The sequence below is a fragment of the Sminthopsis crassicaudata genome, chromosome 1, assembly GCF_048593235.1.
Source record: "Sminthopsis crassicaudata isolate SCR6 chromosome 1, ASM4859323v1, whole genome shotgun sequence".
Lineage (NCBI taxonomy): Eukaryota > Metazoa > Chordata > Mammalia > Dasyuromorphia > Dasyuridae > Sminthopsis > Sminthopsis crassicaudata.
Window position 1 is genome coordinate 397866069 of NC_133617.1, and position 72089 is coordinate 397938157.

The window sequence follows — 72089 nt, forward strand, 5'->3', positions numbered from 1 at the left end:
AATAGCAAACTGATAAACTAGACATTATAGGAGACTATAAGAACTATTGTTATATATTATCAGTTTTATAAGGGTAGAAATCTGAAAAATTGGCAAAATAAGAAAAATACCAAAAAACTAAAAGTAACATTAACATTTAAATAATAACTCAAGAACATAGCAAAATACATATAACCAGGCAGAATATGATACTGCATTGTTAAAAGGAAAAAGAAGGAGAGATCACTTCAGATTAGGAAGAACTAAATCAATAAGTTAACTCAAGAACATAGCAAAATACATATAACCAGGCAGAATATGATACTGCATTGTTAAAAGGAAAAAGAAGGAGAGATCACTTCAGATTAGGAAGAACTAAATCAATAAGTACCAATTAAGCATGTACTATGTGCTATGCTGTGTTAAACACTGGAGAGACAAAGAAAAAGTAAAGACAGTTTCTGCCCCCAAAGTACTGATATTCTCATAGGAGAGTCAGCATGTACATAATTAAATTCTTAGAAGACACATACCAAGGAGGTTGAAAGTAATCAAAGAAAGGGAAAGCACTAGCATGTAAGAAAAGTTGAGGAAAGCTTCCCATAGAAAGAGGACTTTGACTAGGAAAAAAAAAAAATTGAATACAATTTTTCAGGGGGTTTTTGTTTTTGTTTTTGTTTTTGTTTTTTTTACTAAAGCTTTTTATTTTCAAAACATATGCATAGACAATTTTCAACATTCACCTTTCCAAACCCTGTGTTCCAAAATTTTTTCCCTTCCCTTTCCTCCCCTAGACGTCAAATAATCAAATAATCCTCCCCTACTATATGTTAAGCGTGAGCAATTCTTATATACATATTTCCACAATTATCATGCTGCACAAGAAAAATCAGATCAAAAAGGAAAAAAAAAGTGAGAAAGAACACAAAATGCAAGCAAACAACAATCACAAAAGTGAAAATACTATGTTGTAATCCACAGTCCTCTCTCTGAGTGCAGATTTGCCCTTCATTTTCAAAGAAGACCAAAAACATCATAAAGGCAATTAAGTGAAGCAGAGTTAAGGAAAATCATCAGCCTCATTCTCTTTTCCAGTCATAGAAGTCCAAAAGCAAGACAAAAGTCAAGATGATTGGTGATAGCCTGGGATGCAATGGATGGCCTTTTCAATTTTGATATCTGAACATGCTCTAAGATTTCCATACTGCTTGCTTCAGCTATCTTCATGGATGTTAGAACAAATTTTTCTTATCTGCCCATTCTTCACATGCTTCAATAGACAAACTCCATTTTTTTAAAATTTTTTTATTAATTTTATAATTATAACATTTTTTGACAGTACATATGCATAGGTAATTTTTTACAACATTATCCCTTGTACTCCCTTCTGTTCCAAGTTTTCGACAAACTCCTAACTCACCAATAGGTTTGAGGCCTGTTGCTTATGTTCAGCCTGGTTTAGTCTGTCTGTCAACTGTTTTACAGTGATGTGGCCACTGACAAGACTAAGTCTTTTTGGAGCTACAGATGAGAGTTAGATGAACCAAGTGGATATCAAAGGTAGGTGAGCAGCTCTCTGAAAAGGGTTGGGCAAGTTCTCATACCAGAAATATTAGTGCTCTTGAATACCCTAAATACCACGTTATAAAGATAATTTTGAAAAGATAACTTTGAAAGACTCAGGAACACAATGATCAAGCAACATTCTAAAAGATTCATGATAAAACATGCTATGCACTTCCAGATAGACAATTGATACAATTCAGAATATGGACTGAAGCAGATTTTTTCTTTCTTTTTATTGCTTTCTTCTTCTGCTAGATAGTAGTCTGGCAAAAATAATATTTATACCGATATTTCATAACACATGCTAAGATTAGTCCAAAATTAGCCCAAAACCTAGACAAAGGTCACACCATAAGCAAATTAGAGGAATAAAAAATGAATTATCATTCAGATCTATGAATAAGGGAAGAATTCATGACTAAACAAGTGATAGGATCACAAATGATAAATATAATATATATGTATTTGTAATATTCTCTCTAAAATGTAATGTTCTCTGTTGAGATTTTCTTGGGGTCTCTGGGAACAGCCTTCGTTTCAGTTCAGTAATCACCACATGAGTAGCCAAGGGTTAAAGTCCAAATCCTTTATTATCTCTTTCAAAGTCTTGGCTCTTTTCCTGGGGTTTCTTTCGGCTAGCTTTCTTGGAGGTGCTCAGACCTTGAGCTCTTGCCTCCTTCTCTGGCCTCTGAGGAATTGTGCTTAAGCCTCCAGCCACAAGAAAGGTAAGATGGAATGAATTTGTCACAGCCTCTGAGAGCTTCTAGTGTACTTATTTTTTTGGCCCTGAGAGCTTCTTGCTTATATGCTGTACACTGAGTACAAACCAATCATTATATCACTAGGAAACCATTATTTGTTGTAGGATTAAATCAATGCTTAATTAGTTTTAACCATTGTCTCCTCAATTCCACTTAGTACCTTGTTTCAAGTTCTGGCTTATAATAACTCCTTGTAGGATTAAATCAATCATACAGAACCATGCTAAATTAGATAACTATTGTCTCTCTATCAATTCCACTGATTTAGTACCTTCTAAGAATCCTGTTTCAAGTGCAGAATTCTGGCCCATAACATGTATTTGCATATAATCATGTATGCTATAATTATATACTATGTGAGATACAGCCATTACCTAATATAGTAAAAGTATACAAATACATAGTTTTTAAGAACCATATTTTTAAAATTCTCTAAATCACTAATAAATAACTAGAGAATTTAAAATAAAAAGTAATTTTCAAGGTTCATAATCAGACTGGCAAAGATGATAAAAGGAGAAAATGACAATTGTAGGAGCTTTGGAGAAATAATATTACTGTTGATAAAGCTGTAAATTGGTATAATCATTCTGAAAAATAATTTTAAATTATGTTCACATCAAAAAAAGAAAAAAAAATCTATATGTATTGAGGAGGCATATTTAAAAACCTAATTTATAATAAAATTTAATGTGTTAATAATAGTTTTCTAATGCCCTTTCTATATCCAGAGGGAAAGTTCTTGGAGGGAAAAAAAAAAAAAAAAAAGGAGTAATAGATCAGGACAAAATGGAAGGAAGGAGAAGGCCTTTATTAAATTAATAGATTAAGGGAGCAGCTAGGTGGCGCAATGGATAGAGCACAGCCCTGAATTCAGGAGGACTCAAATTCAAAATCTAGTCCTCAAAACACTTAACACTTCCTAGCTGTGTGACCCTGGGCAAGTCACTTAACCCCAGCCTCAGGAAAAAAAAAAAAAAAAGAGGAGCCAATAAACAGAGAGGGATTTAAAATAAGTTGCAGAAAAAAAAAAAAGTGCAGAGCAGAATGACTTAGGGAGCAATCTTTCAAAGAAGATGGGAAGAAATGGATTGCTTTTGCAGGTGAAAGAGTATGCCTTGGTAAGGAACATGGCCACTTCTTCATGTAAGATAGGAGTGAAGGTAATAGTGACAGAAGGCATCTAAAAAAAAGAGATAAGGAAGAGAGAAGAGAGAGCTCATTGGGAATGGCTTCAATTTTTTTCTATAAAACGAGTCAGTCTTTTTTTCACTTTTGATCTAATTTTTCTTGCACAGCATGACTAATATGGAAATGTGTTTAGAAGAATTGCACATATTTAACCTATATTGGACTATTTGCTGTCTATGGAGGGGGGAGTAATGAAAGGGGGAAAAAATTTTGGAATACAAGATTTTGCAAAGGTAAATGTTGCATGTATTTGAAAAAATAAAATATGATTTAAGTTCTCATCTGAGAACATGGGGGTAAGGGAGAATTGGAGGTTTGAAGAGGGATGAAATGGTTTTAAAATTAAGGAAAAAAAATTTAAATAAAATATAAATATAAAAATAAATAAAATTTTAAGAATTAGAATTAAAGCTCTGGTGATCAGAGTATCATTTTTTTAATCATAAAAATTTAAGTAATTTATGTCTCTTTTAAAAATACCAAATAGAAAGCTGAATATCATCAAATATAATAGATTCTAAGGCCCTGCCAGCTGACTCAATCTCCCGGCTATTTTAAGAGCTTTACAACACAAGTACATGTCTTGATGTCAGGCCACAGCTGGGTACAAATCAGAGGGGTAGATGTGGAGCCTGAATGGAAATAGCCCCCGAGGTGGCTGTAGAGCATTAAAGCCCAAGAAGGGTGGAGGTGGATAGGAAGGCTGCAGTTGAGAAATCTCGTCCACTTTACTATTATCTTCGACCTTTTTTAAGGTGTAAGAGGAAGTCAATGGCACAGTGGATGGCGTCTGGACACAGACTCATCTTCCTGAGTTCAAATCTGGCCTCAAATACACATTAGTTGACCCTTAACTCCCATTGCCTCAGTTTCCTCGTCTGTCAAATGAATTGAAGGAATTGACAAAAATAGCAATGAGTCGGATGCAACTGAATCGCCTGGACGAGGAAGAGGGAGGAGGAAAGGAAAAGGAAGTCTGGGGTAGTCTCCTGAAGGTTACTAGGGGTTACAGATAGTTTAGCACAAGAGAGAGAACAGAGAGGGGAGGTGTAGGAGGAACTTTTAGTGACGTTCCGGAGGAGCTCAAGTGACTGCCACGTAATGAATGACGTAAAGGTGAGGGGAAGCTCCGCAGAACAGTGTAAGCTACTTTGGGAGGGAATTAGGAGAGAAGCCCAAGAGGCAGGAATAAAAGGAAGGGATTCTCTAGTTCAAATCTGGATTAGATTAGGTGACTTCTGAGATCTACCAGCATGGAGATTTAGGGAAGGGGATTTCCTCCGGCTCCCGGGGAAAAGACAGGGAACACTTTCTCCCAGATGGCGGAGCGGAAGGAGTCTGACGGGGCGAGGCCAGAGGGGAGGAGGTCACCGGGGAGGGGCGAGAGCAGGAAGAGGCGGGACCGAAAGAATTATTTCTCTAGAGGCGGGGCGAAGTCAGGAGGAGGAGTCTAAAGGGGCGTAGGCAGGAAGGAGCCGTCTCCCGGGGCGGGGCGGGATGCGGGCAGAGGAAAGAGCGTAAAGGGCTGTGGACAGAAGGAAAAATACCTCTGAGATTTGCCATTGTAGAGCAAGACTGTCCCAAGAAACAAAAAGTTGGGGGCGGGGGAGATGATTGTTCAGTTTTTACTCTTTATCTCATGCTCATTTGGGGCTGATTATATTCTCTTTCCCCAAAATAATGTATTACTACTATCCTCTGCCTCTCTTCTCCCCTTAGAGGCTCCGTCTCCCATCTTAGGAACAAAGCAATTCTTCCCCATCTCCCTCACTCCCGTGGCTAGGAATGTAATGTCATGAGTAACTCCTGGAACTACAATTCCCAGAGAACGCCCGGTCTCCAACAAACCAATCAAACGGCACGAAGAAAGCCCGCTGGGATCGGTATTTCCCAGAATGCCCTCCGGAAAAAACAGACCAGCCAATAAGTAGGGTCATGGGATGAAGTCGAAAAAGGGCGTGTCACTTCCGGCATCCCCGGAACCACGCCCTGGAAAAGACTAAGCTCGGGTTTGAAATGTTTCCGACTAATCGACTCCAGACCTGTTAATTATGAACTGTTTCCTGATGGTTTTGAAAGAACCCTCCTTAAAATTTGACCTTTCGATATATTTTCTAGGTACGATGATGGATTTTCGTTAATCTCTTCCCTTTATATCTCTTAAAGAAAATGGTGGCATCTTTTGCAAAAAGGTTTGGCCTTGCCACACAGTAGATCCAGGAAGTAAACGCATGACCTTGGACGTGTAATCAGAGAATGTAATGCAAAAATCTTCGGGTCTGGAATTTCAGGAGATCTGGATTCTAGTTGCAACTCTGCCTTCCTTTTTTTGTTGCAATTAACTTATTTTTTGCTGTAGGATAAGCAATTAAATCTCTGTGGGCTTTAGTTTCCCCATAGATAAAATCAAGATGATCTATATCTCTAAGGGTTTTCTAGCTCCAAGTTAGAATAAATTACTTCTGAATAAGAAATGCTTCTCTGCCGTAACCCTCTTCCCTAGGTTAATTTGAACGAGACAAAAATTCTTAATGGCCTCCCTATGTCCTAATGTTCCTGGAAGGAAAGTGAGAGTTTGGTGTGATGGTTAAGAATTTTAGAAATGTGTTTAATGGGATTACCGGACATCCTGGTGTACAAGTTTGTCAGACAAATGGTAATGTAACTGTTACACGAACAGGAGGTGGTTAGGGATGTGACATCCCTACAGCAAAGAAGTTAGCCATGTTACAAGAGAGAGTTATGATTAAAACCATCTTCCTGAATTAAAATTTCGAATAAAGAAGGAGTTAATATAAAAAAGTGAGAATTTTAGCTATGTGACTTTAGGCAAGTCACTTAATCCCAATTACCTCACAAAAAAACAATTTATTGATAATGCTATGTATCTTTGCCATTTTTTTTTTTTTATTTTTTTTTTTTTTGTTATAATAATCAGGTTTCAGGACACCTCAGGGGGAAAAGGGTTGGGTGTAGCATGGAGCATCTGATTAAGTGGTCATAAGATGGTTACCTGCTTCTACTAAACGAAACAGAATAGTTCCCCAGGGTACAAAAATATATTGGAGACTTTCCATGTAGTTGAATTACCTCTGGTACACTGTTCTTGTTTACCATGACAAGGAAGAACAAGGGTGAAGGGCCTCCAATTCTTATAATTAAACAAGCAAACTTAGAATGTACAGGTCACCCAACTTTGATATGATTCTATCAAATTGATTGATACTATTTGGAACAGAGCAGGGATCCAAATTAATTATTTTTCACAATTTGCATCAAACAATTCATGTTAAGCCTTCCTATGCTTCTTCATATTTATCATGTTATTATTAATTCCAGCATAGTAATATCCATTACATTTATGGACCATAATTTGCTTAAACATTTCCTAATTGATGAGTACTTACTTTGTTTCTAAGAATTCATTATCTTCACACCTGAAACACTAGTAACTTCTCTATTTGTCAACCCTCTTTGAGCTATCCAGATTCAGAACCTAAAAAATAATCATTGGCAAACCTAAAATTTCTATATAAATGTCAGTTATTATTACTGTGATATTTTACTGAAGCACTTTTAGTTACATTTATAAGTCAAGTTAACAAGTATTTATTAAATGTTTGTACCAGGCATTGTACTAACTTCTGGATAAAAGTCATGCTAAAATTGCTTTTTTCCTTTCTGCTTTCCTTTGAGGGATCTCCAGTAAACAAAGAATTCTTCATTCTACTGAATGGAAAGTTATCAACCAGTGAAATAGTTATCTTGCCAATGGTAACATGGAGGTATGTTTAAAGCTTTTATCCACACTTATTAAGGGATTTATCTCCATTAATTATTCTATGGGAAGTACATACAGTTTAGTTGAATAATGCATTTTCCACATTTATGAAACCTTTCCCCTGGGAGGATTCTCTGGTAAAAGATAAGGTGATGGTAAAGACAAACTTTTCCCACATTGTTTACATTTTCTAATTTTTCCATTTTAAAAGGTGACTTTCTGAAACCTTTTTTCCAGGAAAAAAAAAAAGTTTCTGGTTTCCCTCTGTTCTTTTCTTGAAGTCATTCATATACTTGTCTTCATGACTTTTTTTTTATCTTTCTAGATTTCTCTGATATTGAGGATTAGGAAGAAGGGGAAGAAACAATCTTAGATCTTCTGGGTCAAAAACTTTCTTTTAAGATTTTGACAACGATGTTTCAATATAATTGGTTTCCTTTAAATGCTATATATTTTATGTATTTGTGCATTATGCAAGACAATATATGTGTTTCATAAAACTTACCAGACTGCCAGAGTACCATAACACAAAAATAGTTTTTAAAAGGCCTTTTTAAAGAAAATATACTACATGGTTACAGTTCTCCAGAACGTTGGACTCTGTCATTTTCATGGTTTATTTTATGATCTTAAATGGCAAATGTCAGTTATGATTTAACTTTGGTGAAAGAAAACTGAGGAGGAATAAGAAAACTAAACCACTATTGATAAGACAGACATTCAAGAACTCAAACTCTTTTAAAATGTTGAAATCAAGTTCTGGTAGGTTTTGCACTGCACTACAAATATATTTGCCGCAGGACAAAAGCATCTATCCATGTGTGTGACATGTATAACCAAAGATGCTGATGTTTCCTGTGGCACATCCTAGACAATTAAGATCCCAAACCACTAAGATAGTTAACACTACATATTTGGCCTTTCCTCTGAACTTGTCCTTATCTATCCTTCCTATATTGTCTTCTCACTATTATGCCTACAAAAAATTCTTTTTCTCTAAATCATCTGCCTTTTGGCAAAGGGCAAATTTGTTAATATGTATAGAAGAATTGTACAAATTTAACATATATTGGATTACTTGCTGTCTAGGGAAAGGAGTGGGAGAAGAGAGAACAAAAAATTTGGCACACAAGGTTTTGCAAGGGTAAATGTTGAAAACTATCTTGGCATGTATTTTGAAAAATAAAGAGCTATTTAAAAAAAAGAAAAGAAATAAATATTAGGGATTTGGGAGCATTTTAATATAGTAGTTGATAGCTTTGATTTCTTCCTTTAAAAACTACTTGGTTATATTCTTTGACCAATTATCTCTTGATAAATAATTTATAAATTTTAATGAATTCCTTATATATATGTTGGAATTGAGACTTTTCCACAGTTTCTGCCAAGCTTCTTTCCAGATTTCCAAATAATTTTTTTTTTCTTTTTCTTTTTTTTTTTTTTTTTTTTTGCTGAGGCAATTGGAGTTAAGTGATTTGCTCAGGGTCACACAGCTAGAAAGAATTAAGTGTCTGAGCTCAAATTTGAACTCAGGTCCTTCTGACTTCAGGGCTGGTGCTCTATCTACTATGCCACCTACCTGCATTTTGAATACAACTTCTCTCTTTTTCTCTTCCCTCCTGAGTTTTGTTTTATAGTATAAAGGAATGCTAGTAATTTATTTGGATTTATTTTATATTCAGCTACTTTACTGAAATTATTATTTTAATTTTTTAGTTGGCCTTTTAGAATTTTCTATGTGAATCATCATATCAACTGCAATGAGTTCTCATTTTGCTTCCTCATTGTCTATACTTGTTCCCTTAATTATTTGGATATCATCTAATTTAATTATTTAAATTTACAAGCAAAACTCAGGAATATGGTACAACAAATATCAGGAACAAATATCCAAATGGATCAATTAACTGGAAAAAGACGAAAAGAAGAGGTATTGGCAAAGGTGGAAATAAGGTTAGAATCGGAAATCTATAGTAAGATTTTTTCCCCACTCACCAAAAGCTTTAAGAAAAGAGAAAGTTCTGCTTTCAGGCTACTAACAATTGTGATAGGCTAATAGACAAGAAGTCAAGCTAGATACAAAATGAGTTGAATTTGTTATACTCAAGGACTGTGTAGATCTATATGACTTTAAAACTTGGTCATACACAAGTAGGTCCTCACTTCAGAAATACTCAAACCCCCAAAGTGAAGAGGTCCTAATGCTTCCATCCCTTTATTAACCTCCATGAAATATAGGAACAGCAGATTCTGTTCCTTCCCCAATGCCTGGGAGAAAGGAAAAGGTTTCCATAGAGTACTGGATTCATTAGGGGCTGGGGGGGAGGGGAGCCCTTTGATGAAAGGTCTTCATCATCAGTTCTGAATCATGAAATGAGTAAAATAACTCCAGGGCAAGCTCTTCATTTTTGTCTCTTCTACAGAAAGAAATTCTGAGAGCATAAGGGATAGAGGGAACAAGGGAGTTAATTGCAGACATAGGAGACTATGTGCAAAGGCACACAGATGGGAGTTGGAATGTTTAATATAAAAGGAATTTGACTAAAACAAAGAATTTGTGAAGGAGATTAATATGAAATAAGATTTTTTTCCATTTTTTTATACTTTTAAAAAATTAATTTTATAATTATACTTTTTTTTTTGACAGTACATATGCATGGGTAATTTTTTTACAACATTATCCCTTGCACTCACTTCTGTTCTGATTTTTCCCTTCCCTCCCTCCACCCCCTCCCCTAGATTGCAGGTAGTCATTTCATGATTCAGAACTGATGATGAAGACCTTTCATCAAAGGGCTCCCCTCCCCCCCAGCCCCCAATGAATCCAGTACTCTATGGAAACCTTTTCCTTTCTCCCAGGCATTGGGGAAGGAACAGAATCTGCTGTTCCTATATTTCATGGAGGTTAATAAAGGGATGGAAGCATTAGGACCTCTTCACTTTGGGGGTTTGAGTATTTCTGAAGTGAGGACCTACTTGTGTATGACCAAGCTTTAAAGTCATATGGATCTACACAGTCCTTGAGTATAACAAATTCAACTCATTTTGTATCTAGCTTGACTTCTTGTCTATTAGCCTATCATAGTCATTACTTGCTAACTAACTTAACTTTTCAACCCTGCCTCACTCTGTCTCTCTCTTACATTTCCAGTGTTATTTGGTGACACCCTTCCTGCAAAGCTGTTTTGGGGATTCACATACCACCTTTCATTTCTTTGCCTTTGCACAGATTTCCCTCCATTCCTAGAAAGTACATCTTTTGTGCATGCCCCACCTCCACAGCCCTACCCATACCTTGTGTCCTATTAAATTTTAAGATTTTAGCTGATAGGGACTTTCACATAGTGGATGCTTAATTAATGTTTGTCAGATTGAAGTGACTTTTCATATTTAGCTCATTTGCATTCTTCAAATTTATTATGTTAATCAGGATCTGAGAAGCAATTTTACATCTTTCTCACCAGAGTGTTAGTTTTCTTAGCAGTTCTTCTTAAATAAGGATTATTTCCCCCATGCTTTTTATATCAGAGGCAACATGGTGGAATGGATAAAGAACTAGCTGTGAAGTCAGGAGTTCTGACATACACTTGCTGGATGAGCCTGGATAATTCACTCAAGTTCTCAGCCTCTCAAGCATCCCTTTAAGACTTTAAATGACAGAGCAGATGTAGATTTACCTTTATAGTGAGGCTTCCCTCTGTAGGCATTCTCTAATAAATTGCTGCTGCTGTTACTACATATATTTCCTTCCAAATCTCTTTTTTACATTCATCAACTTATTTTATGTTTTAATCTAATAGAATATAGTTTTGATAATATTTTAAAATATTTTGCCAAAATACAAAAGGGACACTTTTTTAAGAGACTAAAATTAAAAACCAAAACACTACAGTTAAGAGAACCAATAGAAAAGTAGGAATAAAGAAAGTATGGCATTACCAAATCTTAAACTATATTATAAATCAATTATCTTTTTAAAAGTTGATTCTTTAATGAACTTGGCAAACACTAACAAACACGAACATTTTTGTATTCAAAAAACATAAAATAATTTTATATGAAAGTGCAAAACTTATGTACAATTTGGTTTTTTTAAAACATATTCTTTTCTTTCTTTTTTTGCTGAAGCAATTGGGGTTAAATGACTTGTCCAGGGTCACACAGCTAGGAAGACTTAAGTGTCTGAGGCCAGATTTGAACTCAGGTTCTCCTGACTTCGAGACTGGTGTTCTATCCACTGTGCCACCTAGCTGCCCCCTAAACATATATATATATATATATATATTTTTTTAAACTTTTTATTTACAAAGTGTAACATGCCCTCCTGGCAGTTACAATTACTAGTCTGCCCTAGCCCCAACAGAGTACCTTTGACCACTAACCTTTGCAGTGTCAACTCTACCCGGCTCACCTCCTCTGAAGCCTTCAAAGGTCTCTGACCACAGTCTCTTGAATCTATAGTTTAATAACCGGTAGCACGCTCAAGAACAGCCACATGTAATCTTAAAAGCCTTTATTACACCTACTCACATAATGCCCTGACTTGTCAGCTCCCTAGTGAACATCTAGTCTAAAGACCCACATGTTCTCTACGAAACTCCTTACTTCTCGGCTATCCATCAGCTTGGCTTGGCTACCCCAGGTTAGGGAGCCAGGTTAAAGAGAGTGATTGCTGTCTGCAGTGGGCTTATAAAGGGCCTGTGAGGTCACACACACATAGCCAACCATCGAGAGAGCCGTCACCCATTACGAAGCTATCTCAATATGGCCAGGGTCCCACCCACAGGACAGTCCTACATCCACAGAGATTACTTCTGGGCCACTCAAATCTCCTGTTGCGCTGTGCCCACCCATTTAAAGGACCGTTACAACAAAGCATATGCATGGGTATTTTTCAACATTGACCCTTGAAAAATCTTTTCTCCTCCTTCCCCTCTCTTCTTCCCTTAGATGACAGGTAGTCTAATACATGTTAAAGTATATGTTAAGAGTGGAAATGCTATGTTGTGTTCCATACCTTTTTCTCATGGTTCTCTCTCTCTGGATGTAGATGGCATCTTCATCATCTCATTGTTGAACAGAGTCATGCCCATCAGAATTGATCCTCATATAGTCTTGTTGTTGCCATGTACAATGATCTCCTGGTACTGCTCACTTCACTTAGCATCAGTTAATGTAAGTCTCTCCAGGCCTCTCTGTATTCATCCTGCTGGTCATTTCTTATAGAACAATAATATTCCATAACATTTATATACCATAATTTATTCAGCCATTCTCCAATTGATGGGCATCCACTCAGTTTCCAGTTTCTGGACACTACAAAGAGGGCTGCCACAAATATTTTTGCACATATGGGTCCCTTTTCTCCTTTATCATTTCTTTGGGATATAAACCCAGTATAAACACTACTGGATCAAAGAGTATACACAGTGTGATAACTTTTTGAACATAGTTCCAAATTGCTCTTCAGAATGGTTGGATCCATTCACAATTCTTCCAACAATGTATTAGTGTCCCAGTTTTGCCACATCCACTCCAACATTTGTCATTATTTTTTCCAGTCATCTTAGCCAATCTGAGAGGTGTGTAATGGTATCTCAGAGTTGTCTTAATTTGTATTTCTCTGATCAATAATGATTTAGAGCACCTTTTCATGAAACATATATTTTTTTTTCTTATATAGCTTTTTATCGACAAAACATGTGCATGGGTAATTTTTCAACACTGACCCTTTCAAAAACTGTTCTAACTTTTTCCCTTCTTCCCTCCACTAGATGGCAGGTAGTCCCATACATGTTAAATATGTTAAAGTATAATAAAATATATATTCTTTTAAAATAAAAATACATACTCATTTCAGGATGCTAATTCCAAAGTAATCTCACTTGACTGTGTTGCCCTTTAAACGTTTTTCAAATTTCTTCTGTTTTTCTGTTCTGTTGGTTTTCAGTCATGTCCAATTCTTTATGATCCCATTTGGGGTCATATTTTCTGGATGCTAGAGTGTTGCTGTTTCTTTCTTCAGCTCATTTTACACACAAGAAACTGAAGCAAATTAGGTTAAGTGACTTGCCCACAGTCATACAGCTAGAAAGTTTCTGAAGTCAAGTTTGAACACAGGAAGATGAGTTTATCTGACTCCATGCCCAGCATTCCATCTATTATGCCTCCCAGCTCCTCCTCTTCTGCTTTTCTTCAAATAATCAATCAAGAAACATTGATTAAGCATATGTCAAATACTAGGCTAAGCTCAGGGGATACAAAAAGAGACAAAAGATCATTCCCTCCCTTTAAGTAGCTAACATTTTGTGAAGAAAAAAACATGCAAACTTTATACAAACAAGTTGTGTAATTATGAATGTGGACATATTTGATAAGATATGATAAATATGGAATAACAGAGGAAAGGCACTGGTCTTCAGAGAGGATTATGGAAGAGTGCCTGTAGAAGCCAGAATTTTAGTTGGTATAAAACTAGAAAGCCAGGAAGATCATTATTCAGAGTGCAGCAGTGAGAGCTTTCCAGGCATAGGGGACTTAAGGGAGTACCCAGAAACAAGTGGTGGATGCCTTGTTCATGGAACAGTGAAGAGGCCAGTGTCATGGGATAGAAAAGTATATGTTAGGGAGTAAGATGTAAGAAAGCTCAAAAGTAGGAGGGAACTGGTTTATGGAGAGCTTTGAATGCCAAAGAGAACATTTTGTATTTGATGTTGGAGACTATAAGAAGTCACTGCATTGATATTCTATGGTGAAATAGATGATATTACTGGTTCTCCCTCATATTTCCTCCTACCTCTCCCAAAAAATCTCCCAAATCCATACTATTGACCATGTCTGAAAATCCATCTTATGTCTATTACTTCTGTATTGACATAGGAAACATGTTTTATCACACCAATGACTTGCTGATGTCTTATCTGCTTCTCTTTCCCCCCTCTTTCCTGCACCCCACTCCCCTCTCTCTCTTCCCTTCTAAACTTTGCTACTTCTTTAGAAGGTACCATCATTCTTTTAGTCTTTCACATTTGTAATTATTTGTCATTATTCTCAACTTCTCATTCTTACCCCCAAACTTTCAAATACTTGGAAAATATTTGCCATTTTTCTTTCCCTAATATCAAATCTAGTCTCATTGTCCCTATTCACAGAGAGCGCCTTAGTTCAGATCCTTATCACTTTGGCCCTAGATTATTGCAAGAACCCCTTCTTAATTGATTTCCCTGCTTGGGTCTTGCTACTTCAGTCCATCTTACATACCACCACACAGATCTGACCATGTCACTCAGCAAAATCCTGTGACTCAAATATAAACTGATTTTTAAAGCCTTTTACAACTTATTGGACATTATTTTTCCAGGTTTTTTGGGCATTATTTTTGTTTCTGAACTCCAAAATCCAGTCAAATTGGCCATTTTTCTATTCATGGCACTTCAAATCATGTCTCTATACCCTTACATTTTCTGTTCCCTAAAGCTAGAAATGACACAATTTCATTAAGGTACAGAGTTTGTGTTTCTTTTTTTTTTTTTTTTTTTAATTAATTAATTAATTAATTAGTTAATTTTTTTTTTAATTCATTTTTCCAAATTATCCCCTCCCTCCCTCCACTCCCTCCCCCCAATGGCAGGTAATCCCATACATTTTACATGTGTTACAATATAACCTAGATACAATATATGTGTGTAAATACCATTTTCTTGTTGCACATTAAGTATCACATTCCAAAGGTATAAGTAACCTGGGTAGATAGACAGTAGTGCTAACAATTTACATTCACTTCCCAGTGTTCCTTCTCTGGGTGTAGTTAGTTCTGTCCATCATTGATCAACTGGAAGTGAGTTGGATCTTCTTTATGTTGAAGATTTCCACTTCCATCAGAATATATCCTCATACAGTATTGTTGTTGAAGTGTATAGTGATCTTCTGGTTCTGCTCATTTCACTCAGCAACAGTTGATTTAAGTCTCTCCAAGCCTCTCTGTATTCCTCCTGCTGGTCATTTCTTACAGAGCAATAATATTCCATAACCTTCATATACCACAATTTACCCAACCATTCTCCAATTGATGGACATCCATTCAACTTCCAGTTTCTAGCTACAACAAAAAGAGCTGCCACAAACATTTTGGCACATACAGGTCCCTTTCCACAGAGTTTGTGTTTCTTGAAGCAGATGGCACCTCCAAAATAAAGCAGGTCAGTGGCAGAACAGTTCCTTAAGAAGTCCTATAACTTCTACTCTAAAACAAAAATTATGTCCTGACTTTGAACAGATTTAAGTTGGGGAGGGAGCAGGGCTGAACTAGAGTACTATTACAAAGTGTGTGCTTTTTTAATTGTTTTTACTCTGAAACTCAGTTCATCACCATATCTGCATCACCTTTCTCCCCTATTAATATTTTTAATACTGGGAAAACTAAATTACTTTAGTTAATACCCTGACTTTTAAATGAACCCTACTATACCAGAGGGTAGGTGTGAATTTACCCTTCCAATATTCATTTATTAAAAAATTATTTATTAAACACGTGCCATATGTAAATTATTAAGTGGTACATAAGAGGCAACAATTCAAATCAGTTGCTGGGTCTAGAGACCTGGCAGCAACAACCATCAAAAAAGTACTTTTGCATCCATCAGTTGAATGTTTAAGTAGATTGTGGTACAATAAATGTAATAATATGTTGTAAGAAACTATGAATATGAATATAGAGAAGCATAACAGATTTTATGAATTAGATGAATTTATACCACTTAGAATATAATGTAAATAGAAGGAAATGATGGAAAGGATGTGGAAAAAGTCTGAATTCATCTGCAGTATTCCATACCCATGTTATTCCACCTTTGCAAAGGTGGCTTCTCATTTCTCTGGGGCCAACTCGGTGCTCATAATTTTGAAGCGTTTGCTTTCCATTATTTCCTTCTATTTACATTATATTCTAATATGAATTCAGGGGAGGAAAGGAGCAAACTTTTTTTAAGAGCCTTCTACAGTTTTTGCATTGCACAAATTGGTGGTGCCTCAAGAGGACAGGGCCCCTCCTGGGAAGGGACAGGTCTGCAGATGTATCCGACTACATTAATCAAGAGCTGACTATTATATATATGTCAAGCCATTAAGAAATAGCTCATTCATTTTGCTGGATCTGTGTTTATGATATCTCTTTGGGAGGGGAGCAAAGTCAGTAGAAGTGTACGTTATGTGCAAACAAAACAAATAAAATTTTATTTCAAACCTGCTTACATAATGCCTAATTTAGTCTTTTATTCACTGGAAATGAATAACGCAAACAGCAGTTTCTCAATGGCAGCGCGGACCGAAATGGTCTTACACCGCCTGCTTCCCCAAACCCTTGCCAGAGTAGAAGAGGGTGACCGGACTAATGACGTCACTTCCCTATAAAACGAGGGCATTACCCCTTCATCTCTAGATGCTTCAGGACTTCTAAACAAGGTGGGCGCCTGGGGAGACGAACGGAGGAGGCTAAACCACCCGCGGGAAATCCCGGGACGCTCACTCCCTACTCGCGGGTTAGCCGAGACCCCGGCTCTGCCCGAGGCCGGAAACATGCGTCACGTGCTGGGGGTGGGGAAAGGGCGGGAAGAGCCGCCATGTGGCCAGTGGGTGGAGTCTCTCTTCTGAGTGGTGGGCAGGACCGTCATTTAGGCAGATAGGAGGTGTCCTGGAAAGAATGCTAGGCTAAGAATCAGATTCAAAATCTGCTTCAAACGCTTGCTTTGTGACCCTGTGCAAGTCACTTAACTGTCTTCGTTTACTAATCCGCAAAAAGGGACTGGATAAGGAAATGGCAAACCACTACAGCATCCTTACTAAGAAAACCTTACACAAGATCGTAAAGGCATAACTGAAAACAAAAACAAAACGGGAAATCCACCCCTTCCCCCCAGCCTCCCACTCAGTTTTAGGGCCTCAGATACTGCCAGGAAGTGAGGAGAGACACTGCGCAGCTGTCGTAGTTTACATGGCGCATGCGCTCTAGGGCCTAGACCCCCGCTAAAGCGGGTGCAAAGGAATTTTGGATCTAGAATCTGGGGGGAGCCCAATCCGGGATTAATATGCTAATCTTGTGAATTGGGCCAGCCCGCAGGCGATCTTCACCTCGGGGCAGTGACAGAACGGGGCCATCCCGCTTCGTTTGATCGTGCTCCTTCACGTTCTTTGTATTAACTCCCACTACGCTGTTCACCCTTATACGCGCGCACACGTGAAATCTGTTTTTGTCGTTCACTTTTGTAGCGGACAGCTAGGTGGCGCAGCGATTAGAGTGCGGGACTCTGGCACTGACACTAGGCAAGTCAACTGACGTCTCTAAAATAATAATAATAACAATAACATTTAGTTTCCAGGATTGTTGTAGGGATATAATGACTAACAGTAATGTCTGATACGCACTAGACTTTATGTAAATACTATTTATTATGATGTTGATCATTTATTACTGTTATATGGAGTAAAGTCACCAAATGTAAAACGCTTTGCAAATCCTCAGAGGACTAAACCTACGAGTTATTTTATCACTTTCTTTTACAAATGTAATTTCTTTCACAGCATGACCATGGAAACTTGTTTCGTGTGACTACACGTCTATAAGCCATATCAAATTGCCTTCTCTGGGGGGAGGGAATTTAGAACTCAAAATTTGAAGAAAACAAAAATGGAAATTGTCTTTATGTGTAATTGGGGTGGGGAGATAAAATATTAAATACAAACTTTAAAATGCAAAAAAAAATGTTTAAAAGTTTTTTAAAAATATTTACAAAATGTAACCCTTGCTCCTTCGCTAGACTAGTGTTCCTATTTTGCATTGCTGATAGAGGACAACTAACTGGTATTCCCTCATGAATGGGACTGACTGGATGAGGTATTGTTACATGATCCCTGTTTCCAGAACTGGGACCTTGGGAAGGTCATTTGATCTCTGGAGGAATGATCTTTGAACCTGAGGGACAGGAAGTTGCAGGAAGTGACATGACCTGTGGGAGGCAGCCAACATTGGTGACCATTGGTCAAGGATGGTTATATCCTTTTAGTCTATCCAATGAGAAAGCTGGAGTCTTTTGCTTTTAAACCCTGGACAAGCTCAAAGCTGGCCAGGTTCCAGGAGCACAATGTGGGAATTGGAATGGCTCCCTGGTGCATCTGTGCCTCTCCCTGCAGGGATTAAATATATGCTTTCTCTTTATACCTGATATCTCTGATTAGTTCATTGGGAAGGGAGAGAAGGACACAGACAATGTCACTCTTCTCTATTCATTGTGTTTCCAATGTTTCTAGGAGGCTTTCAGAAGAGTAGTTTCAGTTCCTCTTGGGTTCAAAGGAATATTGAGGAATGTCAAATGCAGGAGCTGACTGGCTTTCTCACCTCACACTGCCATGCTGGGTGGTGCCAGGGTGCCCGAATTTTTCCCGGGCAGTTGCTGGACAGAACCTACCAAAAGCTGGGGTGACAGGTGCTAGGCTTGGGGAATGCTGACCATTGGGCCTTAACCTCACTCTCCCAAAACTGGGTTGGGGAAGTGTTTTGCTGCTCCCCCTATTTCTATAGGTGAGGCAGAATTTGAGATGGTTCTAAGATAAGGAGAGTTAGCAAATAGAGGAACTTGGGATATATGGATCTTGTTAGCAATCTCTAGGACTGAGATATATGCAATACTACTCCAGGGAGTGGAATGGAGAAGATCCCTTAATAATACCTTCTGGGGTTTTTTCCCAAAGGAACAGAAGGGGATTTCAGACAAGATAGGAGTCAAGGAAGGGCTAGCAAAATGTTGCTATTTACCTAGTTTGTTTTTCTTTTTTCTTTTCTTTTAGAATGGGGTAAATTCCTGGAATTATCCCCAAAGTTTCAGGAATTTTTCTTGCCATCTTAAAATGAAATTTTATCATAGATCTCAAAACTTTTAAGAGTATGCTAAGATACTATTTTAATTTTAATTAGCTAACTTTTTTCTATAGCCCCCAGCTTGACCAGAGCTAAAGTCCACAGAAAAAAAGTTAGGCTTTTTAATAAAATTTCCTAGCATTCTAACTACAACGTTTTTTTCTTGCTGGTTGTGTTTTAAATCTTTCCAGGTAACAAAATCTTGCTCACAGAAAAAACATGATATAAACATTCTGCACAGAGATGCAGACACGCAAAACGACATGAAAGAGGACTGTCCCATCTTTGCCAAAAGCCACTTTGTCTCCTCTGATGTCTAAGAAAAGGTGAAAGGTTACCTAAGGTTAATTAGGAACTTTGCTGAAAATTGCAAGAATTCCCAAGTTTGGGTGATGAGGTTTGGATCTCCTCGATTCCTGGTGGTATTGATGTTAGTGGCAATAAGAGAGTTGTTAAAATCCCCCTTTGGTTGGCCATAGATTTGAAGTGAAAGAATTCATTTGTCCCAAAATATTAATGGTAAAAATAAAAGTTTATTGTTATTTAGAAACCAGTTTGCTAAGAGAGTGACTTCTATAGTGTCAAAGTCTTATTAGGGAAATGGAATCTGGCACTGAAAAGAGAATGCCTTCTCAGTGGGCAGAGGTTCCTTGCAAATTTCTTTTAGGCTTTTGCAAAGAATGAGCTAGCAAATGCCTATTTTATCTTAGCTGGGAGCTGAGGATAGTTTTGAGTTGAAATCAGACCAAAATCTTTGAATTAAAGTTTCAATTGAATGAGATTACTGGCCCCAGGCCTATATTTCCAGTAGAATGGACAGCTTACTGGAAGTTGACTAGTCAATCTTCAGCTCAATAAGGGTCAATAGAAATCTAGACCTCTAGTTAGAGCTAAGTAAAAGTGGTCCTGGACTGAACTAGTCCCACCAAGACAACAGAATGAAAGTACTTTACCTTGAGGCAGGGTTCAAAGAGAATCTCTCCTTCAAGGAGCTTCTCAAGCACTTTATCTCATTGCTGGCCTCCAAAGTCAGAGACATCTTCAGGGTTCCCCACATTATGGACATCCCCAGTCAAGGAAAACTTACTGAGGTGGAGTTTATGACAACCTAGACAAGCCAGATTGACAGAACAATAGTCTCAGGATCATTAATATAGCTTTCATAAAATCTAAGGGAAGAAATATTATATTTCTAGGCCAGAAGACTTTTATAATCATTGACAGAACAATAGCATTCTTAGATCAGAGAGCCTCAGGATCACAGACTCCAAAGACAGAAGGTTTAGAATCACTGATTGTTAGTGACAAGATTTAGATTTAAGGAACCAGGGGCAGTGGTTAGAGCATCAGCCTTGAATTCAGGAGGTCTCAGACATTTAACACTTCCTAGCTGTGTGACCCTGGGCAAGTCACTTAACCCCAGCCTCAGGGGGAAAAAAAAAAAAGATTTAGGGAACCAAAATGAGATTAGGGTTTCTGGTGGTCAGGTAGTTAAATGATAAGTTCTAGTGGCAGATTCAAGGTTCAGGGAACCAAATGGAGAGGTTTGGCTCCCCTGCAACCCTTTGGGATTTGACACAAGGGTAGGGAGTTTTGTGGACTCCCTTCTGGTGGCGCAGAGGTTCTCTGTAAAAGAATTTACAGACCCAAAAACCTAGATTGATAAAAGAGACTTATTATAGGAATTGGGGAGTAAGGTTAGAAATCCTGACAGCATAATGTCTGGTTAGGGAAATAGGTGAGAGTAAAGAGAGGGTGGCACTGGAAAAGAATGTTCCAATGGGCAGATCTATGGAAAATGGAGTTTTGCACTGAGAATGCAGTTCTCAGTGGACAGAAAGTCCTGGCAGCAAAGGAAGCTGCCAAGGTCCATCTGTAAAGACTTTAGTTGATGTAAGCTTATTATATTGGGTGTCTCAGTGGGGGTTGAGAAGCCCAAGCAGATCAGAACCAGTGGGGGCTGGGAGAGCCCAAGTTGGCTCAGATCCAGTAGGGGCTGGAACAAGCCTGGATCTCCTATTGGAATTCAAAAGGATGCTTTTTGACCAGGATTTGTAATTGAATCAAAGGCTGTGGCATCCGGGAAAGACAACTTGTCTGAGGATATGCCTCAACCCGGAGGGGCTGGGAATCTCCAAGGAATTACAAATCAATAGGAAATAGTTTCTTAAAGGGACCACAACCCGCTTCATTAGGACAGAAGCCCCTTAAGGTCACGGGACCTTAAAATTATTTCTGTCTCCCCTAGAAACTACATTACACCAGCTAAAAAGTTGCAGGTGTTGTCCTCTTCTACTTCCTCACCACTTTTTAATTAGCACTTAAGTACTTCTTTTAAAGGTGATGATGGCTCTGAATTCTATGAGTTTATTATTATTGACTTGTATTCTTTTGTTTCTGGCTTAGATTTACAACCATTAGAATGTAAGCCTGGGCTCTTCCAAACAATGAGAGAAAAGGCCAGTCTGGGGGTATGGGAGATTGTAGGGGGGACGTTCTTCCTTTAGTCTATATAATCTTGTGTTTAGAAGTTAAGCTTTGCACTCCCCTCTGCTGACAAACACCTTGTCAGATGGGTGATGCCATTTCTCATGTAATAAATCCCTTTTTGCTTTTTCTTACTCTGAGATTCTTTATTGTTGTGGATACTACCCCAAACAGTTTGAAGATGGCCAGGAAGTTCTGTGAACCACAAGAAAAATCTTGAGAGATACTAACTGCCATGAATAGGATGTGTTCTGTACACTCTTATTAATCATAACTCTGTAGTGTCCTGAATTCACACCCAGAAGTCCATCTACTGATGTGGGATTCTCTTAGGGAGGATGTAGCAATAATAATCCTATGGCTACCAGTCCTTGGGAGTGCCACAAACAATGCTGGCAGTCATATAGCAATCTGTTGATTAGTAGTTGATTGAATCCATGGAATTCAATAGTAGGGTACTACCCTACTTGTTAGTCCTAGAATTCAATACTCACCTCCACCTCTAAAACCACTCCTCAATTCTCCCTCTAAGCTGTGAAATTCAATAATGTGAAATTCAGTAACTCCACCTCTACTATTCAATTCTACCTCTAAGCCATAAAATTAGCATATCAGTGACTTGAAGAATCTGATCTTTTTTTTTTTTCCCAAGAAAATTTATCTTCTTGCTAAGAAGATATCTTCTTGCTAAAATTTATCTTCTTGGTTCTTGGATAAATTTCCTTGGAACTTAGTCAGCAGCATAATAAATCTTTGCCCCTTAACATGGAGACAAACTGAGTTTGCAAATTTTTTAGTCATACCCACACCACCAGTCTGATGACCCTAATATTGTTGGGGTGTCTTCTGCTTCAATACTTTCATTCTCCCTTTGCATTCCATTGCTATAAAACTTGCTAGTCTTGGTCCTACTCATCTATTCTGAAATAGTAAACCAGCCACAGTAATATTTCCAGAAGAAACTTTAAAAATAATCAGGAGAATATAATTTATTGAAGAAGGAAATGGAAGGGGAGATTTGTAATAATTCTCATTTCTATACTTTATCTCCTATTATCTTCCAAAATAAGAAACTCAAATGTTATTATTATGTAAAATTTTATATAACTGTCAATAAATTTTTTAAAATTACTAAGTAAGCACTTTGGTAATACAAGTAGCATAATAAGATAGTATTTGCTTTCAAGGAGCTCACATTCTAATTGTAAGAAATATGGAAAAGTTGGGTTTCCACAGTGTTACAAGCTTTGAGGTATTATGGGATAGCAGGTATTATGGAGGGGATAGCAGAACCACTGACCCAGAGGTTTTCAGAATGTGAGAAGTTAAAGAAGGTTAAAGTTCCACAGAACAATTAAATAATGGATAGAAGCCTAGAGCAAACTAAGAACTGGGGAGTTAGGAAGGCACAGGTGGATTCAGCCAATCAGAAATAGTCTTGTAGTTTTGAGAAAGCCACAAATTTAACATAATAGCAATTCCAGCCCAAACTAATCAGATCAATGATCTGACTTGACCAAATCATTATTGTGCCTACTTAATAGGCTAATTGAATATTAACCAACATTTCCCAGAGGAGCAGTTTTCTGCCATTTTTTAACATGGGATGTATGAAGAGGAAGGGGGAACATGTTTATACATATTATACATACATATATATGTGTGTGTGTGTGTGTATACACATATTTAGTGGGCGTATCAGAAAGATTATTATTCAAAAGGGAATGTACCAACCCAGGAGGGAATACGCCAAAGTAACAAGTATAAAGTTTCTCCTACTTCTGGGCTCGGGCCTCCCTCTTCCAGAAGAGGAGCAGAGCCTGCATCTGATCAGAAATATTAAGACAATTTCTTAAGATTCTTCTATAATATCTGATTTTCAGAGTCAAGAGTGTATTTCTAATATAATGGAAAGAACAAAAGATACAGATGAGGAAAATAAAACTTGGAGAGAAAAGTTACTTGCCCCTACAGAAATTGAAGCTTCTCAGATGATTCCAGATCATCATCTTTCTATTTAAAATATTTAAAATCAAGGAGGAATAGTTCTTCTGTACAGAATAAGAACTTGTCAGACAGGAAAAGATAAGCACTATGTAATGACTCTGTAAATCCAATAAGAGATTATGAGAATAATGAAATGTAATGTCTCTTATTCTCCCTATGATGACCCCACCTTGTGGAATAGATATGCAACAACAATGGGATTGCTACATTTTCATTTATTCTTCTGAATGCCAATGATAAGAAAAGTGATTTACTTGTGAACACAGAACTAATAAACATAAAAGGCTGGCTTTGAATACAGATTTTCCTCATTCTAAATCTAATACTATTGATTATGTATTAATCTCTAGGTCCAAGAAACTCAAAGGGCTTTGGACAAGGAATAGTAAAAGGAATCCCAAAATGTCACAGCTGTGTATTTCAACATCATTTTCTGCAAATAGGTGACCACACCTATTTTCTGTCTTTATATGGTCTCATCCCTGTTTGTGTATATATTCTATCTATCTGTGCATATATTCTATCTCTCTGTCTCTCTATTTGTTTGATTTAACTTTTATGGACCTGAGGCAGGGATCAGCAAAGTAAACCCAGGGCCTGAATTCTGCTACCTTCTGTTTTTGTAAGGCCAATGAGCTAAGAATGATTTTTACATGTTTAAATATAATAAAATTTGATTTTAAAATGTAAAAACCATTTTAATTTCACAGTATAGCAGTTCTCTAGGGAAATTTAAATTAAGTTTATTATTATTGACTTGTATTCTTTTGTTTCTGGGTTAGATTTTCAGGATTAGAATGTAAACCGAGACTCCCCCAAACAAAGGGAGAAAAAGCCATCCTGGGGTGGGGGTGGGGGTGCTTCTGGGGGTTCTACCTTCAGGCTATTTAATCTGGTATTTTGCACTTTATGTTTTGCATTTCCTTGCTGACAGACACCTTGTCAGTTAGGAGATACTCTTTCAAGAGAGATTGTAATAAACCCCTTTTTGCCTTTTCTTACTCTGAGAGTCTCTGATTGTTTTTGTGGACAATACTGTCTCACACATAAGGAACCTGTTATAAGTCAGTCATATTAATCAATATTGTTTTAGATTATTTAAAAATAACCAGATAGTAAAAGTTTGGATTATTGCTATAGTGTAGGAAGTGATGAGTTGATGACTTTAGAAAAATACAAAAAGACTTCAACCTAAGAAAGATGATGTTATCGACCTTCAGAGAAAAAGACAAAATAAGCCTAGTACAATTATACATAGCTATATATGAATGTAAATGTGGATATGTATATGGTTATAGATAGTCATGCATATGGATGTGTGTATATATATATATATATATATATATATATATATATATATATATATATATATATATATTTGGATATATGAATATGTTCATGCTTAGCGTAGTCTGTTTGGGGAGAAGGGAGAAGGAAAGAGGGGGAAAAAAGAACAAAGTAAAAACACAGAAGACAGAAAGAAAGAAAAAAACCATAAGGAAGCAAAGCAAATATGGACAGTGCTGAATACATTGTGTAGGATTTATTATGTACTTTTTCTTGAAATGGAAATTTATTTTTTCATATTTTGAATCTTCTTTTATTTTCTGCTGAACACATGACAATCCTTTTCTATTTGTATTTTGTATTTAAGCTTTAAGCAAATACATTAAAAAAAAAAAAAAAGAAAAGAATTTCCTGAACATTAACTTCATGTATAATTGTCACAAAATTTACATTTAGATTTAGAGGAACTTTTAAGTTCACCTTCACTTTATAGGCTGAGGAAATGGAGGCCCATAAAGCTCGATTCAGTGGCCCAGCTCCCAAAAGCAAAAGGTAACAGAGGTTAATGATGAGATCTAGATAAGGGGTACCTAAATGAAATTAGGTTTAATTGAGGTCTAGTGGCAGATTCTGGGTATAGGAAGTCAAATGGAGCTCCCCTGCAACCCTTTTTGATTTGGCGTAAGTGTTGGGGGCGGTAGCCCCTTGATATTCCTTGTTTGATTTCCAACTTCCTTTGGGACTTGGACCTTTGATACAAGATCTGGTCAAACTAGTTTGGGCTATCTGAGCTGGCTGGGGTTTTACAGCCCCCATTCTAATCTGCTCAAACAGACCAAATGCCATCAGGAAATTCCTTTTCTGGAAGAGACTTCTGTCTGTCCCCAAAAGATAACAAGAGAATCCTTATCTTATTTACATCACTCTCCTGAACCTCCTTACATCACTGCATCTGAATGATTGTGCTCTTGTATAAAACAGAGTCCTCAAAAATCCATTCTTTGCAAAATTGGCCTTGTACCTTGCAGCCATTTTGCCCACCGGCTCTCAGATGTTTCCATTCTAATCAATAAAGGCTATGTTTCCATACAGCATGAAGTAGCAAATTTATTTGCTGCCGACCCCGCCCTTGGTTACTTTGGGGAAGGAAGGAGAGAGAGAAAAGGAACTGACCCATCTCAGTTTAGACCTCAGTTTACTCCTCATCACAAGGATACAGAGTTAAATGAGGTCCAGCAAGGAATCAGAGTTAAATGAGGTCTAGTAGTGGCGCAAGAGTCTCCTGTAAAGGAATTTATAGGCCAAAAATCTAGATTGATAAAAGAGGTTTATTGTGGGGCTTGGAAGTAAGGTTAAAGTCTGGTTAGTAAAAGATAATTAGGTAAAGAGAGAAGTACAGTAGAGGTTCCGGTGCACAGCAAATCTGTGGTGCAAAGCATGGTATTAGCATGTTTCAACCCTCTGCAAAGAGATGATTCCAGCTTGGCTCTTTTATAAGGAGAGATTTGGCTAAAGGGGCCTATGGATAGAGTCCCAGGTTGGTTCTTTGCTGGGTTTCATCAAGGGATAGAATTTGCTAGGTAGGGGTTGGGAAACATGAGCAGATCATTAGAATGGGGGCTGGGACAGCCCAAGTTAGCTCATATCTGATGGGGGCTGGGAGAGCTCAGATATCTCCCACTGGAATTCAAAAGGGTGCTTTTGACCAGGACTTGTGAATCAAAGGTTAGCCATGGGGGTTGGGAATAAGAAAGGAATCTTAAAGGGGCCATAACCTGCATCAGTTAGGATTGGATATCAAGTTGTCCAAGTCTAGAGCTCTTTGGATAAGACCATTCTGTATTTATCACAAGTCTATATGGCCTAAGTATTTCCTCTCAGAAGGCATGGTTTTGATGGGAAAAGTCCTGGAAACTAAGCAAAAGACATGGTTCAGAATGGAGAGGACAGGATTTGAAATCAGATCTGGGTGTAAATTAGTTTTACTAGTAGTGTCTGTCACCTTGGACAAGGCATTCAACCTTTCTGGGATTCAATGTACTCATCAGAAAAAAAAAAGAAGAGGATGATCTCGATGGCATCACCCTCCAAGTCCACAGTTCTTTTGTTTCTTTTCTATTACTCAGCCATTTTAGTTATGTCCAACTTTAGCAAAAAATGCTGGAGTAGTTTCCTTTTCTATATGCTTTTCTAGATTAAGGAATTGAGGCAAATAAAGTAAATCACTTCTTCAGATCCAGTGTCAGGCCTGGAGTCAGGTAGGTGGGTAACCCTGAGCAAGTCACTTAACTCTGTTTGCTTCAGTTTCCACATCTGTAAAATGAGCTGAAGAAGGAAGTAGCAAATCATTCCAGTATCTTTGCCAAGAAAACTCCAAATAGTGTTACAAGGAGTCACACAGAACTGACCAACAAAAATAAGTGGTTTTGTGCTTAAAGAACCTTTTCCTCTTTCATCTTTTCTGGGAATGGGCCTAGTCATGATATAGTGCTATCAAAGTACAGGTACTGTTCTGGTAACTTTTTGTGCATGATTTCAAATTGCCTTAGAGAACTTAAGTACTCATTCACAGGTCCCCTAACAATGCATTAATGAGCTTTCTTCCCATAATTCCTCCACCATTTATCTTTTTCCTTTTTTATCATCTTTGCCATTTGAATATGAGATGGATTCTTGGAATTATTTTGATTTGTATTTCTTTAATTAATAGTGATTTGGACCATTTTTTCATATAACTATAACTAATCTAGATTTCTTTCCTTGAGAACTGTCCGTTCATATTACCAGACCTTTATCATTTAGGAATGGTTCTTTTTCTTATAAAATTGAATTAGTTGCTTACATATCTTGAGAATGAAACCTTTATCAGAGAAACTTGCTCCAGAGATTTTTTCTCCCAATTAAATGTTTCCCTTTTAATCAAAATTGGTTTGTGCAAAAACTTCAATTTTATATAATCAAAATTATCCATTTTATCTTTTATGATACTCTCTAGTTGTCCTTGTTTGACTGTGAAATTTTCTCCTATCCAATTTATACAATAACAACACCTATAAAACAACTTTGCAGCCAAAAGAACTATCAATACACTGACCATTCATGGTTCCAGAAAACCATTGATGAAACATGCTATCTATTAGAGAGGTCATAGATATTTTTAAAAATAGCATCAAGTAAATACACAGAATAAGTGTATTTGTTACAAGATTCTTTTTTTTTTTTTCTTTTTCAATGTGGTGGGAGCTCCAATAAATCAATTAAATTTTCTTTTTTTTTAAACAAAGAAGTAGGAGGATGCTACAGCTGTAAAATGTTGCATGCACTTTCAGATTAAATTATTGCATTATTAGTTGATTTAACTGTTTTACTTGTTACAGAGACCTCTTACAAAGTGGGAATGATCTGTAAATGTTAGGATATGTAAAAAACAAAAAACAAAAAGTCTCAATAAAACGAATAAGCAAAAGAATGTCCAGTGTTTCAAGGGGCTTACAAAATATAGTTGGAAGCACAGGACATGGCAACAACGAGAAGTATATAAAAACCGAAAATAGATAACGTTTAAAAGTATTGGATGAAACCAATAAATGAATCCTGGGCGAGACAAAGAAGCCGGCTAGAGGAAAGAGACTTCCTTGGGTTTAAGTTGGGGGAGGAGAGGTATCAATCTGATTACTCCCACCCACCCCGAAGCGCGCGCGCCCTCCTTTCCCCCTCCCCAATGCACGGTGTTGGTTTCACTACTCAGGCTCCTTTTATCTCTTTTCCTTAAAATTTAAAACCAATCCGGGGCCAGGATGGCTATTGGTGACGAAAACGAGAATGAAAAGTAAAAAGTGCTCTAATCACTGAGGGTTTCGGAAATACAACAAGGGCATGTATGGGTCCCAGACTCTGAAAACGAAAGGAGTTCCGTATTATCTTTTTTATCCCCCAAAGCTGCAGAGACCTCCAATAAGACCAATATGCGCAAATTCAGAGAGACTACAACTTCCATAAGGCCCCGCGCTGCAGGCTCCCTTTCCCTCGTAAGCCAATAGTATGGAACGACATCTCATCTTCCAATCCAAACCAGAGAACTCGAAAGATTTCTTCCCCTCGCTTCCATCCAAACCAATCAACTCTAAAGATTTCTCCCTGCCCCTAAGCAATATTATCCAATAAGGGAAAGACCTCCTTAACCCAGCTCTGCTGTTGGCCAAGTAGGATCGCAGTGTTTGGAGATGGGAGGTACTTTAGAGACCAGTTTCATAGATGTCGAATTGTAAGAAGCTTTGGAAATCAGATATTAACAACTGGCAAGATTTTAGGCCTCGGAGGTACCCTACAAGCCGTCTAGCCTAGATGAGGGAACTCAGCAAACAAATTTCCCAAATTCAAGCAGCCACGTTAAGAAACAGAATTGATAGCTAAGTATTCACTACCTGCCAGGGCTATGCTAAGTAAGCCCTTTTCACAATCGTCTCATCTGATCTTTCAACAACCCTATGAGTTAGGTATTATTTTATCATTTCCACTTTACAGATGAGAAAATTGAGGCAGACAGGTTAAATGGCATGCCTAGGTCATAGAGCTAGTCACACCATATTTGAACACAGGTCTTTCTAACTCTATGCCCAGCGATATGTAAACTAAGCCGTCAGATCTAATTCAGTACTAAATTGAGGATCTGAGACCCGTACAAAATGCTTTGTCTAAGGTTTCACAGCTAGTGAGTGGTAATCGGCCTCTGACACTAATAATAGCAAAACAAAGAGTATTAATAACTGGAAGAATGAGGGAAGCTTTATGGAAGAGGGGCAACGGAGTTGGGTTTTAAAGGATAGACAGGACATTGTATGCACAGTGAAATCCGTGAGGAAGGATATGCAGATAACAATAGTTTGGCATGAATAAAAAATAACAAAACAAGGCTTGAAAGGTAGGATGGTACCAAATATTAGATCCAACGAATATGTTAGGGGCAGGGGGATTCTTATGCTCATAGCATAAGACCAACTTCTGTGGCAGGACTCAGGAAAGTGGAAAAAAGAGGGCATAAAAAGGAGATTTGTAAGGTTACTATAATAATCAAGGGAGAAGTAATAAAAAAAAATTTTTAAAAGCTGATGTTATTTTAAAATATTATTTTATGTTATTAGAAGCACAAAACACTTTTCTCAATAAAAGTATTAATATTTTAGTGGTAAAAAAAAAAAAAGCTGATGTTAGAGGGGACAGAAAAGAGGAGTCATGTGGAGGACTGTAACAGATTGATTTTATATGAAAGGTTAACCTTAGTAACATAGTCAATTTCATAACTAGAATTATGAAAATGAAAAATAGAACTATAGGTATTGCTCTGAAAAAAGTTGATGAAGCCAGAAGGGGCAGGGGCATATTTTGGAGAAAAAATAATAATATTCATTTGAGATATGTTGGTGAGATCCACATAGGGACAGTTTTTTAGAAAATTGGAAATGTGGGTCTTGAACTTGGAAGAAAGATTAGTTTTGAGATTTAGATTTGGGGATCATCTTCATAGAGGTAGTGACAGAGGCCCTGGGAATAAATGAATTTGTTGAGGCATGGTGAAGAGAGAGATAGGGGGGCTTAACCAGGGAATTAGAGAACATAGCCAGAGAAAACCACCAGGTGTTGAAAAGTAGAGCAGAGTGAGTCAGAGCAGAGACCACCAACCTTACTCCCCACACTGTCCTTCCTGTTTAAATATCAAGGTTCTGAGGTGAAACACTGAACATATCCTCCCTATTCTCTTCCATCATATTCAGAAGCACATCATATCAACTTTTACTCTAGGCCCTTCCAAAGAAATGTAAAGGCCATAATGGGAAGAGGGCAGGAGGATGACTAAGTGAAGTGTTCTAATAGAAAAGAGCACTTAATTTCTTTGCAGTTTTATGTAATCATAAAAAAGCCTATCATTGAAATAAAATGTCAGATTAGACTAGGAAATTTCCCAGATATATGATGGGGGTAGAGCCAAAAATTTTCTTTAAGTTCAACATTAATTCAAAGTCACTTTTCCCTAAATCAAAATTTCACCCAGGTAAGTGAGGATTTCCTTCTTGCAATAGCCATTTGAAATGGCCTTTTGGCTGGATAGCCAGCAGAGGAACACCACATCTTTCCCCAGTGTTGTTTCAGTTGTGTTGATTCTTCATGATCCCATTTGGTGTTTTCTTAGCAGAGATACTGGAATGGCTTTCATTCCCTTCTCCAGGTCATTTTATAAATGAGAAAAATGAGGCAAACAGGGTTAAGTGACTTGCCCAGGGCCTCAGGCTAAATTTAACTTCATAAAGATGAGTACCCCTGATTCCAAGCCTGGCACTCTATCCACTGCACCACTTAGCTTCCAGTATCTCTCTTTTACCAAATAACTAATAAAGTGACATTTGACTTCTCTATATAGGCTCATAGAAAGGAAGGCACAGATTGAATGCAGGGTATACTGAAACAGTAGAATTCCTACTGTCACTCCAGATACCTTGTCAGCACACTTGAAGGCACATTCAGCCTGTGCTTCTTTTCTAACAATCCTTTATCTTTGCTCCCCTTTCACTGCTAAATTATTAGAATGTAGATTCATTGCTTCCTTCTTCCTACTCCTTTTTAATTTTTAAAAAAATTTTTGAACTTACAAAGACCTTATACACAGCAAAACAAAGGGAAAAAAAGGATTGTACATTAAACTACAGATCTTACATGGATTGCTTTTCTTTTAAAAATAAATATATTTCTATATTATTGCTAACATGTAAAACTAATAATATAATAAATTTAACATGGAATTGTCTTTATTATTATTATTATAGCTTTTTATTTACAAGATATAAGCATGGGTAATTTTTCAGGATTGACCCTTGCAAAACCTTCTGTTTCAACTTTTCCCCTCTTTCCTCCCCACCCCTTCCCTCAGATGGCAGGTAGACCAATGCATGTTAAATATGTTAAATGCAATATATAACATGGAACTTTCAAAGTAATTCTGCTTATCCATGATTCTTTGTGGCCTTTTCCCCCCCTTTTTTGTAATTCTGTAAAGATCTTCTTTTATTTTTCTTTTTTACCCTATCACTACCTCCCTTCTCTCCCTGCTTCACCTCAATTTAAAAAAGAAAAATAAAAACCTAGTAGCAAATATGCAAAACAAATTCCCACCCTTGGCTTATAAGAAAATTTATTTTTTATTCTGCCTCTTTGAGTTCATCACCTTTCTTATTATGGGAAATAGGGAATGTGCTTCATCTGTCTGAAATAAACTCCTTCATTTCTGCCTCAAGACAATTCTTTAAATCCTTCAAATAATAACTCATATACTACCTTCTGTTACCTCATGACACAATAATATTTAGTTATATTCATATGCCATAATATCTTTCCCATAATTTATTCCCCAACAGGATACTCATTTAATTTCCAGTTCTTTGTCACAACAAAAAGAGTTGCTACAAATATTTTGGTTCATATTGGTCCTTATCTTCTTTCTTTGGAGTACTGGTGCAGCTGTACTACTACTGGTATGGCTGAGTCAAAAAATATGCATAGGTTAGCAACTTTGTGGGTAGACAATAGCTCTGAATTACTTTCCAGAATGACTGGACCAATTAACAGCTCCATCAAAAGTACTTTATTATATTAGGTTTTCCACAGCCTCTAATAATTGTCATTTTCCATTTTTGCTATCTTTGACAATATGGGTGTGAGGTAGAAACTCAGAATTGCTTTAATTTGCATGTTTCCATTTATGATTTGCAATTATCATTCATATGATTGTTGAGATCTTGGATTTCTTCCTTTGAAAACTGTCTATTTAGTCTCTTAAATATCTTGGATATGAGATTATTGAGGCTTGGGGAGTACAGTCACTGTTACCATATCAGGCCACCAGAATGATGGAATTAGCCATCAAATGATGGGGTATGGGTATTCTTATGATCCCATAAGAATGTTGGTGTTGTGGGCTGATGTTGCAAGTTATCCCAAAAGAATTTTTAAGCTTAGACATTTGCAAATTAAGGGACAAAAAGTTTATTACACTGCCAAGAGAAGGCCAAATCCATAGAGAAGTTAGCAAGGAAAGGGTAATTAACAAGGAGGAAAGACAGTCCCCTAGCAGCAACCAGGAGGAGCTACAGTATAAGCAGATCTTTTATAGAGGAAATTAATCTAGTGTTTTGACATCATAGCTTGGCTTTCTGATTGGATACAATATAGAAGGGGTGTTTCCAGAGGCTCTACATGAGGTGGGGCTGTAATCAAAAAGACCACTTGAACAAAAGGTCCTCTTATGGCTGAGATGATACCAACAGTGTCCTCTGTTTTCTTCAGGGACTATTATAATTTTATCCCTGCTTCAGGCTTTCTATGCTAACATTTGGTTACCTAGGAACTCAGGGAGACTATTATTTAAAAAAAAAAAAAAAAGTCTACAGACTTTTCTCCAGCTAATTATTTCCCTTCTAATTTTAATGGAATTAGATATTTGCACAAATAGTTTAAAAATTTTAGGTAATGTGGAAATTGAATGGATGCCCATCATTTGGAGAATAGCTGAGTAAAGTGTGGTATATGAGTACTATGGAATATTATTGTTCTGTAAGAAATGACCAGCAGGATGAATACAGAGAGGCTTGGAGAGACTTACATGAACTGATGCTAAATGAAATGAGCAGAACCAGGAAATCATTGTACACTTCAACAACAATACTATATGAGGTTCAATTCTGATGGAAGTGGCTTTCTTCAACAATGAGAGGATCCAAATCAGTTCCAATTGATCATTAATGAACAGAACCAGCTAAACCCAGTGGAAGAACACTGGGAAATGAGTGGGGACCACAACATGGCATTTACATTCTTTCTGTTATTGTTTTCTTGCATTTTTGGGTTTTTTTTCCCAGTTTATTTTTATCTTCTTTCTAAATCCTATTTTTCTTGTGTAGCAAGACAACTGTATAAATATGTATATGGATATTATATTTAACATATAATTTAACATACTTAACATTTATGGAACTGCCTGCCATTTAGGGGAGGGAGTGGAGGGAAGGAGAGGAAAAGTTGGAACAGAAGTTTTTGAAAGGGTCAATGTTGAAAAATTACCCATGCAATGTGTTTTGTCAATAAAAAGCTATAATAAAACGTAATTTTAATTTATGAGAACTTTTATCATCTGTGATATCTTAGATATTTGTACAAAAAGTTAAAAATTTTAAATAATGAATAATTTTATCATCAAACACCCTCAAACCTTTTTTTTAACCATAAACTCCTATCCACATCCAGGTGTTCAGGTTGGGAAAGGGAGGACCCCAGACTGGTATTGTGAGGTGTCTCAAAAGAATTTGTAGGCTTGAACTCATCTCCTAGTCAAGAGGCAAAGTTTTATTGCAATAGTAATGTCATTACAAAACAGACTGAATTGTAAGAAAATTCAGCAGAGAAACAGAAACAAGAAGAGACTTTTTGTCCTGAGATGCTATTTTGAGTGGTCTAGATTAGTGACTATAAGAAAATTGTTAAGAATCCCCTTTAAATTGGCTGCAGATTTTAGGAGTGAAAGAATTCACTCATTCCAGAATTATTAGTTGCAAAATGAAAGTTTATTGTTAGATAGAAATCAGTTTACCCAGAGACTGACTTCTATAGTAGCAGCTCCATGGAAAATACAGTTTTGCACTGAAAATGCAGTTCTCAGTGGACAGAAAGTCCTGGCAGCAAAGGGAGTTACCAAGATCCATCTGCAAAAGACTTTTGTTGAAAGAAGCTATTATATTGACTCTTAGTGGGGGGCTGAGACAGCCCAAGCAGTTCAGACCCAGTGGGAGCTGGGACAGCCCTGATCTCCTATTAGAATTAACAACACTGGGGCAGCTAGGTGGCCTTGAATTCAGGAGGACCAGAGTTCAAATCTGGTCTCAGACACTTAATACTTCCTAGTGGTGTGACCCTGGGCAAGTCACTTAACCCCAGCCTCAAAAAAAAAAAAAAAATAGAATTAACAACACTTCAAGGGATGCTTTTTGACCAAGATTTCTAACTGAATCAAAGGCCCTGGCATCCTGGAAAGACAACTTGTCTGGGGAGGATATGCCTTCTCCAAGAATGGTTGAGATTCTGAAAGGGATTACAGATCAATAGGTAATACAGTTTCTTAAAGGAACCACAACCCGCTCTACTGCTTCTACCATAAATATGCTAATTCTATGGCTCAAAGACAGAGCTAGATAGTAGTGGTTCTCACTGACCAGATCATTACTGACAAAACAGGTATTTGCTTCCTTGTTCCTCTAATTTTTTACCAAGTGATCATGACCTAAATCATATATCCATTTGGAACCGATGAAATGAAAAAGATCTCAGGAAAAGACCATTTCCCTGCTACGAAACTAGTGTATGGGTGGGGCATAGGGAGGGACAATAATAGAATCATGTCCTCCTTTTGAGGAGATTTATTGAAGTGGGCCCTTGTTGAATTTTTTGCATTATTGTATTATCTTGACCCCACATTTACTGCAAACAGTCTGGAAGCCAAGCTATATATGTCAATTTCTGAGATTATTATTATTATTTTTTTTTTTTTTTTTGAGGCTGGGGTTAAGTGACTTGCCCAGGGTCACACAGCTAGGAAGTGTTAGTCTGAGACCAGATTTGAACTCTGGGCCTCCTGAATTCAAGGCTGGTGTTCTATCTACTGTGCCACCTAGCTGCCCCAACTTCTGAGATTATTTTGTATCCTATAAAAGATCTCCTCTTTCCCCTGTTAATTGCAAGTTCCTTAGGAATCTTTCCCATTGTTAATGTTTTTAGTTCATTAGGAATTTTGCCTACCCAAAGGCATAATAATAAAGCTCTTGCCCTTTTAATAAGAAGGTGGCCTGAGCCTGTGAAATCTTTCTGGATGATTGCCCATCTTCATAACTTCTTGTACTCCATCAAAACTAATCTTGTTATATGATGCTCTTACTATATACCTAATTTGTGCCAGACAACTCTCCAGATTTTTCATTGATTTTTGTTCTTAAGGTATGCCTCAGAAAAGGGGTTCTTTGGGTTTATCAAATACCATGTCACTGTACTTATTTGTTTCTATAATGTGTACCTGGTAGATCTGTTTTTTAACCAATACAAAATAAGTTTTGGATTTTTTTTTAGACATTTTGTTTTTATTATTGTTATTGTTATAATAATTCCTGTTTATATGACATTTTAATGAGGATCATGTCTGTTTCTCTTTATTCAATATAATGGAGTCAAGTATGTTCTCAAATTGTAAAGGATACAAAATAAGTTTTGATAAGATTTGGTGCCAATGGGATACAGCTTCCAGAGGAACTTATAGCAGTAATCCTGAGGTCCCCTGTCCTTAGAGTACTATTGTTGTAACAATATGTCTGTCCATGACTTAGTCTTTAGTTTCCTAGCCTTAGGAATACTAAAGTACTCATACAGACATTGCAGACTATCAGATAGGCAATCTGTTGGTTAGTGATAACCAAGTTCCTGAGACAATAGTGAATAGACCTCCCTTCAAACCTACCTATAAGCCATAAAATTAGCAAATAAGTAAAATGAAGCTCTGGTCTAACTTTTCCTATAAATTTATCTTTTTGCTCCTGGTTCTTTGCTAAATTTTTTTGGAATTTAGCCTGCTTCAACTGGCATTACAATTGTAGTGTCTTTTCCCTTCCCCTTTCCCCATTCCCCATTATTGCCCCAACTCCACTATGCATCTCAACCCCACTTTTCTTCCCTAAAGCTAACTAACTTTTTTAGGATGTTTAATTCCTTTCAGGATTTAGCCTGCCAGCTAAGGGCATGCCCCAACCTCATGGGGTACTCCCTTTCTACTGGGTAATTGTGAATTCCACTGAGAAACTTTTCTTTCATATGCTCTCCTACTCTATTTTATATTTATCATTCTGGTGTTGATTGTATCCCTTCATTTTGTTTGTAGCCTATTTCCTAAATAAATCTATCTTTTGCCAAGGAGAATGGCCATTGTGAATTCTTCACATGACCAAACCCCCACTTTTGTTGCCTGTCATCATTTGGTACTGAACCCCACATCATCATCACATCAGTTTGAGATCTGGTAATACTAGCCCCACCTAATTTCCCACTTTTTACATTTTTCCTTGAGATTCTTGAATTTTTATTCTTTAATATGCATTCTAATGAGGTAGTCATCACAATTGAGAATAAAACTGCCACTGGAATAACTTTGGGCTCTGATAAACCACCTTTGGTTTTATCTTGTTCAGCATCTGGCCTCTACCACATTCCAAAGACATCTATAGCCATGCCATTGAGGGTAGAAATGTCCATATTTCATTCCATCTGCCTTTTTTGTATTGTTTTCCCCCATTAGAATATAAGATCCTTGAAGGCAAGAACCATAGTTTTCATTTGTTTGTATCTCAGTGCTATATATTGCCTAACAAATATTATGTACTTATTAGATGCTTTTGTTAAATCTACTTATTTATGCTATATATCAGTTTCATTATTTTTCTACCTATACAGTGGGATTTTTGGTAGTTTGATTGGTATGACACAGAATAAATAGAATATAAATAAAAACAATTTGGTAGTATTGTAATTTTATTCTACTAATAGCATGGCCTTCAGAGTTATTACTATTTCTCTAATTATTTAGGAATATGTGTGTGTGTAGAGGTTTTTATGGTTGAATTTATATAGTTCTTAAGTGTCTTGGTAGAGAGAATCTCAAATATTTTATACATTCTGTAGTTTTGAAAGGAACTTCTCTATTTCTTCTTGGTTTTTGTGGGAGGGGAGAATGTTGTAGTTTGGGGAAATTTTTGCTTTTGTTTTTTTTCTGACACTGTACAGAAATACTGATGATTTGTGTGAGATTTTGAAGAGGGGACCCGAAAACTCTAAAAATCCTTGAAGGAGAAAATCTCCTTCAACTCTGCCTCAATGAGGGACCCCACCCAAAGGACAGTTTCTTTCTTGTTATCTAGGTGGGGTCCATTCAGTCCTGAAACTCAATGAATCCTATTCAAATCCCAGTCAAACTGATGAGCCAACTCGGGCTGTCCCAGCCCCAACTAAGACACTCAATATAAAAGAACCAAACTAAAATCTTCTCTTTGCAAAGGTACTGAAAATGCCAAGGAGCTATGCCAAGGAGCCTGTGTCCACTGGAATATTTTTGACCAGTACTACCCTCTCATTACCCTCTCCTATTTTCCTTTATGCCTCTTCTGTAAGGATTTCCCCAATCCCTATAATTAAACTTTATCAATCTAGGTTTTCGGGTCTGTAAATTTCTTTACAGAGAACCTCTGTGCCATCAAAAGGGAGTACCCAAAACTCCCTACTCTTGTGCTGAATACAAAGTGGGTGCAGGGGAACCAAACCTCTCATTTGGTTCCCTGAACCCCGAACCTGCCACTAAACTATATTTAACTCTCTGACCTCCAGAAATCCTAATCTCATTTTGGTTCCCTAAAACTAGACCATATCAATTTTACATCCTACAACTTTGTCAAATTATAATTTTTAAATCAACTCTTTTAGGTTCTCCAGAGATCATCATACCACCATTTTGTTTTCTATTTTCCAATGCTTTATCCCTCAATTTCTTTTTCTTGTCCTAATTCTATAGTTTGATTTCTAGGAATATATATAGTGGAGATAATGGACACTTTGTCCTTACCCCTGATTTTATTGGAAAAACTTCCAGCTTTACTCCGTTTTATTTAATTTTGTCTTGTTTCAGACAAATACCACTTACTATATCCACTTACTATATTGAGGAGAGATCCCTTTTTTCCTATTCTTTCTAGTATTTTTTTAAACAGAAATGGGTTTTAAATTTTGTCAAAAACCTTTTCAGAATCTGATATAATCATATGGTTTTAATTAATCGTCAATTATGCTTATACTTTTTCTTATATTAAACCATTCTGCATTTCTGGGTCAAATCTAACAATGAAATTATAGGTTCTGAAAGGATGATTTTTTTTTTTGTTTCTATTAGAATGTAAATATTATTATGTAGTCCTTTCCATTTGAAAAGAAACATATTTACTTTTTTAAAGATTCCTATTTGCATTTCAAATTTTCTATTCAATTCTGATATTTCTGAATTCCTGGCAATCAATTGCTTTCTCCAAGGTTATGGAAATCTCAATTGCTAGATCCCTTTCTTAGTCCCCATTCTACTTAATCTCTGAAAGTCTATTTACTCCCTCTGGATAGTCTTTATTTCATGGCACTACTCTCTTTTGCTTCTCCTACTTATCTGCCTATCTCTTCTCAGTTTTTTTTTGCTGGATAATCATCTTCTGACCACCCACTAAGTGGTAATGTCTCCCAAGTATCTTTCTCTTTATTATCCTAACCCTTTTAGGATGCTAAATCTCTTTTAGGTTTGGCCCATCAATGATATAATTCTCTTCCTTTGGTAACTTCTTTTGGGGTAGTCTGCTAACCTATGGATTATGTATTTGAATTTAATATGCTAGTTGATGCCATATTCCCATGTCATGGTATATTCCTATTCTTCTGGTTAATTGTGAGTCTTGTAAACTTGTCTTTTCCTTTGTAAATGGTTAAAACCCTTTTCCTTGCTCCTATATATATATATGCTCTCCTAGATATATTTTCATATTTAACAGTCCTGGTATCTACTTACCTCTTTATTTTATCTGTAATCTCATAAATAAAGGTATAGTTAAGGTTGGGAAGGGACCCCAAAAAGTTGGGGCCACAAACTGTGGCTTGAGGTGTCTCAAAAGAATTTGCATGCTTGAACCCACATTCAAGTCAAGGGGCAAAGTTTATTGTAATTGTAAGGTCAATTGAAACAGACTAAATTCCAAGAGAATTTAGCAAGGAAACAGAAGCCAGGAGACACATTTAGCCAGTTATTCATGTCATTGATATAATAATTTTATGGCTTAGGGAATAGAACCAAGGATTGTTCCCAAGAATTTAGTTATCATTGGACCAGCAGAGCTAGGACTATCCTAAAGTCAGAAGATTTTAGAATCATTGACAGATAATAGCCTTCTTAGATCAGAAGGCCTCAGATTCAGATTCCAAAGCCAGAAGATTTAGAATCACTGACAGATTGTTAGAACAGAAGCTCTTTAAGATCAGGGGACCTTAAAATTGTTATTTCCCCTAGAAGCTAATATATTACATCAGTATCTTTTGGCAAAGAGAACAACATTGTAAATTCTTATGTACCTTGTATTTTGAACTAGGAATTGCTATCCAAACCTCATCATTTGATGCCAAACCTCATCATTAGGCAACTTAAATAACATATCCAAAATGGAATTAAAAAAAAAAAAAAATCAGTCCCTACTCCAAGTTTTGCCAATCTGCTACATCTCCACTATCCTTCTAGCCATCCAAGTTTGCATTTTTGTAATCATCCATCACTCTTTCATCTGCTTCAACCCCCATATCTACTTAATAGATTGTAAGCTCCATGTGGTAAGTATTTTAAAAAATCTTTCTTGTATTCCAAGTGTTTAGCACAATACCTAATACTTAGCAGATTCTTAATATTTATCTCTTGATTGGATGCCTTTTCAATAATACCTTCACAACATCCTGTATCTTAACTCTTTTCTAGTCACAGCTAGGACCGTAGTTTAGGGCCTGATCACTTTCTGCCTAGATTAGTCTTCTAATTGGCCTCTAGTCTTTTCCCTTTCCAATTCATCCTCTACACAACTGACAAATTGCAGTCCATTAAACTCAGATCTAGTATGTCATGCTCTGCTCAAAAGTCTTCAATGACTTCCTTCTGAACTTGGCATTTAAAGCCCTCCACAACCTGACTCCCATCTCCTTAGCTATCCATTTTACTCACCTTCACATATTCTCTGTTCTTAATAAAACAGTGGGCCAAACCACTCTCTTGTACACATTATGTTTCCTATTGATGTGGGTTGAGGTTCCTTTAAGATTCTTTTCTGATTCCCTACCCCCATGGCTGAAGAAGCCAGGTCCTTTGATTCACAAATACTGGTCAAAAAGCATCCTTTTGAATTCCAATGATATCTGGGCTTTCCCAGCACCCACCGGATCTGAGATGGCTTGGGCTTTCCCAGCCCCTCACTCACTATCTGCTCAGGTTTCCCCAACCCCCACAAAGATTCCTCCTTATCTAAAAACCCATTGAATTCTATTCAATGCTAACCCAGGCGGAAATCAGCCAGGAGCCTGGGACTCCACCCACCTGCAAGATCACCTAGAGCACCCATTATAAAAAGGGAAAACCCTGGAGCTCTCTCTTTGCAGGACCCCTAAAACATGGTATCTTCCTACCATGTAAGGGTTCCTGTGGCGTTTTTCTACCTTTACCCTTACTTCCAAACGCCTACAATAAACCTCTTTTATCAATCTAGGTTTTCGGGCCTGTAAATTCCTTTACTCTGTATTCTTGCCCCGAACCAAAAGGGGCTCCCCCTTTCCTAATTCTCATCACTATCTTCACTTATTGCTTTAAGAGGTCCTGGAATGTATTCTCTCTCACAAGATGAGAGAAGCAACGTTATTCTCCGAGGAGACAACAAAAATCCCACGTGCTGACCACAGTGCTTCTAATTCCAGCTGTGTAGGGCTCCTTTTTCTCCCCCTCATCAGCAGTTCCCTGCGTCTGGCTTCCAGGCACTTGACTGTACCTTAAGCATTGTTCCCTGCTTACACCCAGTCCTAACCCCTAACCTTCTCTTTCCCCCAGACCTATTTGCTACCGCAAACCCACACTACCCGCTTAGTGTGGCTAGTCACGAGATGCTCCCCCCATCTTCTCTGATTGGTCCTACGTAAACCCCTCCCTCTCACCCATGCCCCGGGAACAAAATTTGCTTCTCTCATTGGCCACTGAAGCTGACAATGAGACCCAGGACTTAGGGAAGTTAACATATTCGTCGCTGGCACCTTCGGGAAATGTAGTTCTAGAAATTCATACGGAACATGCGCCGTTGGAATTTGAGGCGCTTCTGAGTATCTTGGCTGGATTTCCGGCCAGGGAGCTGAGTGGGAGTCCGGAGGACCGACAGGCTTCCCTTGCCGGGCCCGAGTGGGTGAGTCCCTAGGGGTAGGGGATAGCTTGATTTTCTTTCCCTGGGCCGTGATGCGGGAGGTACTGGGACGAGACGGAACAGAGAACCGTGGAGGGCGGCCAGGTCTCCTGTATAGGGCCGTTGTGGGGAAGGGGCCAGAGGAAGCTTGGGTGGGAGGGGCAATTCCCTGATCATGGAGTAGGATAGGGTGGAGGGCAACTGGGGAGGGCACCTTTGAAGGGAGCGCGGGGTGACCAACACTGCTGGGGGGAGGCCGGAGAGGACATCACATTTGGAAGGGGCAGAGAAGTCAGGAGGGCATCCCACATGGGGGAGGGGCTGAGGAGGTGGGGGGGGGGATCCCATTTGGGAGGAGGGGACGTGGGGAGGACCTCTAGCCCCTAAGTAGATTCAGAGCGCACTCTTAAATCACAATAACAGCTCCTTGAAACTTTTTCTGTAAGAGCTTTTTCCCCCGTACCTTGTTCCCTCCCAGCCCTAGCCTAGGGGCATCCAATGGGAGGTTCCCCCCCGCCTTTTTTTTTTAAATTGATTTTCCTTTTTTATTTTTAAAAACTGATTTTCTAAGTGGTGGATTGGGAGAACTGAAAGCCCAGTGAACGAGCCATGGATCCCAGAGCACTTGCGTTTAAAGGCGGGTGTCTTCTCCTTTGTACGGGAAAGAAAGGCAACTTGTAAAGGGTCCGGGGCTGAGCGCTCCGCCCCGCCCTCTGTGATTTGGGACTTGGTTAAGGAGGCTTGGGCTGGAGGAAAAAGTTAAGTTTGTACGTCATTTTCTTATAGTTTTCATTCTTCCTTTAGGGTTCCTGGAGAGAAGCTAAGCTTTTTTTGAACATTCCTGTCCAGAAACGTATCTGAAGAGCACAGGAAATTTTGACCAGGGGCTGAAGTTATTCTCCGAGCTGAATGAATGATGACTTCAGCTGTGGGCTGCCTGGCTTCTGCTCCTCCGGAGCAGGAGGGACTCCTGATAGTCAAGCTGGAGGAAGACTGTGCTTGGGGGCAGGAGATCTCCATTCAGGATCCTGGAATTAGCCCTGAGACCTGCCACCAGTGCTTCAGGCATTTCCGATACCAACAGGCAGCTGGTCCTCGACAGGCCTTCCTTCAGCTCCAGGAGTTTTGCCAACGATGGCTGAGGCCAGAGATACACTCCAAGGAGCAGATCCTAGAGCTGCTGGTGTTGGAGCAGTTTCTGACCATCCTCCCTGAGGACATCCAGAGAAGAGTACGGGAGCAGCATCCAGAGAGTGGGGAAGAGGCAGTGACACTTGTGGAAGAATTGCAGATAGAGCACACAAGATGCAGGCAGCAGGTGAGAGAGCCTTATATGATGTTTGAGAGGGTGTAAGAGTTGGGCCATAAAGCAGCTTAATTTCCCCAGGAAGTCATGTCAGGGAGAACCTTGTATGGTGGAATGAGCACTGGACTTGAGAATCAGGAAACTCGGAGTCAGGAAACCATCTCTGTCATTCATTAGCGGTGTGGTCATGGGCAAGATATTGGACATCTATGGATTTTAAGCTTCACTTGTAAAGTAGGTTGGGAACAGGGGATGGGGAAATGCTTTTGTTATCTATTTTGCAGAATTGTTGAATTATAAACCTTAAAGTATTGTGTAAATGTTGAGATGCTTATTAAGTGCAGTTAGCATTTGACGCATTGGCCTTGTAGGCTTTCAGTAGATAGACTAGAAAAGCAGAAGAATTGCTGTTTGTGAGTCACTTATATTTACATTGTACAGGATTTCCTGGGAAAAGGCTGGCTTTTCTTGGATATTCCTGTTCAGGAGCATGTCTGAAACGAATACCCTGAAACTGTTGAGTGGGGCCTCCTGCTGAATTGAGGCTAGACCCCTTGCTGAATGATGGCTTCAGCTGTGGACTATGAGGCTTCAGCTCCTCAGGAGTAGGAGGGACTCCTGAAAGTTACATTGGAAGAAGGCTATACTTGGGGTAGCAGATCTTTGTGTAAGACTAGGAAGTACCTTCCTCAGAACAGTCCTGGAGCTAGATCATATAAGTAGTCCCGTTTTACAGATGAGGAAACCAAAGTCCAAAGAAGTCTGACTGATTCTGACTTGACTGTGACTTCCTAGGTAGTAAGTAAGTAATAAAGGTGGAACTCAATCCCAATTCTTTTGACTTAAGAATATTGCTCATTCCCCTATCCTAAGCATGAATAGCCTGGCCTCTGTTACAAAACTCATTCCCAGTTGGTCTGTTAGCTTGGAAGGCAAGTTTGCTTCAGGCTCCTTAGCTTTCAAGGTTGCCCTACTGAGGATGCTGTCTTCCTCTTGGGAGCAGCCAGTGAGGTTGGGGAGGGTTTGAATGAGAACAGTGTAGAGGAACATGTCACAGCACCTCTATGAACTGGGGCTAGGTTACTTTCAGCCTCAGCATTTCTTTCAGTGCTTTCTTCTATATGATTTCCAGTACACTTGGGTATCAAAAAAAACCTTCAAATCATCCTTCTTTCTTTTCATGGGGTATGCCCTGTAGTTTACTATTAAGGATTTTTCTTCAGAATCCAGTAATGATACCACCTGCCATTGGGCCCTGTTATGGTGATGAATGATCTGGGCTGGTTCCCAGGTCACAATCCATGGGCGGGGACAGGCAGTGCCTTTGGAGGAGACCTCACCTCTGGAAGCAGCACAGGAACCACCGAACTTCAAGCTGGAGCCATCGGAGACTGAGCAGAGCCCTTGCCTTGGACTACAGGACCTGCTGGGCCCTAGCCCTAAAGGGGGGCCCCAGCCCCTAAAGGAGAGGGGTGAGGAGCAGAGATTCATCTGGGGAGAGCACTCCCTTGAGGGGAGGGGTGTTAGAAAAAGTAATCACAAAGGGCTTATGGTTCCCCTGTAAGAGGGGTATACATTGATAGCGTCTCTCTTTGGTTAGGGGAGGGAATGGGCTGCAGAAAAGAACAAATTCTTATAGTCAGTATGATCTCAAGGAGCTAGGTTTCATTCAAGGACTTAAGTGGCCACAGCTATATTTTTTTTTTTTATTCCTAGCAGCTTGGGAAGGGATAGAATTGCCCCAGGATCCCTTTTTCATAGAAAAAAGGGAAGCCTTGTTTCAGGCAGAATTATAAGCTGAAGAAATGGAGAAAAAGGGTGTAGCAGGACTTGTAGGAAGTTTTGGAAGTATTCCTCCACTTTTTGGAACCAATTTATTCTTTATATACCTTTGTTTCTCTTCTTTCTAGAATGTCAGCTCAGTAGGAACTGAGCAGAGGGGGAGAAATCAGCTCTTTATAGTGAATAGCATAGCATCAAAATAAGAACAAAAATGCTATTCTGATTCTTTTGATTTGTCTCCTTCAGCATCATCTACTTCCTGGGTTTCTCTTCTTCCTTCTAAGGCAGAAGACACCGAAGACAAAGAGACAACAGGATCCCAGGTGAGTATGGCAGTTCCCATTATCCTTCCTGTACTTCCATTCCTATTGCCTAAATGTGTTTTCAGATTCTCTCTATCAAATCATGTGCAGAAATTCTTTATTAGGGCACCACTGTTTTGTTTCATTTGTTGCCTCCACATAGCATAGACCTTGTGTGATTTATATATGGATCCTGCTCTCATTATCCCTAATTTTTCTTTTACATTTTAATAGTTGTGTTCTTAGAGTAGTAGGTGTTAAGAATCTTTGTGCCATTTCAGTTACCTATGACCTTTGAAGATGTGGCAGTGTATCTCTCCCAGGAGGAATGGGGACATCAGGAACTCAGTAAGAAGGCCCTTTCCAGGGAAGCCATACAGGAAAATTATGAGAATGTGGTTGCATTAGGTAAGAATTTATTAAAGTATTAAAAATCTGTGGATATCTGACAATAGTATCTGTCTTTTAGATAGCCAGGCCATTTATATAAATTCTGTGTGGTTATATAGGAAGGATCTAAAAGACGGAGGAACCAATCTAATAAGCACCTACTTTGACTTGGGGCCTCAGTGTTACAGGTTCTAGAGTCTAAGATTAAGAGCACTATAGTTGTGGAATAGAATATATCTAGTCTGAAGGAATTATAAGACCAGATGGACTCTTGTAATTTTGGCTGTTGTGTGACAGCTACAACCTAGTGCAGTGGAAAGAGTTCTGACCTTAATAGGATCTGGATTAGAATATTGCTTTTTCTACTTCTATTGTGTGACTTTAATAAATAATTATATAATTATTATACTAGCTAGTACTTACAGTGCTTTTAAGGTTTGCAGAGTGCTTTACAAATATTTCATTTGATCCTTCCAACAACACTGTGTGAGGTAAGTTCTATTATCCCCTTTTATGGATGAAGAAACTGAGGCATACAAGTTAAATGACTTGCCTTAAGATAAGAATTGAACTAATGATTTTGACTCAGATCTTTTGGTTTCAGAGCCATAGCTTCAGACAGGTGTTGATTGTCTCTCCTTTTTCAGCTGAAACATGTCTAGGCAAGTTAAATGACTTCCCTTGCCTAGCTAATAAATGTCAGAGGCAGAATTTGTACCTAGATTCTTCCTGATTTCAAATCCAATTCTCTTCATATTGGTAACCTGCTTTTTAAAATTATTTATATCTTCTTCTATATAAAATGCCTGATTGCTAGGGAAATGCTTCCAGATGTAAGCACACAACCAATATTCTCTAGGAATGCACATAAAATTGGAAATTGGGAGAACTACTGTTGAGTAGATGGTAAAAAAAGTGAATTGCAGTGACTATAGAAAGAACTTGCACCATGAGAACTTTATGGTTATTTCTTTAGTGAGGTGAGTTATTGCCTACTAATTTATTTTAATGTGTCAGATTTGCTTAAAGTGAACTACATCTTTAATGAATTTAGATGAATATTTCTTTAAAGTACCTCTTGCTCATTTCTTTGGTTGTTTTCCTCTGGATCTTTATTTCATTGTGTGGAGTTCAGCATTGAACATAGCATGCCAAATAAATAAAAACCAAAGAGATGAAAATTGAAGGGATTACTTCTATATTGCTTTTTTAAAAATGGAACTTGTTTTTAAATTTATTTTTTCTTAATTATACATAAAAACAATTTTTAACATTCATTTAAAAAAATTTTAAGTTCCAAGTTCTTTCCCTTTCCTCCTTCCTCCTTCCTACCTTCTTTGAGAAGGCAAACAATTTGGTATAGATTATACATGTGTAATCATATAAAACATATTTTCATATTGGTTATCTTGACAAAAGTAAGCAGATACCACCCTTTTATTCACCCACTTCCCAGAATAAATAAAATTAAAGAAAGTTTTAAATATGCAATCAGGCTCTATCAGTTCTTCTTTAGAAATGGATGGTATTTTTCATCATAAATTCTTTGGGATTGTTTAAGGATTATTGTATTGCTGAAAATGGCTAAATCATTCACAGTTGCTCATCATAAAATTCTATGTACAATGTTCTGGTTTTGCTCTTTGCATCAGGTCATGTAAGACTTTCCAGATTTTTCTGAAAGAATCCTGTTCATCATTTCTTAGAGCACAATAAAATATACATTCTGCATATCTGCATGTTATAGTTCAGTATTTATATCCTGGCAGCTAACTTCCTGTTATTGTTTTTATTTTAATTAGCATTCCTCTCATATTTCCTTTTTACCATGTCTGCTGTGTGTCCCAGTTGATTTTTTGAGGGGCCATCCTTGTATATAATCAGTCCCCCCGCATTTTGTACAGTGCATATTTTTCTACACTTTTTCCTTTGCATATTTATTCTGTTATCAATTTATACTCCTAGTAAGATTATTTTATATTTTAATCTAGCTTTTAAAGATACTGGCCATCATACTACTATTACCAATAAGTGAAAATATTCTAGTCTGTCAACTATCATACAGAATCAAACTTTTCTTCAGCTACTTTTTTTTTTTTATTATTTTTTTTTTTTTTTAATTTTTCCCCAAGTGCTTTTATTTCACTTCTCTGTACTTTGGCATTTAGTTTACATGTACTTCCTATGTCTTGGGGTTCAAAAACTAGTTTTTAAAATTTTCAATATAAGTAAAACAATAAGAAACAAGAAAAACAAAAGGAATATAAAACAAAAACAAAACAGAACATTGTCATGTGCCCATCAGGGAGAATTCAAAATATATAACAACAAATTAACCAGTTCAAGAAAGTATATATATTATTAATACAAGAAATTATATTCATGAATGCCTATCTTTACTTTTTTGTAAATTGTTTTTTTGTTATCTGTTAAGAGTAACACCTTTTTTACTTTATTTTTTTCCTTTTGCATCCCTCCCACCTCCCCCCCAAAATTAAGAAAGGATATATTTCTGCATACATATGTAGATTATATATACAGACTTCCTCCACATACCTTTCCACATATCTTCCTATTCCTGCTGACTCTGCTTTAATACTGTTAACTTGCCTTTCCATTCCTTAACTTCCCCCTACCAATGGATTCTTCCCTTGTCTTCTTCTCTCATCCTTTGCTTTTCCATCCTCCCTTATTCTTTATAGATTTTGGAAGGTGTTAAACCCTTCATAGTATATATGTAGTGTTGCCTATTTAACCCATTCCCTGATGTGAGTAGAATTTTAGAACTACAAGCCCTCTATGTGTATTCTTCCTCTGCACCTCATTTATATGACATAATTACTGTTTTTACCAAAACTGCCCCACTTTTTGCATCTTATTGCTGTCAATTTTAAACATGTGGCATATATATTTCCCATGTAAAAAACCAACTTGTTCCTGTTAAGTTCCTTGACCTTGATCTTTGATATTTGTTCTTTTGTATTAAAGAGTTTGGATTTGGTTGATAGAAAGTCCTGAGAATCTGCATATTCATTGACTGTCCATTTTTTTTTTCCCCACAGGCCTAGATTTTTTGATTGTCAGTAGATCCGATTCCAAGACTTGCAGTCTTTAATTATAGCTGCTGATTAAATCCTTTACAATTCTAATTGTATCTCTAGCATATTTGAATTGGTTTTTTTCCTTGTTTTTTGCAAAATTTTCTCATTGATGTGGGGCTTTCAAAATTTGGCAATAATATTTCTGTATGTTTTCCACAAAGAATCTTGTTTTGATCATGGATTTTTTTTTTCTTTTTTTTCTATTTCTACTTTACTCTCATGTTCTATCACTCCAGGAAAATTTTCTTGGGATTGTTTCTTGTATTGTATCAAGAGTCTTTTCTTATATTTTCTCTCCTTGATCTGTTCTCCAGATTTGTTTTTCTTATAAGATGTTTCATATTCTATTCTATTTTTTCATTCTTTACAATCTGTTATTTCTTGTCTCTCATAACTTCACTGGCTTCCCCTTTACCCAATTTTACCCAGTTCTAATTTTCAAAGAGTTTTATCTCCTGTATTGCCTTTTCTACTTGATTTACTTTTTTTTCCCACAGTCATCTTGGTTTTTTTGGATTGTTTTTATTTTAGTTTTTAAGTTTTTCCTCAGTGTCTCTCATTTGATTTTTAAATTATCTTTTGGATTCTGTAAATTCTCTGTGGGCAGAAAGCCATTTCAGATTATTCTTTGGGGTAGATAAAGCTTTTTTTTTTTTTTTACTTCAGTGTCCTTCTCTGAAGATGAACCCCAGTCTTACAGTTCTCATAGTAAGTTTCTATGGCTGGAGTTTTTCTTTGCTGGTTTTTTTTTTGTTTGTTTGTTTGTTTGTTTTTGTTTTAATAAGAAGTATTAGTGTAAGTGGCTCTAATGGGGGAGGGGAGGCAGGGTTTGAGAACAGTGCCTCTATCTTTACTTCAGCTCTTCCCTTTAACCTGGAACCCTAAACCAAGAATCACACCCTTTTCCAAGTGCCCACAGCCAACCTACTCCAGCATTTTATCAGAATCCTCCTAGATTCATAAGACTATGCTTTAACCCCAAAACACTCTAGCTTTCATTGACTGGCCAACTAAAAGTCCCAAGCCAAGCCCACTTGGTTTTTTGTTTTGACCCTGATTGTCTCAGAAGAATGTAAGTAGCTGTTTTGGCCCCAAATCTTGAGGATCTTTCTCTCCCTGATTGATTTTTTTTTTTTTTTTTTTTTTTTTTAACTAGATAAAAAAGACCATTTTTTGCTTCATTTATTTCTTACCTAATCTTAATCACTTAATGGGTAGTTGCCTCAGTCAAACTGAGATTGGGAAAGATCTTAGTTTTAAAAGGACAAAGTCTCCCATTGCATCCAGGACCATTTCCAGTCATCCTGATCAATAATATCTGGCCATTGGACCCTGATGCTTTCCAAGGAGAAAGTGAGGTTGGTGACCTTGCACTGCCCTCCCTCATTTAAATACAATTCACTTGCATGGCCTGGAATAACCTCCCTGATGTCTTGGTGGGTTTCCAGAATGAAAGGCAAACAAAAACAAGAAGTTTACACACATTTAGTTCTTTGAAAGCCTTGAAATTCAACAGAAAAGAGATTGTATTATATCTGATAGGGAATCCCACTAAATGGATATCTGGCTACCTTGTATTAATTCAGAGGAATTAAAAAGAACTGATTTTGCATTTTGTTTCAATAGAATCTCAGATTCCTAATCAGGATCCAGCCACCCATATAGAAGAAGAAAAGTCATGGGATCCCAGCCTCCAGAGTGCTAAGGAGCAAGGGAACTCCAGAATCCCTTATATAGGTGAGGAATAAAAAGGAATAGCTTTACAGGAAAATTCCCTTGAGCATAATTCCTCTGGCCCTTAGGTGTTAAGGCCGTTCTGCTTCTACTAGAAAGGTGGTTACCTGATAGAACACAATTCTATATACTTTGGCCACTTTCTATCCACTCCACATTATCCAAAAAGCAGAGAATATAGATTAAGTTTGAAAAGGAGAATTTTTTTTTTTTTTTTAATTTGAAATTGAGAAGCTAGCCTAGGTGTTGATTGTTTTAATGTCATTCTTAAATGGATTTTATGATTCCTATCAATAGTTTTTATTTTCTAGAATTATTAATGGGAACTCCTTAGGAATTTGAAACAGAATTAGCCCCTTCTGGGCACCTTGGTCATCCAATTGGAGATATGTATATTATTCAGGATATTTCAAATGGATACCATTCAGTGACTTTCTCTTTGTGGTACAGGCATAAAACTCTGTTTTGTTTTGTTTTTTCTTGGCAGAAGAGAAAAAAGATAAGGAAGAGAATTCTCCTCCTGAACACTTTGAGGAAGAACTGCCTCAAGAAATACCCTCAGGACATTCAGAAATAGAGGTTCCCTGGAGTCCTGAGCAGGGAAAATTAGAAGGACAATGGAATCCTTCTCTAGAGGAAAGACTGGGAAAACCTACAGCTTGGGCTTTGGGTTGCAATGAATTGATAAGACCAAAGAAACCTCAACCAGGAGAGAAACTATTTAAATGTCTTGTGTGTGAAAAAAATTTCTCTAATAACTCAAATCTTATTAGACACCAGAGAACCCATACAACAGAGAGACTCTGCATGGGTTTAGAGTGTGGGGAAATCTTCAGTGGGAACCCACATTTCATTCCACCTCAGAGAGTACATCTTGGAGAAGAAGCCCACAAGTGCCTTGAGTGTGGAAAAAGTTTCAGTCAGAACACACATCTGACTAGACATCAGCGTACTCATACAGGTGAGAAGCCCTATCAGTGTAATGTGTGTGGGAAAAGCTTCTCTTGCAACTCAAACCTTCACAGGCATCAGAGAACCCATACTGGTGAAAAACCCTATAAGTGTCCTGAATGTGGAGAAATTTTTTCTCATAGTTCTAATCTCATTAGACATCAGAGAATTCACACAGGAGAGAGACCCTACAAATGCTCTGAATGTGGGAAAGGTTTCTCTCGAAGTTCACATCTTATCATACATGAGAGAACCCATGAAAGAGAGAAATTTTTTCCTTTCTCTGAATGTGGGGGAACAGTAAGTAGCAGTACAACAGTTACCACGAATCATGCAACTCAAAGAGGAGAGAAGAAGCTCTTTAAATGTTTGACTTGTGGGAAAAGCTTTAGGCAGGGTATGCATCTCACCAGACACCAGAGAATACACACAGGAGAAAAACCTTATAAATGTCCTCTGTGTGGGGAAAACTTCTCTCACAGCTCCAACCTCATTAGGCACCAAAGAATCCACACAGGAGAGAAGCCCTATACCTGTCATGAATGTGGGGACAGTTTTTCTCACAGCTCCAATCGAATTCGACATCTGAGAACACACACTGGAGAGAGGCCCTATAAATGTTCTCAATGTGGAGAAAGTTTTTCTCGAAGTTCTCGTCTTATGAGTCACCAAAGAACTCACACTGGCTAGAAATTTGCAAATTTGGTTTGCAGTTTTGACACAGACAAATTATCAGAGGAGCTTTTATTTGGAATTGGCCTTCTCTATCTCAAAGACAGATTTCTATTTTGGAGAAATTGCTTCAGAGAATTATTTTGCGGGTAAGGAGAATTTTGTGCAGACAAGCTGAGTTAGCCTCAAACTGTGAAAAGACATTCCTCCATCTTCTCCAGCACCTGGAGGGGCAGCAGGTGCACTCTGTGGTGACCCCCTCAGAGAAGAATTTTATATAGGGTAAGTCTTCCCTGTTCTAAGGCAAACACTCCTCAGAATGTATCTCCAGTTTTGATGTGGCTCCCTTGCTGTGCCTTTTATCTCTAGTCAAATTGGATAAAGTGGGAGTTTATCTTCTGTGTCTGACATCTTTCTCCAGAGGGACACTGATGGAGTTTTTGGGCTGCTTGAAGTTCTGGAGGCAAACTTAGAAGCTTTCCTGAAGGACTACTGGCTGTAATGTTAGTTAAAAACATGAATAATTCAAGACTGATAGCAGCATCATTCCTTCTAATAAAGAGTGACCACTGAAAGGGGAAATTGGTGGATTGCTTCAGAATAAGGAGAAAAGGAAGTTTCAGGTCAGTGAAAGAAACAGTAGAGGATACAGCAGAAGTCTGGATCAGCCTATATTCTGCAGGGATTTTTTAGGCAATTTTTTTTTTCTATTACAACATAGTTGATGAAGAGCCATGCAGGAGTTCCTGAATCAGGTAAGCTAATGGATGGATATTCAGGAAGATGAGTGTGGGTTCACCAAGGCAAAAGATTTGAATAGCCTGGATATACTGTGGGACTGGGGGATGGGAATCAGATGTCACAGACTGGCTTTTCCCCACTCTTCTGATGTTGTCCAGATTAAGTCATATCATTAAAGGTACTTTAGAATGATCAACATGTCTTGAAATACCATAAACATACGTGTTTTACCAGTAATGCCTCTTGCCAACTCCAGTATTGATTTGTTTGCTTTGCTTTGGGCTGATGGCTCACTCTTTGTGTTGTCTTTTTGGACTGACCTGGAAATTTCTGATAAAAATCCTAGTAATTGGATTTATTCTATGTCCCTCACTAGCATATATTAAGGCTAGAACAATTATGATGGGCTATGTCTAAGCCCAATATCTGTCTAGCTTACACTGGACTTATCACAAAGCCTTTAAAAGGAATGTTTTTACCTTCTATGAACTTGGTGTAATAAAGTCAAATTTCTTTCATGCCTGGCTCTTTTTAAGTCTTTGAGAAATGATGTCATAAAGTCATGTCTTACTCTCAAAAGAATAGGCCATTTTGGTGGATTTTAAACAAGTTCCAGGAAGAAAATTTAGATATTTCTGACTGTAAGCCATGAAACGTTTAAATTTCCTAAAATCCTGAAAGTAAAAAACAGTGAATTTGGGTGAAGAGAGTTCAACAATCACTGTCCTGGGAGAAAACTATCTCAGTAGGGAACGGAGTGTTATATGATTTGGTGAAGGACTGGGGGTGGATATTTCAATGTTTCTTATAGGTTTGGGGTTCAGCACAAATGATGAGAGTTAGAAGAGCAATTTGCACCAGATATTGGGGTTTAGTTGTGAAGAATTCACAATGGCCTTTCTCTTTGAGAAGAAGTTAACAGACAAAATAAAGAGATACAATAGACATCAAGAATGGTAAATGAAATAAGCGTTGGGAGGGCAATGGGTTACAAAGGAAAGGAGTTTGGAAGAATCCATTAAAAGAATATGTTATGAGGGGAAGTATGCCATTAACTGACAGGCTAAATCCATGGAGAAATTTAGCTCCTTAAAAATATTTAGATGTAAGAAGGGGAAATTTAACCTCAGGGTTTGACATAACTTGGCTTTTTGACTATATACAGTAAATTAGATTTATACAAGTGGAGTGCCACTGTAAGATGAAGCTGATCCCCATCAGTGTCCTTCCCTGCTTGCCTCAGGAAATAATTTTATCAGTATCTCAGGCTCTCTCTGCCAACCCCACTTAATGACCCAGAACCTCATCATTTCCATGGAAGAGGTAGAATACATGAAGATTTCTTCCCAGCCCAGAAATGTATCTCCTGTTTGAAGCTACCCAGAGGAACTAATCTCCAAAGTAATTTATTGACAGCTTATTTTTATTTTTATTTTTTATATCTGTACTAGATACTAGGAATTTCAAGACCCAAAATTAAAACCCTTGCCCTCAAGGGGCTTTTATTCAATCAGAGTGGATGATGCTGGGGAAGAAAGCAATGGCAAATTCCACTGGTAATGGACAATCCAAATATAGGAATTCTGGTTAGATTTTTTTTTTCCCCACTTCCCTTTGCTCATCAGAGTTCTCATCGCTGCAGTTTTCCTTTCCTATCAGTCTTTTTTAGGCTTCTATATTAACTCCTTATTTTTTGTTGTTTCTCTTCCCCCCTTCTGCTTTTTTCCAACCCTTCCATTAGTTTATATTTCTTCTCAATGTTTTTTTCTTCCCCTCATTGATTTCATTTTCAGTGTGCATTTAAGTGCTTACCTTGTATAGGGTGCTGGAGATTCAAACAAACAAAAAGTTCTTTCTCCCCTAGAGTTTGTTTTCTATCTTTCTTTGGGCTTTAATTTCTCCATTGACATTATTTTTCCTCCTCAGTTTTTCTTAATTCCTTTTGATAAACTGAATTGACTCACTTTCTCAACTGATTGTCTCTTTCTGCCTTAGAGAATGCTCCTCTACTTGTTTAATGGTACCAAAAGGGGTTTGGGCCATCTGAGTTTTTCCATGGTGCCAACTAATAATTGGATTCCCCGGGATCCTGACAGCTATGGTATAGGATGCTTTATTTCACTTGAACATATTTTGTGATTTGGAACTGAGATGTAGTCATTAAGGGACGGTATGGAATTTTAGAATTGTTTCTTCTGAATTATCACTTGAATCTTAACCTTTTTACCTCCTTTACCTTACCTTTTTTATTTCCTAAGAACCATTTTCAGAAAGTTAGACCTTGGTACATTCCATCCTAGGGACAAAAAGGCAAAAATTTGGAAGCTAAAGAGGAGCCACAGAAATGAAATGAGATTTACATAAAGTGAAACTTCTGGTTACTGTTTGAGGGTATCAAGCTTCTGTGATTATTATTACATTTGTCAATGTAGTTTTTGCCAAAGTTATGTCTACATTCTAAACAAAGAGTAATATCTCATGTACTGTGTTTTCCCTATCTGTTGATCAAATCACCAAATATTTAATACACCATCTTTCATATACATTCACAGGCTGGCTGTGAGGAAAGTGCTTTACAAATTAAAATTATGATGTGCCCAACATATTTTACAAGAGAAGTATCATTTGCAGTCGTGTCAAGGGACTTTATAATCAATTTGGGAAGACAGAAACATGGAGTAGTTAGAACAGTAGAGGCTAATAATATTGCTGAGTATATATCTTAGTGCCATGGTGGGATAAAACATATTGGAATAGTTAGACTATATGGATTCAGTGGGACTTTGGATCATAGATTTAGAGCTGGAAGAGCCCTGAGAAGGCATGTAATCCATCACCATATTTCATGGATGGTTAAACTAACCAGAAAGTTTAAAAACTTGCCAAGTCCCACAAGTTGTAAGTGGTAGAGTTGGTATTTGCACCAAGGTCCTCGGTCTAAATTTGCCAACTTTGAGGAGCATCTTCCAAGGCAGGGTTGGTTACAGATAGCTTGGCAGAGTGGAGGAAGTCAAGTGACTTATGGAGGGAGAGGGAATGCTGAGGAATTTTGTTGCTCAAACAGCAGAATCTGACTTGACCTTGTGGTCCCTGCTGTCCCTGGTTTTTGGGTGATGGCCAACATACTAGAGTGATTTCCTTTTCCAGTGGAGTAATAGAGGTTAAATGACTTATCCAGGGTCACACAATATACTTTTGGATCTGAATTTGAACTGAGGTCTTCAAGGCCCAGCATTCCACCCCCAGTCACCATGCTACTTCTAATGGTATGAGATTATGGTCATTATACGTCAAGTAAAATCACATTATGGTGATCCTTGGAAAACAGGATTTTTGCTGATGCAGTAGAGGATAAGGAATCATTATATTCCTTAAACAAAGGTGTAACATAAAAGCGAAGTTAAAGGAAGTTTATTCTGGCAGGAGATATGCAAAGTAGATTTAAGTTGAGAGATGGGAATCTAGGAGAACAGAAGATGTTTATAAGTTAATGCTGCTGCTTCCTTAATTCTAATTGGGCTGAGTGCATATTGTCTATAATTTATGTACTTGCCAGAACATTTTCTCTCCATTGGTTTGGCTTCAACATTATCAGCGACAACTGTACCAACTTCCTTTCTCCATTTTCCTGCTGTGTGCTCCCTCTGGCTTCTCATTGTCATGTGTGGTATTTTAGGGCAGTTATTTTCACCAGTTTATTTGTGATTAGTAAAGTACACCACCATTACAAGTTTCTATCTGCTGGGTAATGAACAACACTTATGAAAATTTTTTAAAAAATCAATATTAAAAGAAACAAACAATAAAAGCTTTTTTAAAAAAAATTCTAGAGTAAAAGAACTCTGAGACACTCCCAGATTTTAGCTTATAAACAGTACCTTACAGAATATTGAGGCATTTCAAAAGAAACTAAATGTAATTATTATCCCACTGAAGTAGTAATGCACTTGTTTGAATCATTTTATTAGCCCATTAGTTTGTTGTCATGAGTTGTGGAAATTTGAGATCTGTATCTGGCAGAGAGTATGAGATTTCTGAAGGGAAATGCAATTATAGAATTTTATAAAGTTTCATTATTGAGTGAGGATGGGAGTCCTTTTTCAGAGTAATGGGCAGCAAAATCCATCATTGCTTAGACACCCCCCCCCCATTATGTAGTATATGCACTGCTAAAAACATTAGACCTGCATTTTATATATACTAGCTGTGAGACCTCATTTAACCTCTCTGGGCTTCAACTTCATTTTTAAAAGTAGATGGATGCACTAAAATATGTTTAAAGTGTCTGTCATTCCCTTTGAACCAGGGAATTAGAAACAATGGATGCATTGGGGCCTTCTCTTTAAGATCATTGGTAAACACAAATGTAGAGACAAATGAATTAATCTTGGCCAGGAAAAGAAAGTACTAACAAACTTCGGTATATTTTCTTATACCAAGTATGTGGGAATGGGGGCTGTCCTTTGTTGAAATTATGGAAAACTGATTTTTGCTCGTTTTTTAGCCTTACTTAGCGTTTAACTGTTACAGTAGTGCTCTGCTTCTGGGGTGGAGGATCTAATACTGTCTCGGGCAGCGGATGTAGAGCCGGAGCTACTTCTAAGGACCTGGAAGTTTTCAGTCCTCCCAAGGGCTGTTGGGCTCTAACAGTGGTTACTACCCCTGACCGGCGCTCTGCTCCCTGAACCCCCATAAGGAGGGGTTCCACCTCACTGTGGTGCGAGTTACGGCACACTAGTGCTCCTCCTGCCAGAGCCAGGGTGGGCCGAGGAACAGAGGCCGGCCTCAGTGCCAGCCAAGAGAGGCTGGCCAGCCCCGTCTGAGGGCGGAGGGGTCTGGAAGCCACAGCTGCCGCCCGGGCTTCAGAGGCCCCGAGGACTTCTGGGGCCTTGGGCCTGCTCTGGAGCATCCTACGCCCACCTGCCACACCCCATCTCCCCCTCAGCACCCGACTGTTCTGCTGACCACGGTGTCATGGGCTGGACCATATCTCTCATTTGTGGCTTCTGATCGCCTAGAATGTGTTTAGAGTCATGTAGAAGTGTTTGGAGGGTTTAAGAGCTCAGGTGAGTCCTGCCTTTACTACCACCACCACCCCCATACTACTTCCCAAGCATCGCTGTTGAAGAATGCCTCTTACAGGATTCACCATTCACTTGCATGCCATTCACATCTTCCCCTGAAGAGCATACAGTGGGCTGCTAGGGGGCGCAGTGGACAGGGCACCAGTCCTGAGGTCAAATCTGACCTCGGACATTTAACATTTCCTGGCCCTGTGACCCCGGGCAAGCCACTTAACCCCAACTGCCTCCGCAAAAATAAAAGTTTGTAGCCTAACTTCAATTAGCAAAGCCACAGACCGGTGTTCTTAATGATGAGTAAACTGAGGTACTAAACTGAGTTGGGTCAGTTCCTTTTCTCTCTTCCTTCCACAAAGTAACCAGGGGTTGGCAGCAAATGAATTCGCTACTCAATGCTGTATGGAAACAAAGTCTTTATTGATAGTAAAGGGATAGACAGGCATTTGGCCTTCAGGAAAACCAAATCTGCCTGCAAGGGGACGCCAGTTGACGGGCATTGGCTTGTATACACCAAATGCAAAGATTTCATTTTTTCAACCTTCTTTATATACGTAACTAGAGTCATCAAAACAATATTTGCCCAGAGATGTTATCAAGAGGTTCCAGAGATATGTCAATAATACAAGAATTCTCTGTTGTAAATAAGACAGGAATTTTCTTATTATTGTAAATAAGACAAAAATTCTCTATTATCTCCTTCAGTCTCTCCCCAGAAAGGAATTTCAGATCATTAGAATGGGGGCTGAAAGTCAAAGGTACAGGGAATCTTAAAGGGGGCTACGCCTGCATCATTATGATCTCCCAGGAGAGAGACCTATTGTTGGCTAATTAGTGAGGCCGGATTGGGATGGAGACAGAAGCCAGGGCTCCATGTGAATTCCAGGGGCTTTATTTAACAAAGCCAGGCTTTCCTGTTTGGGACTATCTGCCATGTTGGGGGGGGTGTGTGGAAATTTGCAACAGAAGGCTTTGCAATTGTCGAAGCTGAAAAATTACTCCTGGGTATGTTTTATAAATAAAAAGTCTTAATAGATAAAAATAAAACCAAATAGCAAAAAACCAACTGGTTTTCCCAGAGCATATTCCAAGAATTCATAAGTGAAAACTACAGCGACATGAGATAGAAGTTATGTTTAAACACATACCTGTAGTTTGTAAAATTTCGGAGGCAGATTTTTTCCTTTAACGGAGAGGTGAGGGGCAGCTGGATGGGGCCGAGGACAGAACGCTAGTCTTGAAGTCAGGAGGATGTAAGTTCAATATGACCTGCTGTGTGACCCCAGGTAAGTCCCTTAACCCAATTGCCTCCAAAATAAATTTTAAAAAATAATGAAAAGGGTGGCTTATGGTTGTGAGGATCAAAAGAGATACTTGTAAAATAGTCTACAGATGCTACTATTGTTATTTCTGTTTTGGAGAAAAGCTCTAAGAACTTTCTGTTCCTCTGAAAGTGGGCTTGAAGTTGGGTTCAAGTCAGTTGGAAGTAAAAAAATAATAATTGTGCTTTCTCATGAACTACTTCAGAGGCCTGAGAGGCTCAGGCTTTCTCTTTTGTTGTTTCTGCATAAGTGAGAGTTTGAAGATACCCCAACAAAAACAGTCTAATAAGATCCCGGGAAAAATATTTCTCCATCATTGTATTGGGTAGGTATGGAGTTTGTCATGTTCAAAATAAGTCATCAGAATGCAGATTGAAGCATGCTTTTTTTCACTTTTTAAAATTTTTTTGTAACTTGGCTAATATAAAAAATGTTTTATATGACTTTAAATGTATTATTCATCATATTACTTTTTTTTTTTTTTTTTTTTTTTTTTTTTCCTGAGGCTGGGGTTAAGTGACTTGCCCAGGATCACACAGCTAGGAAGTGTTGTGTCTGAGACCAGATTTGAACTCTGGTCCTCCTGAATTCAAGGCTGGTGCTCTATCCACTGCACCACCTAGCTGCCCCCCATCATATTACTTTAATGAATGTGGGAGAGGTGGAAGAAAAGGAGAGAATTTGAAGCTCAAATTAAATAAAATTAATAAATTAAAAAAGCAACATCATAAAAAGTTCTCTGAGAACAAATTTCCATAATTGTGAACAATTATTTGCTTTTTTTTTTTTTTTAACTAAAAGCTCCCCAATATAATCAGTGGCAGTATTGTCCTGGGGGTGTGATACTGCGAAAAATGAAATACCCACAATTTTGGTGAGGTACAATAAGTCAAGTGTAATGAATTCACCGACACAAACCTGTCTTCAAATCAAGGGGAAAAGCTTTATGGTAATGTTTAGCAGGCTGGCAAAGTTCCTAAAGAACTTGCAATTAACAAGGGGGTCTTTTAGGAGAAAAAAGACTCAAAGCAAAACACACTTGCCTCAGAAAGTAACTTTGGAGGTTGACATCTATAGTTTGGCCTCCTAGTTGTATATAGTAACTGTGGGTATTGAGACAATCTTGTGAAGACAAGAAATTCTACCAGAGCCCACTGAGGGCCTAAATAATATTGTCAGTGCCACTAGCCATGTCCACCTAGATACTGGTTTGCTACAAGGGACTTGGGTCTCTTTGTAGGAGTCTTATTTTACTTCACTCTCAAATGAAAAAAATTGTCAGTACTCAGAGGTAATGGAGGCACACATTGTGAATATAAGCTTTACTAATTTTTACTAATGAAAAACAATGATAACTAATTAAAAACAATAATTAAGACCCACTTCAATTCCCCACTGTGGCCAAAAAAAATTCTGCGTTCTAAAAGACTATGACACCATAGTGAAGCTCTAGCAGATTCTATAATGTTGGAAAGGCTTCAAGTGCAATTCTGTCAGAAGCTTATGCCTTTTTTTCTGAGGACCAGACCAAGTAGAGAGAGACTCCTTTTTTTATATTGTTTTATTTTTGACTGGTTACATATGTTACATTAAAATTTTAAATACATGTTTCTTTATGAATCATGCTGGGAGAGAAAAATAAGAACAAAGGGCAGGAGAAAAAAAAAGTGAACATAGTATGTGTTGATTTACATTCAGTCTCCGTAGTTCTGTAGAGAAAGGCCAGGGAAACAGCTAGGTGGCGCAGTGGATAAAGCACCAGCATTGAATTCAGGAGGACCCGAGTTCAAATCTGGTCTCAGACACTTAACACTTCCTGGCTGTGTGATCCTGGGCAAGTCACTTAACCCCAGCCTCAGGAAAAAAAAAAAAGAGAAAGGCCAGAAGGCTGAACCAATAAGAGGTAAATTATTTGATCATGGCAACCCATGAAACAAAAATGCAAAGTGGTCTTTAGTCCTGTTCATCTCCAGTTAGGTTCTTACTAAGTGCTAATGAGATAATGAGATGTTAGGTTTTTACTAAGTGCTAAGTCGGTACTTGACAATTCTCTAGTTCACACCTTTAAGGGGAGTTTAACACCCCTTTGAACTTCTGAGGAGGAGTTTACACATGAAAAGGAGTTTATACCTTTAAAAGGAGCGAGTTCATTGGTTAAAGTAATTTTCCCATAAGCCCTTGAGTTCTCCACACGCCCCTTCTCTGGGAGGATAAAAGAGACAACATTGGGCCTGGAGGAGGAGTCTATTCTAGGTCAGAGTTGGGACAGTTCTCTACAGGAAGAAGAGACTGGCCAGCAATCTGCAGTTTCTGGAGACAACAGAACATTACAATCTCCTTCCTCTTCTCAATGATGAGAAGGGAATAGTAGATGCTAATTCTATAAATACCAATTGTTGGTACTCTAATATGAAACTATTGTCCATTGACTAATGTGTTGATACATTTCTTGAAGAAAGGTGTCTCATCAATACTGACATTCTTGCTATAATTGAAAACAGAAGAAAATGAAGCTAAATGGAAGTATGTATAGCTCTGATTTTACAGGGATGCAAATAAAGTCATTGACAGAACTGGTTTTATCACATGTCTAGAGGCAACAAAAAATATAATTTCAATGAACATTTGGTGTATATATGAGAAGCTCATAAGAAGCCTAAGCAAAAAGACCACTATGAAGATAAAATCCCAATATCTATTGACATAACTTACTAAGAAATTGATAAGACCTTTCACATCAAATCAACATACACTTTAATATTTCAATTTAATACTACGTAGTGACATTTAATTTAAATGTAATGCTACTTAAGTGTCATCAATAAAAAGAAAGAGGGATAACACTAAAGATAAATTGGAAAATATTCTTTTTCTAATGAACAAAAGAAACACAAAAACCTCATGAATTAGGTAATCATGAATATTTTCTCCAATAAGAAAAGTCGGCCTTGGACACTTGAACACTGAGTAAAATACAAAATCATATCAACAAACAGGAAATGGTTAATGTGGCAATAATTTCTGAATCAGTTGTCCACAATGACAATCTACTTTTTCTTATGTGTAGAAAAATGACATAACAAAATTAAAAGGTATTATTAAAGGAACAAAGTGAGGGGAAGAGGAATACTCTAGTGGGCAGAGGTAGGGGAAAGAAGAACTAAGGAAAATTATTTCACATAATCAGAATGTAGACATTTACACAAATAAGTAGGAAGTAGTGTGGAGAGTTCTGACTTTGCTCTCATCTGAATTGGTTGAAGGAGGGACAAATATATATATATATATATAAACACAAAATTGGACACAGAAATTTCAACTGGGAAATAGGGAAAAGGAAAAAGAAGGTAAAGGAAGAATTAGTTTTAAGCAAAACATAGAAAAAGGATATGCAGAAATAATTATTATTCTTTTTGAGGTGGCAAAGAATGGGAATCTGAAGTAGTACCCATAAATGGAAAATTAGTGAAGTTATTTAGAAATATGATGAAATACTGTTGTGCTATAAGAAATGATGAAGAGGATGTTTTATGAGACATCTGAAGATGTTTATGAACTGACACAGGCTTCTGTATTCCCTGAAACATAACAATCTAGCCAGTTAATCCTACAATAGCTTCTAAATGTTCAAGTATAAGGAAGAGTCAATCAGTAAGGCAAATTTCATGGTTATTTTAAGAATTGCCACAGCCACCCCACCCTTCAGCAATCATAATCTTGACCAGTCAAGAGCCATCAACAATGAGACAAGACCCTGTTAGAAATGTACTACAAAGATAACAAGGACTCAGTAGTGAGTGAAGTAAGTTTATTTACAATTCTTGCAAGAAACTGAACTGGGGACCTAATCCACCCAAGGACAATCTGGGTGAATCCCAAAGAAGATGAGTTTATTTTCCAATCTGAAGCACAAATCCCCTCTCTCGTCATTCTATTCATGTGTGTGTGTGTGTGGGGGGGGGTTTCCTCTTTAATGTATTCCTCTTCCCTTATTGTACAACCCATGTTCAAAAAATGACAGAAAATTCCACCTTTGGGGAGGAGATGTTAATATTAACTCATTAAGCATGGGAAATTGCCTTTCAACCACTACTTGTTTTTGGTTTATTTTAACATTTTATCAATTCAGTGCTCAATATCTTTTGTAAAACTAATTTGATCAGTTGACATGACTTTCTAAGTCTTTGTTCCCATTTGGAAATACAATTCTGTAGCTTGCTCATAGACTTCCACCTGCAAAAATGTTATGACTTGCTAAAAATTTTGATGGCTAGAATTTTTTAACAATATTTTTAATTAAGGTATGTACATTTTTTAGACATGATATTATGTACTTAATAGACTAGAATATAAAGTAAACATAACTTTTATAAGCACCAGGAAATTTTAAAATTTATGTGACTAACTTTGTGACATTCACTTTACTGGGATGGTTTGGAACCATTAGTCGGTAGAGCATGAGACTCTTAATCTCAGGGTCGTGGGTTCGAGCCCCACGTTGGGCGCCAATTGTAGCGAGCTGTCGTCTCTAGAAGCTGCCGGATCGCTCTCTGGGAAGAGATCTGCTGTGTCTACTCAAATCTTTCAGACAGATTCTTCTTCCTGTAGATGAACCGTTGTCTCCAGGCAGTTGCTGTTAACTCTTGTCCTTAGAAGTGACTTCCCTTCCTGCAGAGAGCCCCGTCAAGCCAGATGTAATGCAAAGTCTTCTCCTTGAATCTCCTCCAGCTCTTATCCTTCTCCATGTAGACTCCTTTTCCAGGCCCACTGTTCTCTCTTTTATTCTCCCAGAGAATGGGCGTGGGATAATGCAAGGGCTTCTGGGAAGAACCACCTCAGCCAATGGGCTTGCTCCTTCTATCAAGTCAACCTGAGTTCTCACCTTGTAATTGTCCAACCTGAATTCTCACCTTGTCACTATCCAGACAACCTCAGTTCTCACTTAGTAATCCTAACATCAACCTGCAATATTTCAGAGGTATATTTGCATTAAAAGAAAAAAAAATCCGGATTTTAGAAATTATTTCTACACAGTAACACATCTTTAGAGTTAAAACATTATGAGGCAGTGAATGAAAAATGCAGAGCACACGTAGATTCTTTGTCGACAAAGTATTTGATTTGGTAGAACAAAACAAAGCTTTAAAGGCTCTCTTCTAATAAGGCATATTCCATGCATCTTTTAAGATTGTAAAAAGTTTTGTTGTTGTTTTTTTTTTGCAGTATCAAGTCCTACACAAAACAGAGATAAATACATGCTTGCCAAAGGTGTTCCTTACTATAGTAGAGAACATTCAATTCGGACCCTAAATAGAAGAAAAATTCCATATGTATTAGGTAGGGGTTCTTAACTTTTTTTTTTTTTTTTTTTGTCATGAATCCCTTTGCAACTGGTAGTCTATGGACTCCTTCTCTGAATAATATTTTTAAGTGCATAAAATAAAAGACATAGAATTACAAAGGAAACAAATTATATTAAAGAAAGAAAGTTATCAAAATATTTTTTAGAAACAAGGTCATGAGCCCCCTGTTAAAAGTCCTTTCTATAGATAGTGATGATGAGGGATGAGGGTACTTAAGAAGGGGTTAGGCAGGAATGGATGAGGTTCAGTGTTCTCCAAGGCAGGGGCTCTAGCGAAGGAATTTTGCTAAATCCAAAGGCAATGGCAGAAAACCTTTATTGTTAAAGAAACACCAAGAGGGATTCTCTTGGAGGGCATATTATTCTCAAGAGAGAAGTGATAGGCAGTCATTTTCTGAAGACCCATTTTATTCATGAGTCTAAGGGGAGTCTCAAGTAAATGTGAAATCTGGGGAGGGGGGGAGTGTCCTGACTTTCCCCCAAGAAAGCTTATTTATTTATTTTTCTTTTTCTGAGGCTGGGGTTAAATGACTTGCCCAGGATCACACAGCTAGGAAGTATTAAGTGTCTGAGACCAGATTTGAACTCAGGTCCTCCTGAATTCAAGGCTGGTGCTCTATCCACTGTGCCACCTAGCTGCCCCCAAGATCTTTGACCCTTCTGTGCAGCTGGTGCAAGTTGCCAAGGTGAAATTGCGGCAGGCCTGAGAGAGATCACACTCACTTGCACCCATAGTGTTGGCGGTACAGGTCAGTGTCCCCACATCAGGGATATAAACCTGGCCATCATGGGAAACAGTGACATCCACTGTCTCCATAGTATGATGATGTATAGATAAGAGATCCTTCCCAGCCAGGAAGCAGGGGACAGTCGGCTCAGAACATTTCCCCAGGGGGGTAGCTAGTACAAAAGGGGTGGCCTGCAGGGAGGAGATAGTGGTGATGAGAGTTAGGAAAGGGGGAACCCCTTTTGGTTCAGTGCAAGGATAGTCTAGTGATGGCACAGAGTCCCCTGTAAAGGAATTATCAGGCCCGAAAACCTAGATTGATAAAAAAGGTTTATTGGGGCAGCTAGATGACACAGTGGATAGAGCACCAGCCTTGAATTCAGGAGGACCCAAGTTCAAATCTGGTCTCAGACACTTAACACTTCCTAGCTGTATGACCCTGGGCAAGTCACTTAACCCCAGCCTCAGGGGAAAAAAAAAAAGTTTATTGTAGGGTTTGGAAGTAAGATGAAAAGGTAGGAAAACACCAGAGTCAGGGTGGCTCCAGTGGGCAGAAATCCTTGACATGACCAGCATAAGGATGTCATGTTTGGGACCTCTGCAAAGAGTAGACTCCAGTCTGGCTCTTTTTATAATAGGGGGACTTTGGACAATCCGAAGGGCCCCATGGGTGGAGTCCCAGGCTGGCCTCCAGCCTGAGCTTCAGTCAGGGTTAGAATTTGAATAGAATTCAATGGGTCCTTAGATAAGGAAGAAGATGTTTGTGGGGGTTGGGGAAACCTGAGCAGATAGTGGGGGCTGGGAAAGCCCGGATATCATTGGATTTCAAAAGGGTGCTTTTTGACCGGGATTTGTGAATCAAAAGATCCTAGCTTCTTCAGCCATGGGGGTAGGGAATCAGAAAGAAATCTTAAAGGGCCCTCAACCCTCATCAGTGGCCTGTGGGAATGGGACCTTTGCAAAGAATGCATTAGGCCGTGTCTATGGGCCACTCTGGGGTGGTGATGACACACCCAACAATCTTGGATAACCCCAGTCCCCAAAGAGTTCCCTAGTCTGACCAGGAAGTTGTCAATCCACTGGCAAGAGCCCACAGAATAAGACCAGGAAAGCTGGGGAGAGGGCAGCAGCAGTAGAATCCTCATGGTGAGGAGGGAAGAAGATTATAGGCCATGTCATCCTTCCTTCTCCAGAGTTTTCCCAGGATTCTTGTGAAAGAAACTTCAGCTCCTCTATGGGCTCACAGGAATACACTGGAATATCTGAAGGAGAGATAATAGAAGCAGCATTTTTAATTGTAGAGATGAGTCCAGCTGGGGGACCCTTCCAGTTTAACTACCTTTGGAGTGGTCAGAATGAGCCTGTATGGGCCTTTCCACTTTACAGCTAGAGGGTCGGCTCCCTGGGGCTTCCAGTTTTTCAAATACACCCTATCACCTGGATTGACAGGGGATAGAATTTGGTTCGAAGCTTCCAAGGCCCTAAGGAGGTGCTTATTTGCATATTCAGAGAGCACCTTTTGAAATGCACTGAGCTGAGTAGCAAACTGAAGGATTTCTGCTCACAATCCACAAGAATGTCAGTGGTTAAGAAAGGCCTGCCAGGGGCAGCTAGGTGGTGCAGTCGATAGAGCACTAGCCTTGAATTCAGGAGGACCCAAGTTCAAATCTGGTCTCAGACACTTAACACTTCCTAGCTGTGTGACCCTGGGCAAGTCACTTAATCCCAGCCTCAGGGGAAAAAAAAAAAAAAAGAAAGAAAGGCCTTCCATACAGAAGTTCAAAGGGGCTCAGCTTAATTATATCCCAGGGGGCAATTCCCAATAAGGGATTCTTTATCCAGTCCTCTCTAATCTCTAGGCAGAAGTTAGTAAAATCCATTGTCTCCACCCTCCCAGAGGCTTGAGGATGCTAAGTGCTTTGGCTACACCTTGGGTTACCTGAGAAATGAAGGCCCGTTATTGCTCAGTAAAGAGCGGGGCAAACAAAAAGTGTATGATCTTTTTCAGCAAGCACTTAGATACCTCCTGGGCCTTTTCAGTCCTAGAAGGAAAAGTCTACCCAGTTAGTGAATGTATCAACAAACACAAGGAGCAGCTTAAAATCTCTACAAGGGGGCATATGTGTGAAATCTAATTCCCATCCTCACTAGGATATAGCTTCTCCTCAGGACTGGCTTCAGAGACGTGGGGGTTTAACAGATCCCTCAAGGTTTACCTGGGCACAGATTGGGCAGGTCCGGCACACCTGTTTGATTGTTTCTCCCAGCTTGTGGCCAGTGAAAACGCATTTCCCCAGGAAATGAAGAGCATTTCTCCCCAGGTGCATGGCCTGGTGGAGACCAGAGATCAGTTCCCAACGACTTGCCACCGCGACTAAGAGGTGGTCTGAGGGTGTTTGAAACCAACCAGAGGGAGAAAGGCTGTACACCTCCTCCCCACCCCCTGTATCTCCCTAAAACACAAGTTACACAAGTGAGTTAACTTTTTTTTTTTAAACAAAAAGACACATTCCATATTAGCCTCCATTTTTATGAAGACAAGAAGATGCCAGTAGTATGTTACATAGCAAAAATTTTTTTAAAAGCTCATACTTTTTTTCCTATTCTTTCAGGGTAAAGGTAATGGCTTAACAATGAGGAAAAAACCTCTATGAAAGAAATTTATGATCCACTGAAATATGTTTGGAAAATTTCTATTTTTATGTGATTTGCACTGACAAAATGAGTCTCAAACTCATATCTGTACATGAAATTATAAAAAAAATACTCCAATTTGCCTTTAAATTTTATGAATTAAATATTTTAGAAGGTTTGAGATTGATTTGTTAAAAATACCAAATAGACCTTCTAGTGAATTTGTAAGAAAAACTATCACCAGAAAAGATGGAAATTTACTAGCTGAAGTGAAACAAAAATTTTTATATGACTGGCGTATGAATGAAAAAATAAATATCATAATTTTGGAATCACAGACAATGTAAGTCTGTGGCATTTGAATCCACATATCTTTGTGTATTTTTTTCAGCTGACAGCCATTAAAAGTAAGTATTAAAATAAAATGAACATAGACCTTTGACCTTCCTGTCAGGATCACATAGCTACTAAATGTCTAAGATAATTGAGCTCCCGGTCTGGACTTAAGCCCTATACTCTATCCACTGCACCATCGAGTAGTCAGAATAACATCTTGCCAAGAAAAAAGGGCAGGCAGGGAAAAAAAAAATCTTATATATATATTAACATCAAATTGTTTATATTTTTATGTGGGAAGATGATATATGTAACTCCTTTTTAAAAAATTAATTGTATAATTATAATTTTTTTGACAGTACATATGCATGGGTAATTTTTTTTTTTTTTACAACATTATCCCTTGTATTCACTTTTCCAAATTTTCCCCTCTTCCTCTACTCCCTCCCCTAGATGACAGGCAATCCCATACATGTTAAATGTGTTACAGTGTATCCTAGATACAATATATGTGTGTAAATCCAATTTTCTTGTTGCACCGTAAGAATTGGATTCCGAAGGTATAAGTAACTTGGGTAGAAAGACAGTAGTGCAGACAGTTTACACTCAATTCCCAGTGTTCCTTCTCTGGGTGTAGCTGTTTCTGTCCATCATTGATCAACTTGAAGTGATTTGGATCTTCTTTATGTTGAAGATATCCACTTCAATCAGAATATATCTTCATACAGTATCATTGTTGAAATGTATAATGATCTCCCGGTTCTGCTCATTTCACTCAGCATCAGTTCATGTAAGTTTCTCCAAACCTCTCTGTATTCATCCTGCTATATTCATATTTTACAGAACAATAATATTCCATAGCATTCATATACCATAATTTACCCAACCATTCTCCTATTGATGGGCATCCATTCATTTTCCAATTTCTAGCCACTACTAAAAGGGCTGCACATACAAGTCCCTTTCCCTTCTTTAGTATTTCTTTGAGATATTATCCCAGTAGTAGCACTGCTGGATCAAAGGGTATGCACAGTTTGACAACTTTTTGGGCATAGTTCCAAATTGTTCTCCAGAATGGCTGGATTCTTTCACAACCCCACCAACAATGCATCAGTGTCCCAGTTTTCCCACATCCCCTCCAGCATTCATCATTATTTTTTCCTGTCATCTTAGCCAATTTGACAGGTGTGTAGTGGTATCTCAGAGTTGTCTTAATTTGCATTTCTCTGATCAGTAGTGAAAAACTTAATATTTTTAAGAATTAAGGGATTAAAGGGAATGGTAATTTAAAGTAGTGACTTATCGACTACTACTGGAACACAAAACTATAAAGAAGCAGTTTGAAAGAGCATGATGAATGGCCATTCTGCATGCCTAGACTTCCCTATATTGGTGTTTGCCTTCAGGGAAACAGCAAAGGGTGATTTTAGTAGTATTCCTCCAGGCACAGGAGATAAACAATATTAAGAGGTAGGAATGCAGAACCTCTCTGGGAATCATTGCATAAATTAGCTCACTAAAAAGGATATACTTTTACAATTTATCTGATCACACCTTTCTCAGAGACTGGAACCCTAGCAAGGGAGAATATATGCACTAGCTACAGAGATAAGGAATAGAATTAGGAAAGAAGTAGTGACAGAAAGAGAGGCAAATTCCATATCTGTAGGTTTGGGGAGGAAGAAATGGACATGGGTATCTATAATGTTCTTTCTGGAGCCTTTGAACAGCATTCCTTTCAGTAAATTAATCACCACAAGAATAGCCAAGTGTTAAAGTCCAAAAGTCTTAATTGTTTCCTTCTCTTGATGCTCAGCTAACTTTCTCATGGCCTTCAGACAGGACTTGGTTTCAGTGGAGAAAATGTAGGACCACAGACCAGCCACCACAAGGCTGATGAGATGGAAATGAATCTTTCTCTCCTTGGTTCCCAGAGCTTGAGCTCCCTCCTCCAATCGACTTGTTTTCTCTGGCTCTCACTTTGGCTGAGGCTCCCAGCTTATATGGTCTCTTATAATTACATTATCATAGGTGTGAATCTTGTAGAACTATGTTAAGTACTAAGTTCATGTACTGAACTTGAGAACTATTAAGCACCATGCTAAACTAGATAACCATTGTTTTTATCAATTCTACTGACTTAACACCTTGTAAGAATCCTTGTTTCAGAATTCTGGCCCATAACAGAAATCTCCTTAGCATGGTGGAAAATAGTGATCATTTCTCTCTGCTTTGTGCCAAATGTCCAGGATACAGGTACCCATATAGGACAGGAGATTGTGAATTCTCATTTCTACATTACTCCAAAAAGTAAAGTCAGTCCTGTGAGAAGCTCCCCATCAGTGTCCAATGTAAGAACACTTACTTCAACAAGATGAGCCTGAAGTTGTTTTCTCATTCCTATCCATGGGGGCCACTCAGAGAATCTTCAAATCCTGCTTTGAATCTACATAAAACAAAATAGAACTTGATTCTTCTATAGGCTTGGGGGCAACGAGGTTGAAATCATTCTCTACTGGTTATAGCAGACTGATTCCCAGTTTGTCATTCCAAGTCTGGCCACCATTCTGGGAGATGCCACCTTAAATTGGCACTTTGAAATACAGAACAAGTTATACCCTCTCCTGCTTCAGATGTTTATCAAGACCCAATTATGGAGTTAAAAAATTAAACAATCAACTCATTTGCCAGTTTACTTTGAAAGTTACCATGTGATATTGTATTTAATTTATACTTTAACATATTTAACGTGTATTGGTCAACCTGCCATCTGGGAGGGGGGGGAAGGAGGGGAAAAATTAGAACAAAAGGTTTGGCAATTGTCAATATTGTAAAATTACCCATGCATATATCTGGTAAATAAAAGCTATTAAAATAATAAAAATTAAAAAAAAAGTTACCATGTTTACAACAGCTGGGATACAGTGTTCCTTTAAAAAACTTCCTACACTTACATGACTTCCCCCTCTCATGGTGAGATCTTTGATGCTGAAACATGTTTGAGCTTCCATGAAAACTCACCTTATATATGCTGTCATTCAGACTTTTCTATGTAAGTTTTTTGGGAGCAAAAAGTCTCCCATATTAAGCACATTTGTAGGGCTTCTCATCTATGTGAATTCTGTGATGTGAGCAAAGAGCTAATGTATAAACAAATTTCTCACAATCAGGATATTTAAAGAGTTTCTTCCCTGTGTGATTTAATCAGGCCTGAGTAATGACTCATATTTGTTATACTTGCTGCATTTGTAGGACTTTTCTCTAGCTTTTGGCACAAGATGAGGTATTTGTTCAATGAAAGCTCTGCCCATATTTGATGCCCTGTATGAATTGTCCTATACATGTCCAGTTGTAAGCAGTGACTAAAGTTAGGATTTTCATCAATGTGTGTGATCCAGACTTTAGAAGTCTGAACAGTTGTTTTTCCTACACTTCCCATACTCATAAGGTTTCTCTCTAGTATGGAATAACTATTTTATGTTTCTCAAAGACGGAAATATGTCTGAAACTTTGTTCACAAAAAGTACAGCTGTATGGTCTCAGTCTTAGGTGGATCAAATGGATAACAAGTACTAATTTTGTATATTCAGATATTTGATATAT

The 72089-nt window shown here is 38.0% G+C and overlaps 1 protein-coding gene across 5 annotated transcripts; it reads left to right on the forward strand.

Annotated features, from left to right (window-relative positions):
* Positions 1 to 4533: 4533 nt before the first annotated feature.
* On the forward strand, positions 4534 to 53545 carry ZNF263 (zinc finger protein 263). 5 transcript variants are annotated; one of them, XM_074279919.1, is made up of 10 exons: positions 4534 to 4613; positions 5217 to 5615; positions 7194 to 7282; positions 42853 to 43366; positions 44646 to 44826; positions 45383 to 45459; positions 45720 to 45846; positions 49596 to 49637; positions 50556 to 50666; positions 51151 to 53545. In XM_074279919.1, the coding sequence occupies exons 4-10, from the start codon at positions 42962 to 42964 to the stop codon at positions 52302 to 52304; spliced, it is 2097 nt and encodes a 698-aa protein (XP_074136020.1). In that variant the 5' UTR covers positions 4534 to 4613; positions 5217 to 5615; positions 7194 to 7282; positions 42853 to 42961; the 3' UTR covers positions 52305 to 53545. The 5 variants fall into 5 exon arrangements, with proteins under 5 accessions (XP_074136020.1, XP_074136019.1, XP_074136021.1 ...); XM_074279918.1 differs by having other exon boundaries at positions 7204 to 7282; XM_074279920.1 differs by lacking the exons at positions 4534 to 4613; positions 5217 to 5615; positions 7194 to 7282 and adding an exon at positions 41925 to 42051.
* Positions 53546 to 72089: the final 18544 nt, after the last annotated feature.

Excerpts from the sequence above, each read along its gene's own strand:
- ZNF263 (XM_074279919.1), top strand. The coding sequence starts at position 42,962 with ATGATGACTTCAGCTGTGGGCTGCCTGGCTTCTGCTCCTCCGGAGCAG. Across the intron at positions 45,460-45,719 it reads AAGAGACAACAGGATCCCAG|TTACCTATGACCTTTGAAGA; the intron begins GTGAGTATGGCA and ends GTGCCATTTCAG. Across the intron at positions 49,638-50,555 it reads CCAGTCTTACAGTTCTCATA|AATCTCAGATTCCTAATCAG; the intron begins GTAAGTTTCTAT and ends TTGTTTCAATAG.